Consider the following 66,563-nt stretch of genomic DNA (forward strand, 5'->3'; position numbering starts at 1 on the left):
GGGCTGAACAGAAAAAGGAAGGCGCTGACCAAAAAGGAAGAAAAAAAAAGAAAGGGCGTTGAAGCTGAAAGAAAGAGAGGGTTGGAACAGAGAATTTTTCAGCATTTATTTTCTTTCCAATCTTCTCAAAAAAAATTATGGTGAACTCGTTTGTGTTGGATTTAATTTTTAACATGAACTAAACTTTCTTTATTCTAGGAAAACGATGTAATCTAGTTTCGAACTATGCTTGCTTTTCTATGTTAATTTGAACAAATTCTCTTCATGTTTGTCTGATTTATTCTAAGTTTATTACTTCTAATTAACTAGCCATTAATTAGATGATTTTAATCTTGTGATTTGCTGTCGAAAGAGGGAATTATAGGATAGATCTTGAATATTTCAGTATAGGTAAATATAGAGATCGAAAGACTTGTATGAACCTATGTAGTATTAAAATCGTTGGTCTTAATGCTTTCTTACTTTATTAAATTGCATGCTCTTGTGTAAATTGATGAACAAAAATGTTTCCAATTGACTGTCGAAAGAGGCTTTTGGAAGAGTTCGGAGATTGCTAACAAATAAAGAGAATTAAATTCAATTAGCTAGATGAGTAAAGCATAGTGAGGGATTAGGTGAAATCGATTTCCTAGAAGTTTCTCTCTCATTAAGTTGATTTTCAAGCAACATCTTTTTTTTCCTCTGCGGATCTTTTATTTAAATTGATTTTATTTTGAATTCCAATTACAAAAACCTTAGTGACTTCTCTAGATAAAATCAAGATTAGCATAATTTTGGTATTTGTCAAAAGTAAGTTACCAATCCCTGAAGACGATACTCTTCTCATCACTTTACTATAAAACTACGATACTGTGCACTTGCAGTTTTGCACCGATCACTCTCCCCCTTCATCTTGCTCTTTCCCTCTGACTTCTTCTCACAACAAAACCACAAATCACCCCTACCCCCGCCTCAACCACTGAGTTTGAGAAATCTGTAGAAGAAAAAGAAGAAAGAATAAAGAGAAGAATGAATAAGGAAAAGGAGAACAAGAAAGAGGGAGATGGTTCAGAGAAAAAGAAAGAGAGATGGATGAGAAAAAGAAAGAAAAAGGTGGGTGGAACCATTTGGGGAGTTGTTTGTTTGATACAATAAAAAAAAGGGAAATGCTAACAGATACCCTTATGGCAATGGTTAATAATCATTTTTTATGAGAAAAAAAAAAAAAAACAATTAATGTATTTACAGTTTTTTTCCATTTTCCATAAAAGTAGTATCAAAACTTTCCTAAAATAACTTGTTAACCATTACCCTAAAGGCATCCGTTAGTATGACCCAATAAAAAATTAAAGAATTATTATTATTTAAATAAAATAGATGGTAGAATAGACAAATTGGTGTGAACGTGTAAAATAGAAGAAAAAGTATGTTTTTTTGCGCAAAATATACAAAAATTTTGCACCTATTAATGCGGATGCTCTAAGTCCACAACCACAACCCATCATCTGGCGGAGGGGTTTTTCATTTGTGTGGATTCCAAAGTAGAAGAGAAGTATGAGGCACAAGCCGCACAACACAACACATGATGGTGTTCTTTCAAATTTGTGTATTTTCTTTAGTTTTTGGTATTACAGTGCTAAAAGCAAGTTGGTACTATAGCGTCGTGTGGAGGCTCTTACCTAGATACCCATTTCTCATCCAAGATCAAGGAAGAAGACCCTTAAAATCTATTGACTATTGTGGCATCACCATTCACCAACATCAACGATATCCAAGATATTTCTTGGGAAATCTCTTAACTTTCTTGGACATGACAACTGGCGGTCTTTCATAGCATCCTTAGACATACCCATGAAGGCGAAGCTAAACCTAGAAGTGGTTCGGTTTGTTCTACACCAAAATTAGGTGGGTGACCCCAAACGCCTCTTAGAGCATTAGCATCAGGAAATGCTACTCTATCCCATTTTACCATTTCAAAAAACTACTTTATCAATTATACTATACTATTTTACAACACACCCAACATCCCAAAATTCTATTTTGCCATACTACACATTAAAATAATATATCTACATCATAAAATATTTTTTTTCTATTTTTCCAATTTTCTCCTCCACTGCCCAGTCACCACCACCGCACCACCACTACCCACCAAAATCCCACCGGAACAAAAACCCATATTTAAAAAAAAAAAAAAAAAAAAACACCCATCGAAAAGGTAGAACCTAGAAGAACCAGCCAACCATGCGGTGACCCACGCGGATCTCCACCAAACCCATCACCATGACCCACGCCAATCTCGCCATGACCTCGCCGGACCCAAACACTGGCGATCTCCGACGACCAACAACCCACTTCAACCACAACCCAACCACGATCCAAACACCAGACCCAACCACAACCCACTTCAGCCATACCCACCTCTTCCTTTAAGCACCGGTCATAGGGAAAAAAACAAAAAAAAAAAAAACCACCACAGTGACCCACGTTGTCACCCACGCCCAAAAAAAAAAAAAAGCAACCACAGAACCCGCCGGATCGCAACCCACCAGAAAAAATGAGCCACTGTGATGTGTGATGTTGATGTTGGGAGGAGGATGGTGTTTGGGTTTGTAGAGAGGAGAGAGCAGATGAGAAAGAGAGAAGAGAACAGAGAAAATGAGAGAGAGGAGAGAGAAATTTCACATCAGGTGAGAATAAATATAAATATATATATATATATATATATATTTTACAATACTGCTACAATGCAACTTTAAATGAAGAATTGCACTGTAGTAATATTGCAAAAAAATTTACAATACTTGGGTTTAGCATTCCCTAATGCAGAGGATTTTGGGGCTTGAAATGCCAAATTCACCTTATATTTGGCATTAGCATTCTCCAATACTGATACTCTTAGATTTCTTCAACTGGTCCAAATCCCAAATGGGTATTCCTCCGAATTTAGATTTTTCTTTTTCTTTATTCTTGCTGTTTTCCCCAAATTTGATCCCACATGTGCAGATTTTAATTAATTTTTTTTTTTTAATTTGACGTAGTGGTACAGTCGGAAGTTGACGTAGTATGAAAAATAATTTTTTACTTTTTTCCATCCAAGGGATAACAACAGGGACTAACTTAACACGACATTAAAAAAGTTAAAAGACCAATTTGATACAATTAAAAAGTTATAGACTAAATTAAAGTTTGATGTAAATGATAGAGATTAACTTTATAATTTACCCAATTATTAATTAATTGATATCACAAATAATATACAGAACATTTCTTGCCCCATTTCTCCAACCAACCAACATAGCGTTAGATTTTCATCTAACATGGCGTTAGACTTCCATCTTCTCAAAACTTTACATTTATGTTAAGGTATTTATTACTTGACATGCGTTAGTCTACTAGCCAAAGAAATAAATATGATTATTTTATAAAATTAAAATAAGAAAGTTGAGTTTGAGTTTAAAGCCTACCTGTTCCTCAAAAAAAAAAATTTAAAGCCTACCTAATTTTTTATAGAAAGTTGCGCTTAATTAATTTTCAAAGAGATATCCTATAAAAAAATAAAAAATTCAAAGAGATACAGCTTGAGTCACGATAGTTGCAATTTTGTCAATATTTAAGTCGTAATGCAAGTCTCATGTTTAGTATCTTGTGGTCAATTTCACTAGAAACAAATCATTTTATATATGTTCTTTGGAAAAGTGAAATTCAATCGCCTACATTCTGGTTCTTTACAAAGTAGAAAGTTAATTACAGTACAAACTAAGGTAAGTCCTATTGTTTGTATAGTAAAACTCATATGAAGATAATTTTTTGTGCTTTCTCATATTTGATAGTATTAGAGAAAATAGGTCAATAGTCAAAAGTCTTATAACTGAATTGGCATCTTTCCATGCACAAAGTATTTGGAGATCTAAAGGAAAGAGTTTGAGCCACAGAATTAACAGTATGTTGTAATTATCTCTAAAAAAAAACGTCAATAAAAAACTATATATGGTCAACATGAAATATTATTAAAAGTATGAGTTATTTTTAAGAGGTTGTTTTCCGCTAAAATTTATTATAAAACAACTCCATCTCATAACAGATTAAATAAGGAAAATTAAGAAATAGTATTCCAACTCATTTTTAATGTCACTACTAAATATAAAAAAATAAGATAATTTTTTACTTTTTCAAAGGAGTAATACTTTTTCAAAAAATGACTCATTTTTTAGACAACAATAACATCAAAACAAATGAAACATAAATCTTAAATTCACTTTATTGATAAACACATTTAAAGAGAGAGGTAATTTTTATAATGAGATTTATAAAATTTAAAAAGAGGTCAACTATCAATTTATCACATAAATATTTGATTTTGAATTTCATATTAATATTATTAATTACACCAATCATTTACTCTAAATATTTAATTTCTTGATTTTTGTCTTCAATTTTGGAAAACAAAACATAGGAGTGATTTCCAAAGGAGTCACGCGACAGCAAACAAACCCGTGAATGAATTGCTAACGTGAATAACAATCACAAGGGACTGTAACTTCATGACAGTAAAAAGAACCAAAAAAAAGTTCCAAATAAAAGGTTCCCCATTATCATTATAAAGAATCTTAACCTGTTGCTTGGTCCCCCAGCTTTGTACTTATTGTCCTCCCTTCGAGTCTCAACCTCTTCATTATTACCAACTTATATTATATATTAGAGGGAAAAACAAAAGGTATAGAAGAAAAATAGCCACCAGAATTATGTTTAAGCTATGGTGCACTTTGTGCACAAGCACACTTTTTCTACTATTCAATTTTGCAATTTCTAGTCTTGCAATTGTGCCAACAACACCACCATTGCCAATTCTTCCCCTTCCAGCATTTTCTCAATTGAAATGGCAACAAAGGGAAATCATAATGTTCTGCCACTTTGGAGTTAACACATTCTCTGACTCTGAATGGGGCACAGGCAAAGAAAACCCAGCCATATTCAACCCAGTTGGGCTTGACGCAAATCAATGGGTGAACACAGCTGTGGAGGCAGGAATTTCTCTCATGATCCTAACTGCAAAACACCATGATGGGTTTTGCTTGTGGCCTTCAAAGTACACTGACCATTCTGTGAAAAGGAGTCCTTGGAAAAATGGGAAAGGTGATGTTGTTCAAGAGTTTGTCAATGCGGCTAAGGCCCGTGGCGTTGATGTGGGGATATACCTATCACCATGGGATCGACATGATAAAAGATATGGGGATGATTTACAATACAATGAATACTACCTAGCCCAACTACAAGAGCTACTCAATAAGTAAGTTACATTTTATATTTGGTGACAAATTTTTTCCACATTAAGGTGCATCTGAGTTTTTTTAACAAAGTTAATTTTTTTTTTTGGTTTAGCTATGGTAGTGTTAGAGAAATTTGGTTTGATGGAGCAAAGGGCTCCAATGCACCAAACATGTCATATTACTTCTCAGATTGGTTCTATATGGTGAAGGAGTTGCAAAGTTCTATCAACATATTTTCCGACGCCGGCCCGGACGTTAGGTGGGTCGGAAATGAGAAAGGGTTCGCCGGGAGCACATGCTGGTCTACCGTCAATAGGACTTCACTATCAATTGGAAATGCAAGCATTGAAAAGTAAGTATACAATTCAAGCCAAGCAAACAATCACGTTTTGTTCCTTTTCTTTTTTGCACTATATAATTGAGTCGTTGCGTGCAAGCCAAAGTAAGCTTGCATCGTGTGTTTTCTAGTTTACTACAAGTACAAACATTATATGAAAATAAACTTAGGATTATGCTTTATAGGTTTTTCCACTTCTCTTCCTCTTTAAATTACTTATCAAAAAATTCATGTCCAATATGTTGGTAACTTAAGAAAAAAAAAATAGAGTAAGTTTGTGTATGATTAGGCATTTAAGAATTTTACGTATGAATTATAAACAATTTGATCATTCTGCATAGATTGAAAAAACTCTTTATTTTTTAAAATAAGCTCTTCTTCATGATATTTTTGTTATTTTTCATTTTAGTTAATATTATCTATCTTCCCATCAAAATAAGTAAATAAACTGTTACATTATTATTATTATTATTATTATTATTATTATTATATATAATTAGGGCAAAATTTAGGTACAACACTTAGGTGAGTGTATAATTATCATGAAACTATTGGTCACAAGTACAGTATAAACAATCTAAACGGATTTAACTAATTCATGTCAATTTTAGAGGTGAAAACGATTTGTTAGGCCAAAAGATTTGATTAGGCACTGAATTTAATTTCACCAGACCAAAACTCGTGTTTTTCAACCGTTGTTGAAAAGCAAGGAATATGTTCAATGTCATAAGTCATAACTCATATAGTCAAAAGTGTGTGGCTACCAAATTCCTGTTGAATTATATGTAGGCTAAAGCTGTAGCCCACGATAGCATTTTTAACGAAACGTAGAAAATGACTTGTACTCTAGTGGTAACAGTAGCTAAGTGTGACTTCTGAACAAAGACACTGAACTCTCTTTTAACAATGCAGCTTACTTAACACTGGCGATCCACGAGGGACCGATTGGGTTCCACCAGAATGTGACGTTTCTATCAGACCCGGATGGTTTTGGCATAAATCAGAATCACCAAAAAAATTAAGCCAGCTACTAGAGATTTACTATAATTCAGTGGGACGAAACTGTTTGCTACTTCTAAATGTGCCTCCTAATACAACTGGGCTTATATCTGATACTGATGTTCATAGATTGAAGGAGTTTAGGAGTGCAATTGACACAATTTTTTCAACCAATTTGGCTGAGAAGGGCATTGTAAAAGCTAGCAGCCAAAGAGGAGGCAAAGTGGGAGGTTTTGGACCTGAAAATGTGCTAGATAGTGACCATATATGGACCTATTGGGCACCAAGGGATGTGGATGTAAAGGACCCTTGGATTGAAATTAGAGGGACAAGTGAAATGCTTAGATTTAATGTGGTAAGGATTCAAGAAGCTATAGGGCTTGGTCAGAGGATCAAACGGCATGAAATTTATGTGGATGGTAAGATGGTAGCAAATGGAACCACTGTGGGGTACAAGAGGCTTCACAGGCTAGATGAGGGAATAGTCCATGGCCAAGTTGTGAGGATAAGAATTAGAGAATCAAAGGGTTTGCCTTTGATTTCTTCAATTGGTCTACACCTTGACCCCTTTTGGCACCCAAATGAGCAGTGATCTAAGTGAAGATTAAGTGCGTGAAGTTTCAAAGTATCCATAAAGAAATAAATAAAAGGTACTTTTGCTGAATTTCTTACTTAAAGTTCACCTCTTTTTTTATGCTCACTTTGTGTTGTTTGAGGCATTGAGCAATATTGTCATATGCTGAAAAGACACAAGGCATAAAGGTAACTGAAATTCCCAATAGTATAACACCATGTGTGGCTCATTATTATTATTTATATTTGTTCATGTTCATTCCAAAGTTGGATTTCATTTTATTTTGTTTGTTCTTAGGCACCAAGCACCTTATTCCAGGCTTTCCAGCCCATTAATGACCATATTTTATTTTGAAAGCCAATGTGGCGTTTACAGTGCAGATACTATTGTATAATTGATCTATGATTACTGATTATTTTAAATAAAAAAGATTGTGGGATCGAAAATTCCCTAAATAATTAATAATTAATGTGAGATTTAGTGGGGGCATTGCTTGTTCTTGACCATATGTAGCTGGTCATTATTTTTTTAATTATTCTTTCGATACGTGCAGTCTGAAATTATTTGCTTATTACTATATTAAAATTCTTTTTGGTATGATTTGCTTGATATGTAGCCTTGACGTGCATTTGCAACTCCCACCTTAATTGCTGCATTTTTCAACTTCAAAATTGAACTGGTGATTGAATTTGTTTTTGAGATATCAACTTATCAAGTCGGAAACTCCATGATGGTTAAAGATAGTGTTCTTCTCTACCTTATATGTAAGATATATGATTTGAAATTAATGAAGTTGCTTATGAATTTCAAAATATTATACTCTGTGATGATTTATATATGCACAAATAGCACCATTACATTACATAGTTATCATTTATCACCAAAACAAACAAAAAAAATTAAAAGATAATTACTGACCATCTCTTTTTTTTTTTCTTTTTTTTTTGGTGGGGGGGGGGGGGGTTCTTTTTCTTCTCATTTCCTTTTGGGACAAGTTGTCAGTATGGAGACTATCACATGCTTCATGCTTGATATCCTAACATGATTGCAAATCTCATCACGAGACTCCCCTATACTGGCATGCTGCCCCAATTCCAACAACCAACATAAGGCACCGTAAATATTCTCTTAAAAGTTTTAAAGAACTAGCCTGATGGTTTTTAAGATGTCATGATATGAGGTTTTGGGTTCAAAATCTCTAAATAATATCTTGAGGTCATTTTTGAAAAATTTCTTACTATAATACTTGGTGTATATAAAATGGGAGGAACTATACACACGAAAAATAGATAGGTGTTCACAGAGCTATGGACTCCATTATTATAAGCCAAAAGAGAAGAGGAGAGAGAGTCATGGCCAACCTTGGTCCCCAGTTTTCTCTGACTTGACACGTTGAGCTGAACTTTAATAGAAATGACTAGGGTGCCATAAGTAACACAAGGACTTGTATTTTAATAACACCTTGAGGATTTTGTGTGAGGATGCTTAATAATATTTTGATCACCGAGTGACATGTGTCATGTTATTTTATTTAGAGAAATAATCCATTTTTCTCCTGCTACTTTTTTTTTTTTTGGGGGGGGGGGTAATAATAGTAAAGATATTTTGTTGTGAAAACATCAAAATATCACAAGAATCCATTGTCAATAATATGAATTAAAAGTACTCTCACAAGTTATTACACTTTAGACACTAGATAAAGCTACAATCGCAAGAATCCATTGTCAATAATATGAATTAAAAGCTACACTCTACCAATATAAAGGACTTTGACACCATTCTCATTATAGGGACTCATATGTCAATAGCTATAATACAATTCAAATGATAGGGGCTATGACACCTTCCTAATAACTCTTATCAAAAGCTACACTCTACCAATTTATAGGACTAAAATAAGAATTGTGCATCTTCAAGCAGTTCTTCTAGTCAATGGACAATTCTAAATCCAAGAAATCTCTAAAATTTATCCTTTGGGGCTGGACTCAACACATTTAAATTCCCCATCGTACTATCTTGTTTACTTGAGTGGTATTGCTTTTTCTATCTGGATCTATTCGGCTGGCATTTTCTATTCAGCTTTAAGATCGGTGGGCCTATTTTTCTTTATTGACTTTGTGGGTTGCTCGTTTGATCTCTTTGTATGTGGCATGTTCTGATTTTTGTAGCAGTACAACCCCTAGGCAACAGGCTAAAAGAGGCTCCCATGTGTAATTATCATTTCACATTCTATGGTACATTGCCATTTCTATTTTTTGGTAAGCTCATAGATACTATTAACACACAACAGAGCATGCTACTACTTGATCTCATTACCACGATTTTTGCATTTTAGAAAATACGTCATTACTTATATGTCCAACTTATGTGTCTACTTTATGATAATTACTATTTATTATCAAATTAATGGTTTTAATAATTATATTAAACTCATTGCCTACCTTTTAAGTGCTAAAAAAAGAACATATTTTAACGAAAAGGAAAATAAGGAAAAATAAAATTTAAAAAAAAAAAAAAAAAACCTAGGAGAGAGGTTCAAGACGAACCAGAGAATCACGGGATATATAATAACTTATTTTGGAATTGAAAAACTGAAATTTTATTTTATTTTATTTTATTGAATCTAACTACCGAAGGGTGAGATTACTCATTACTATCGTAGTACCTCTCGTAGCTTGCAATGTTGGTTTTAAGGATGTGTTCGAGAGACACTTTTGAATTGGCTAAGCATGAAACCTAGGGTTTTGTTTGATAACTTTGATTGCTAGGTCAGTCATGTAGTGGTGGTGGTGGTGCAGCCTATGCAAGCTGACCAGTTGGTGCAAAATGTTATCTTTTTTGAATTTTCAGGTGAAATAAAATTTGATCATAGACATGGTTAAAGTCATTGAGCAACTTATAGCAGCAAGAGAGATAGAAGTAGAGAGAATTTTATTGAGTCCAAGTGAAATTTCGGTAAGGGAAATGCCAAGAGATACTTACATATAGGGAAAAAGATTAAAAAAAATATTGTTTATAAAGAAGAAGAAATTAGCGCATTTTTTGACAGTACTGTTCATGCATTAAGCTTAAAAGTGTGGAATATTTGAAGTGAGAAAAAGTATTGTTTCATATTTTCATATGTACATTTCGCACACATAATGTCCACACTTTCACATCAAATTTTTATATATTTTTTTAAAATGATCTGGGGATATATTATCATATGTCTTGTATTCCCCCATACTCGGCACTACCACATTTAATAGTATAAGATGACACATGATGTGTACTGAGAGTGTATAAAGGTAGTGGGAAAGAATCAAATCCTTATTAGGATTTGATTCTTTCGCACTACCTAATTAGACAGGAATAAGGATTTGATTCTTTCCCACTACCTAATTAGGAAGAAAATTCCTGCCGAACATTTAGAACAATGAATGGTGATGAAAGGTGCGAATGAAGCAAGAAAAGCATGGATAGGTGAGGTTGAGGCCCACATCAGACACGCTAGTATATGATGATAAAGATGGCCATCAGACAAATTTGATGAGCAGCAAACTTGGCTGCAGATTTAAGTTAGCCCGGCCGATATGTGTTCACAGAAACTCAGCATTCACACTGATTTAGTTGTGTGCTAGCTGCTTGCTTTTTTTATCTGGCTCTCCATATATTCAATTGCAATTTTTATTCCCTTTTTTGCTTGGTGGTCCTATATATACTCCTATTTGTCTTGCAAATCATGATAAAGTTGCACTGTCAAATTTCATAGATTTTTCTCATTTGATTCTTTTGGATGGGCATGACCTAGTTTCCACATTAGCTGCTCTTTGCCCGGATTCATTGTGTACGTCCTTTTCAGTTTAATATTCTTCTCAATGAATATGGTAATTTTTTACTAGAATAAATATCTAATAGGAGATGGAGGAGTTTCACATAAAAGTAAAACTTCTAAAAAATTGTTTTTAAAAATATCCATAAAACTATTCATTATTAAATCATTATGGCATTTGGATTGTGTTGGGCGGAGGCTTAGTGGGCCAAGTTCAATATCCTACTAGAAGTGGAAGTTAGGTAGGACTAAGTCTTAGTCAGCCCGTTAGCTTTGGGCTGCCATCTTTTAAGGGAACAAAGTTACGCCATTTTCATCAGCTATAGCTTTTGATGTAATGGATAAGTGTTTGGTTCTAACAAATTGTATTAGATCCAAATCACGGGTTTGACTCCTTGTTGTGCATGTGCATGTGTTAAGGATGGGATTGTTGAGCAGAAGTCTAGTGGGTCAAATCTAATATCCTACTTAGTCAAGGTTAGGTCAACCCATTAGTGGGCTACCACCATTTAAGGAGAAAAAGTTGCGCCCTTATCATCAACTATAACCATGTGCAATAACAAACTAGTTTGGAGTAATTGCACATCCAACTTCAATCACATCAGTTTGTATAATTGTGGAGAGAGAGAGTCCCATAAGATAAATACTTTATCCTAGTTAGAGCAACCACATCAGCTCGTGCAAATTTTTTGTCTATTTTACAAGAAAAAACCTACTTTTTCTATTTTACACATCCACTTTTACAAAACATCCACGTCAGTTTATCTATTCTACACATTTATTTAATAAAATATTCATTCTTTTTACATTTTTTATTATTTCCTTCCCTCTCCTCTCTGGCACAAACTCACCACCTCGTCTTCTCCGTCCACACCCACCCCAGCTAGCCACCCTTCAACAAAATCCGGCCACTGATTCACCGATCTTCCACAACAACAAAATCCAGCCACTGATTCACCGATCTTCCACAACAACAAAATCCAGCCACTGATTCACCGATCTTCCACAACAACAAAATCCAGCCACTGATTCACCGATCTTCCACAACAACAATGATTCACCGATCTTCCACAACAACAATCACAACAACGACACAATCACAATCACAACAACTCTGACCCATTCGCCCTCCATGTTCGATCAATTCTCCGTCACCGTCTCCGTTTCCAAACGAATTGTTGGATCGGAGAGGCTGATCGGCGTTCTCAACTCACTCGCCGCCCAAACCCACTCAATCCCAAACCCATTAATCACCCACCCAACCCGAAACCCAGTCAAGCCAAATCATCACCCAATCGGCGGCAAGATCATCAAAACCCACCAATGAACCAGAAAAGCCAAGCCGATCAAGATCAAAACCCACCGACCCACACCCACAATCAACCAAAAAACCAGAAAAAAAAAAAAAAAAAAAAAAAAAAAAAAAAAAAAAAAACCAGCAACCAACAGATCGAGGCCTCCAGCCGGAGCAAGATCGACACCTCGCAGCACCGCCACCTCCTCACGATGGCCGCCGGCCTCAAGCTCAACCAAAAATGGATCAAAACCCACAAGATTCTAGGCGACAGACCCATCGGAGAACTCCGTTCGTGTTGTAGGCGACGAACTCGTCCGGCGACTCGGCTTGCTCGACCTCGTTCTCATCGGCGGTGATGGCGATCGGCGGAAGCTAGAGGAAGAAAAATTGATGAGATGAGAGAAAGAGAGAGCTGTGCTGTGCTGTGCACCTGAGAGAGTGAGAGTGAGAGCAGAGACAAGAGAGAGAAAAAAACAAGCGAAAATGAGGTTTTTATTTTACTATAGAGATAATAATATTTTAAGGGATAACCGGGCTACAATGCCCGTGTAAATTTACACGGGTACTGTAGCTCGTTGAAAATTTTGCATGATTTTAGACGATTTTAAATAATCTGATGCAGGCCTTTTTTTGGTTCAAAATGTGTAAAAATGATCAAAATGTGTATTTTACACATTTATAGAAGAGCTGGTGTGGTTGCTCTTAGTCTGATACCTTGTCCACAAACGGATTGGTGCCAACGATTGAATCTCAAACCAGGTAGTTGGTTTTAAAGTCAAAAGGAGATACCGTGTCCACTAATGTTAAAAGCCAAGCAAGACATATAGGGTCTTGCATGACCCTAACCACAAGCATGATCAAATGACCTCTCATGAGGAAATTAAATCTGACTTTGACATTGGAGCTACACCATACTAATGATTAAGGGTCACTCTCTCCATTTTTGTAGGTACAATCGTCCAGCTGGGCCAAAAATAAATTAAGTAACTAATTGGCAAGAAAATCATTGGGATTGAAGTTCAATATGTAATCCAAATTCGAAGTATCACTGATTTCTTTTATAAAAAGAAAATCTCATTATAAATATGAATTTTATTGTAATATATTATTAAAAAAAATGTATATAAAAAAAAATGTAATCCTTTAACTTTTTATCCCATAAATGTAATTCACAAGACTAAACCACATAGACTTCCACATTTTATTTCTAGCCAAAATGGCACAATAGCACTGTTAACCAAAATATATGAACTCGAGTTCCATGGAAAACTCGAGTTCCCTAAACTCGAGTACCCAAAAAGTGGTAGATCCCTACATATTTCCAAAACAGTGGTAGATTGATATATATTTCGGTAAACAATGGTATTTGGCCATTTTGGCCTTTTATTTCTTCTCTGACTTTTTTATCCTGTACAAACTTTTACATCATAAGATATATGTTATGATTTTTAACAAAAACCGAGGTGGATTTTTTAGAGTCATTAGAACTCTATGCACTAAGAAAAAAAAAATTATCTCTTTTAAATCTTTAGTAAATTCCTATATATACCCTCCAACAGTTTATAATTTGATCATCTCCTATAATAAGGCTCAACAATACTAAAATTAGTATTCGAACAATGTGGGGCTATCACACATATGTAGGGAATTAACCCGAAATTCCCAAACTTGTGAGAAACAAAATAGAAAAAAACACACGCCAAAGGAAAATAATCACACGCACAAGATAATATTTATGTGATTTGGCAATTTTGCCTACGTCTACGGAGTTACAAGGATTTCACTATTATCATGGAAAAATACAAAGTGCGGCAGTACGGTTTTTCTCACTCTCAAAAACAACAACAACAAACCCTAATCACCAAAGCCTCCGCTCTATGGACTAAGCCTTAGAAAATCTCTCATTAAAAATCACGCAACATTATTTCGAGTCGGGTCATCATCTAGATTAAACACAACTAGGCTCCATAAAGCCCAACAAATCTCCCACTTGGAGACTAGTTCAATCACCAACATCAACCGCAATCCTCCAAAAACAATCCCTCATCCCTGCAACTCATCCTTCTGTCCTCAAGTTAGAAGACCAACTGAAGCTGCACACAGCTTCAACTTCTCAATAGTGACACCCTTAGTCAACATGTCAGCCGAGTTCTTAGATCCACAAATCTTCTCAAGTATTACCAATTTATCTTCAACAAGGTAATAGATAAAATGGTATTTTATTTGTATATACTTCGAATTTGAATGAAAAGCTCAATTTTTGGCCAAAAAAATTGCACTCTGACTGTCACTGTGTAGAATGTCCATCTCTTACTTCTTACCCAATTCATCTAAGAAGACATGTAGCCAAATCATCTCCTTTCCAACTTCAATTGCTGCAACATACTCAGCTTCTGTAGTAGACAAAGTGACAATCTTTTGTAGATTTGAGACCCTTGATATAGTTGTACCACCCAAAGTAAATACAAACCCAGTAGTACTCTTTCTACTATCAATATCACCAGCAAAATCAGCATCTACATAACCCTGCAGTTTCAAACTTGCACATGTAAAACAAAGTCATATATCTGATGAACTTTTCAGATATCTTAGAATTCACTTGACTGCCTCCCAATGCTGCTTTCTTGACCTACTCATGAATCTGCTCACAACTTCCACTGGATGTGTAATGTCTAGTCTTGTACACACCATAGCATACATCAAGCTACCAATAGCTAAGGCATAGGGCACCTTACTCATATGGTGCATTTCTTCTTTTGTCTTTGGTGACTATTCTTTGCTTAGTTTAAAATGACTACCCAAGGGTGTGCTCACTAGTTTAGCTTCATTCACGTTGAACCTGCTGAGAACTTTCTACACATACTTTGACTGTGAAAGTTTCAATGTACCATTAGCCTTGTCTCTAATGATTCTCATACCAAGGATTTGCTTTGCAGCTCCTAAATCCTTTATTGCAAATTGTTTTGACAATTGCTTCTTTAGATCATTAATCTCCTCAATGCTAGACCTTACAATGAGCATATCATCCATATACAATAATAAAATGATATAAAAATTGTCAAAGAACTTAACATAGCAACAGTGATCAGCTTCACATCTCTTGAACCCAATTCTATGCATAAAACTGTCAAATTTCTTGTACTACTGTCTTGGATCTTGTTTTAGGCCATATAAGCTCTTTCTCAGTTTGCAGACTAGATTCTCTTATCCTTGAACAATGAACACTTCTGGCTGAATCATGTAAATGTCTTTCTCCAAGTCACCATGAAGGAATATCGTCTTTACATCTAACTACTCAAGATGTAAATTTTCTGCAGCCACCATTCCTAGTACCAATCTGATTGTTGACATCTTCACAACTAGAGAAAATATTTAAGTAGTCAATACCCTTCTTCTGTTGGAACCCGTTGACAACTATTCTGGCCTTGTAACTCTTGTTGCCATCATGCTCATTCTTTACTCTATATACCTATTTGTTGTGCAAAGCCTTCTTTCCTACTGGCAATTCAGTCAATTCCTATGTCTAATTCCCTAACAAGGAATTCATCTCATCCTTCATGGCTAACTCCCACTTGCTTGAATTTTCATCTTGCAAGGCTTCTTCATAACACTCTAACTCACCACCATCAGTTAATAGGAGATAATTTAGAGTGGGTGAATAACGCTGTGGAGGTCTAATGGTCCTGGAAGATCTACAGACTTCAGCTATAGGTGTACTCTGATCTACCTATGAATCTATATTCTCCTTATCCTCTTCACCCCTTTTCTGGACAGTACTTTCTTCATCTAAATTGACAAACTCAGATTTCTTTTGATCTATCTCTGTAAAACCTGACACTACAGTTGACCTATCCTTATACATAACCTGTTCATTAAATAACACATATCTACTTCAGATGATTTTCCTATTTTGTTCATCCCAAAACCTATAGCCAAATTTCTCATCACCATAGCCAATGAGAAAACATATTTGCATCAAGTTTACTACGAGCATCAAAATCAATATGAATATAAGAAACACAACTAAAAACTTTTAAATATGAAAACTTTACCTCTTTACCGCTCCAAACCTCCTCAGAAAGTCTGAACTTCATGGGAACTGATGGTCCTCGGTTTATCAGGTAAGCTGCAATGCTAACAGCATCAACCCAGAAAGTTTTTAGTAGTCCAGCATGCAACCTCATACTCCTAGCACGCTCATTGAAAGTTCTGTTCATGCGCTCAACCACACCATTCTGCTATAGTGTCCTAGGAATGGTATTCTCCATCCTAATTCCTTGTGCAGCACAATACTCACTAAACCCTCCAACTATGTATTCTCCTCCATTCTCTGACCTCAAACATTTTACTTTCAAACCTATTTCTATCTTAACCATGGCCTTCCACTTCTTAAAAGTTTCAAATACATCAGATTTATTTTTGAGAAAATAAACTCATACCTTTCTACTTGAGTTATCAATGAAAGTGATGTAGTACCTTGAACCTCCAAGGTATGCAACCGGAGAAAGCCCCCACAAATCAGTGTGTACTAACTCCAATTTTTCAGCCTTCGGTGTCCTGCCAATTTTCAAGAAGCTCACATTTTTCTGCTTTCCTAAGATGCAACTTTCACACATGTCAAAATCAATTTACTTCAATTCTGGTAGTTTTCCTCTTGACAACAGTCTTTTCATCCTTTTCTCACTCATGTGGCCAAGTCTGTGGTGCCATAGGCTTGTATCAGTACTTGCTTCAGCAGCAGCAATTATGTCTCTCGAACTTGAGGTTATATATAGAGTACCAGTCTTATTTCCACGAGCCAATACTCTGGCTCCCTTTATAACCTTCCAAGTACCACCAACAAATAATATTACATGCCCTTCATCATTAAGTTATCCAACAGAAATCAAATTCCTCCTCATGTCAGGAATATGTTGAACCTTTTCCAGTAACCAAACAGACCCATTGGGCAACAATATACGGACGTCTCCCATACCCACAACATCCAAAGCTGTACCATCAGCCAAATACACCTTACCAAAATCACCTACAACATAGTTCTGTATGATTTCTCGGTGTGGAGTGGTATGAAACAAAGCTCCTGAGTCCAAAACCCAATCATCAAGTGGACTGTCTACTACAAGAAGTAATACATCTTGTACCTCTTCTGTTACAACATTAGCAGAATCATCTTCATTCTTCTTCTTAGAACTTTTGCATTGCCTCCTAAAGTGACTCGTTTTCCCACAGTTCCAGCATTGTACTTGTTGGCTCGATCTAGATTTACTTCTATTCCAATTAGAATTTCTTGATTTTAATCTGCCCCGATTTGAATTTATGTTATTACCTCTGCCTCTTGTCTCAAGGTTTAGGGCAGAACCAGATCCTGAGATTTCACCTACATCTCTTCTGCGAATCTCCTCAACCAGAATTAAATCTCGTATGTCATTGTACTTCAGCTTTTCCTTTCCTGTAGAATTGCTTACTGCCATCCTTATTGCCTCCCAACTGTTTGGCAAAGAAGCCAAAACGATCAGTGCACGGATCTCATCATCAAAATGAATTTCTACATACGAAAATTGATTTGTGATAGTGTTAAATTCGTTTAGATGTTGTGCTACTGATGCATTATCTGCCATCTTCAAATTGAACAGTTTCTTCATCAGATGCACCTTGTTGTTTGCTGACAGCTTTTCATATATACCAGACAAAGCCTTCATCAGATCTGCTGTGGTTTTCTCCTTTATAACATTGTGTGCAACAAACCTAGACAGAGTTAACCTGATAACTCCCAGTACTTGTCTGTCAAGAAGAGCCTATTCCTTATCCTTCATAATTGCAAGTTTTTCCCCTAGAAGCGGCAGAGGCAACTTCTTCCCATAAAGATAATCCTCGATTTACATCCTCCAAAATCCAAAGTTTGTGCCATCGAACTTTTCTATTCCAGATGACTTTCCTGCTTCCTCTTCCATTACTCCCACTCAAACCTAACCCTAGGCTCTAATACTAGTTGTAGGGAATTAACCCGAAATTCCTAAACCTGTGAGAAACAAAATAGAGAAAAACACATGTTAAAGAAAAATAATCACATGCACAAGACAGTATTTACGTGGTTTGACAATTTTGTCTACGTTCACGGAGTTGCACGGATTTCCCTATTATCAGGAAAAAATACAAAGTGCGGCAGTACAGTTTTTCTCACTTTCAAAAACAACAACAACAAACCCTAATCACCAAGCCTCTGCTCCATGGACTAAGTCTTAGAAAATCTCCCATTAAAAACCACGCAACATTATTTCAGATCGGGTCATCATCCGGATCAAACACAACTAAACTTCACAAAACCCAACAACATATACTTATCTTAAAGGAACCCATCAAAACACTTGTTCGAGAGTATGCCACTAACTCGGAGTTAGAACGAAAATGAGACTTGAGAGTCACTACCTAGTTATAACTTATAAGTCCAATAACAGCTCTTCTAACTTCTACATAGTCCAATACCACTGTAAGTTTCTTTTAAAAACCTTCTCTCCTCTCCTCGTATGTGTGTGTGTTAAAAAATACTTAGTTTTCTCAAAAAAAAAAAAAAAAAAAATCTACATAGTCAAAATGGAGCCTTTGATCCATGTGAAGGTTGAACATAGTTTCTATCCAAGAGAGTCAATTTCGTACCGGAAGTTGTTTCGGTTTAGTCAAGGAAATGAAATATTTTGATACCGGTGTACCATTTCAAGTTTACTGCTATTTATATATTTAAATATATATTTATATTATTTATGTAAGTATGAGTTTAGTAATTTTTATGTTTATCAACATAAAATTTAAAATCCACATATTTTATAAGCCTACATATTAGCTTAAGTACATTAACCAATATTAGATTAAATAAAATTTTTTTTAATAATTTTGTTCAATTTTTTATTTTTTTTATTGTACTAGCTGATACAAGCTGATACAGTCGAAATAGGTTGGTACAACTTGATTTTTTTTTGGTACATTTTGGAGGAGTACTGGCACTAGTTTAATGGCCAGTATGGTATATTTCCCTAGTACAGCCGATACCTATACGATATTGACTTTCTTGTTTCTACCACAACTTGAAGATCTAATTAGCGCAACTAGCATACACAAAATCAATCTCGTTGCCAATTTACATTTATCTAATAATAATAACAACAACAACAACTTCAAAATGAGAAAAATGATACTTTAAAACATTAGACTGCTTATCTATTTGTTTAGAAGATATTGGAGGTATATAATAATCTTACAAATTTCTTTCTAAATTCACCATACTAATTTCTTCATTATTCACTATATCACCTTCGTTATTCATTATTCAACATATGAGACCCTAGGGTAGAACTCCTAAGGATCGGAGAATCCATATTTATACATTACTATCTTGTTTTTCTAGACTCGAATGTCTTTGACAACCTTACCTGGACCACCCTAATCACACTCAACTGTAAGTAATTAGTTTACAAGATGGCAAGTTAACTATGCCCAGGATGCTCCCGGCTTCCCACAGAGTCATGGTATTACCTTTTAGTAAAAATAAAAAATAAAAAAGACAATGCACTACCTTGCAATTTACAAAGTTATGCTGATTTATTTAAACATTTTAATATATATTGTGATGCTATTTTTCCAACGATTTTGGGCTTATTGGGCCTAAACCCCCAATTAATTTATATTTTGTTCTGGGTTTAGCTCACAATGGGAGATCTCAAAAGAAGTTTGGCTAATGAATGATAGTTAAGAGTGGTCGTGTGGTGGTTATTTGCTAGGAATTGGACTGTCCGAGGAGAATATCAGACAACCGAGGTGCCCCTTTGGGTGTCCCGGGCTGGATTACCTTTCCCAAGTATTGTTTTCTAGTTTTTCACCTTCCACTCGTGTTTCTCTCCCCAGAAAAAGGTTCCAACACCTTACATTGACCCCCCTCTCCCCTTTTTATCCCTTCTATTAGTGGACTCGCTATGATAGGGGAAGATTCTACACATGTGTAGGTCCCTCCACCAATGGTATCTAGGTGGCTTTTTGAGTCTAGGTTACTATTCTAGCATGTCTAATCGCATATCAGGAATGACGCCCACGACTCTGCTATTGAATTGATTTTCTAGTAACTTGTACTTGACGCCGAATATTATGCTTGGCAGGCAGGTTCCCCTAAAACATTACCTTCCATCCTCAGAGATATTGGGATTTGTTCAAATATAATTGCCGGATATACGTAGGTCTCTGTATTTTAGCTCGTGTTCTTTATGTCTAGGCCGAACCTAAAGCTAACAATGCTAACAAAGCTCGGCTTGGGCCCAGTATGGGCTAGCTGAACTTTCGCCCTCCAATATCATTTCTCTATTTATAAAGGTTCTCAAGTAAATATAATAATTCTAAAAATAAAAGGTATGAACTCCATATAAAGTTATGCTGATTATTTAAACGTCGTCTTGTTTGTATTCCCATCTTCTATCTGAACAATTGAAGGAGCTAGCTGGCTTTATGGAATTAACCAAAACTATGAAATTACATGACCCAATCTTGAGGAAGCAAGTATATGGAGGCCTCCATCAATTTGTAAAGTGAGCATCGTCCTGTAAGTGATTGACTTGTTTTCATCACTAAGCTTGAATATGTAGCTGCCCAAAAGGACAGCACTGAATATCTTCATCTGCCTGTAAGCAAATTCCTTTCCCAGACAAATTCTTGGACCCGCCTGTGAGTGACAATATTTTTAAATTGAGTTTACAAGCTCCTTATAATCCCATAATACAGCTATAAATGTCTGAAAGATAAGTTTGTCTAATGAAGTGATAGAGGGAAGGTAGTTGGAATATACTAAATTCAGCTAAATTTGGTGTGCTTTTGATTCTTTCTTACCTGGAAAGCCGTAAATTTAAAAGGGCTTTCTTACTGGAAATGGCGATTTTCGTCGAGCCATCTTTCTGGCCGGAATTCTTCTGCATCATCACCCCATAAGAATTTCATCCTGCCCATGGCATATGGATAGTATGCCACTGCATCACCTTTCCTGACACTGTAACCATCTGGCCAAGTATCATCTGAAAAGCAGATCTTCCCATCCTGTGACAGCACAGGAAAAACTGACTTAAGAAAAGGAACTCATCAACAAAACAATGCAATATGCATTCATTCATGTATGTTAGAATAATAATTAAATGATTAAATTCGTTATTTCCTAATAGTTTGAACTTCTTTGGACCTATTTCTTAACGGTTTAAATTTTTGAGACAAGTAATAATTCATTAGTATATTACCACTGGAACTACAGGATAGAGCCTGAGTGTCTCAGTCAAAGCTGCATGGAGATACTGCATCCTGTCAAGAGCTTCTTCTGTTATGCTGTTTGCAAGTTCATCAATGCTTGAATTATCTTTCAAGTTTGTTGATTCTCTCACTTCTAGTGCAATCTTTTCCTGTATATGAGGATGCTTGCAGAGCAAGTAAATGAACCATGAGAGAGTACTAGCTGTTGTGTCCTTACCAGCTATCATGAAACTAAGGATTATGTCCTTTAAGTACTTGGGATCCGTCTTCCTCAATTCCAGAAACCTTGACAAAATGTCTCCTTTCTTCATCTGCCACATTTATGTGTTGGACAATTAAATTATTCTAGGTACTTAATTTTGTCTCAACTCAGAACAAAAAAATGGTCAAGATTCTAGAAGTTAAAACTCACAGGCAAATCAACTAGTGGATTATTGACTTGTTCAATCTTGCTTGTGATTACTTTGTATACAAATTCATCAATCACCTTCATATTATTTCTAAGCACTGCTTCTGATCCAATGTTCAGGAACCGCTTGATCTTCCAGAAAATGTCAACATACCGATACGAGGTAATTGCACTGGCTTCATCAAAAGCATTAGAGAATCGAATCCCTTCTTCATATGTTCCACACATGCTGTCCAGTTCTACACCAAGGACGATCTTAAATACTGAGTCTAAGGTTGATTTCATAAACAAATCCTGCCAATATTCACCTACAAGGTTAAACCATTTTCTAATGAAATGAAATAGCTGTACTTGTAATATTTACAAGTTCAAAATTTTACTTGGATCTCTATGGTTTTATTTGAGGATACAGCTTCAGACAATATCCGAGAAAGTTTAACTGCATTGGTTTTAAAGACTACACTGCTAAAGTTTTTCAGTATCTTGGTGGAAAATTCATAGCTTGATTCTTTCCTCTGGTGTCGCCACTTTTCTCCATCCACCGTGAAGATTCCATCACCCAGAAGATCAGCTAGAATATTATAGTGGAACCAACCCTGCAAACACACCAGAAGAATGAAATTCTTGAGCTTAATTAACCATTATTTTAATCTCTTTGCGTACCTTCTTAGCATAGGGGCTGAAAAATAGAACCCATTATGAGGTATGACAAAGAAAGAGAAAAGAACATCTTATATGGATGAAGTGCACAAAGCTTGGAAATGCAGTTGACTGACATCCATTTTAACATCTTCAACAGCAAACACACAGTTTTTTTTTTTTTTTTTGGCTTTGAATTTCAACTTAAACATACAAAATTTTGGCTGAATTTTAAATTTCTTCTGAGTAGCTCAATCAACTGAAGTTGCATGTGTTGGAGTTGGTTCATATTTGTTACTGGGTCACTGGCCAGATGGCCTATGGGCCATGGATGTATGCACGCAACTAAACCACATAAACTCTATGTTGATTTTTCTCCTCTTTTCTATAATATTGTGTACAACAACTTGCTATGGAAGATGAATAAAAAAAATATAATTAGATAACCTTTTATTCCATTTAATTTTCAATAAGTCATTGGAAATGAAAAAGAAATTGGAATCTCAGTTGTGTGGCTGTCATTTTCCTTTTCTTTACCTATTTGGCAACCATGCAAAGAATGATTGAGCATTATTAACTCATTATGAATCAAATAAACAATGAAATTCATCATTGAACTTAAAATCCCATAAATGACATTTATTTCAAGCTAAAAATCAAAAGTAAGTTGGATGTTATAATACCTTGCCATAGTTTTCAAAGTTTGTTTTGAGGAAGTGTTCAACATTAGCAGGGTCTGCAGTGTAAACCAAAGCTCTGTTTAGGTCAAGCAACCTGTAGGTTGTGTGTTTGCTTGAAAGCTCAGTCATGAAATCGTGCAGCCTATGGAAGTTAATCAGTTGGTGAATACTGATGCCGGCAACAGGATGGTATTTTTTTCGATTTTTAGGTGACCTTCTGGCATGAAATTTAATCACAGATAAGATCACAAAGGAAATTATTGCAGTGAAAGAGATTGGATTGAATAGGAAATCCATTAAATTCATTCTGAATAAAGAAATTTTTGTTTGGAGAATTGAGGAGAGGAACTTATATAGTGGGAGGGCGGGATTGAAAAATTGGTAAAGAGATTAGAATGACAAGCCATGAAGAGTAAAGGTCCACATGAAACGCACCATATAGAGCGTTATCTGTCAAATATTAGCAGCAAAATTTGGCTGCACATATTTTCTCTCCAAACTCTTTATATATCTCTATATTAAGTGTAAATTTTGAAAATCTAATCGTTAGATTGCATATTCTTATTATATTCTTCATATATGTAAAATTTCAAGAATATCAAAAATCAATTGCTACCTATGGATAGCTAAGGCATGCTTGGCAACGCCCGTGACCAACCTCGGCATGCTTTGCAACGTCCTCGGCATGCTTAGTAACGTCCTAGGCATGCTTGACCAAACTAGTGGCACTCTTTCTCATTGGTTCATGCCTTATAAGGTAGAAAGAGGGAAGTCATCTTTCTAATGTGGGACAAAAGAATTCAAGGCAAGGCAATCAAGCCAAAAAGCCAAAGCCAAAGCCAAAAATTCTTGAGTACCTACACTATCTCATCAAACAAATGTTAAATTTTCAAATTTTTATGATCTAAAATTGTGTATAAAAAATAAGTTTATTGATCGAATAGTAAATAACATCTAATTTGATCGAATAGTAAATAACATCTAATTTGAACGAAATTTGATGTACATGTTAAAAATATAAGGAACATAAAATTCAACGATTAGATTTTCAAATTTTACATAAAAAAATTTAAAAAAAATAAAAAATAAAAAATAAAAAAGATATATGAGAAGTTTGAAGAGAAACTTTTTTCTTATTATTGGGTGTACACGTGTAAGTAAATTCTCGTATTGAATAATAATGAGAAGAATAAGTGGTTAATGTGTGTCTCTATATGTTATATTAATTATTCAAAAAAACTCCCCAAAGAAGATATTTATCTCCTCAACAAGTGGTATCAGGCTTACCATTTCAACAAAAAGATGTAATTTAACAATAGCATTTTATGCAATTGTTAAATTTCATATCAATTAGAAGTTATTACTTTACATTTAATGCTTTGAAAATGCAAGTTATCTATAAGTTATTATAGATTAGAAGTTATTACTTTACATTTTACGCTTTGAAAATCCAAGTTATCTATAAGTTATAACTCTATAACTTATGTGGAAATTCTTACTTTTACACTTTATTCTTCATAGATGGAATTTATTCTACTTTATTTTTCATTAACTTGAAATTTTTTATCTTTTTATTTTTATTTTTTTTTAAAGTAGATTGTGATAGGAAAAGAAAGTGAATTTGTACTTAAATAAAGTTGTCTCACATAGGAAGAGTACAATAATTTCTGTTGGTATATTAAATATCACAGACAGGCACACAGCACCAACGAAGAAATTGACCTAAAATGTCATTGACCTAAAATGCTGTTTATTTAAAGGAATTTCTGCTTTGAAACACCATTATCAAGCCATCTTTCAGGTCAAATTTCCTCCAGATCTTCCGCACAAATGTATGTCATCCTTCCCATAACAGAAGCCTTATAGTTTAACACCATCTCCTTTATTTATTTTAAAGCTACCTAAGAGAATATCATCTTCTACTTAGAACTCTTCCAATCCTAAATTCAGAATGAAACTGATAAGAATTTTTAATTTAAAAAGCATATCTGGAGTGAACTTCTTTTTTTCCCTGAAGAAAATAAGTAAACAATTTATTGGAAGTCGCAAAAAGTATACAGACAGCTATAAGTATATATGATATGAATCAATAAAAGAAACGTTATAGGATTTTAGCTGTTCATTATGTTACTATGTGCTTCCATGAACAAAGAAAGTCGAAGTTCTTATTTTGAAAGGATAAGGAAGTGATGAAGGATGTCTACTTAGCCCTGACGACATGAATAATCAGTATCTGGTTACAATCGAGAGACAATACCATATTTGCTGCAAGTTCAATCTTAATGAAGCAAGGGAAATGTCTCATACATAGAATACAGGCCTGGACCCATTCTTTAGCGTTACAATCCTAGCAGTGGATGGTCAGCTCAGCTGTATGTTTTAGTTTCTACTTTCTAAGTTGATCAACATGAGTACCACGGGGATATAGGTTTACGGCTGGAAATAAGAAGGCTACCTGATATATTTGATATTTCTGATACCACATCTTTTCAAGGGAAGCATCAGTGATCATCCGTGCAACTTCATCATGCAGATGTGATACTATCAGCTTCAGCTGCTTCTCTCACTTCACATGTAACCTTCTCTCGAACCAAACGGTGTTTACAGAGCATGCAAAAGAACCAATTCAGTGTGTTTGCAGATGTGTCCTTGACAACAATGTTAAAAGTGAGCAAAATCTCTTAGATATTTCTGTCATATTCTTCGGATCCTTCTCACTCACCAGTCACCACCAAACACTTGACAATATATATCATTTGCCTCTGTTCACGAAATTACATAAATTAATCCAACAGGCAGAGGTTGCAATGAAGGGCCAAACAAGAAGGAAATTTTCTGCAACCATCTCTCAGATATTGCTAAGTCATCAAAGGCTTCAGAGAAACAATTTCTAAACTCATCTGAGCCAGAAGAAACCCAAATGCACATTAAAATTTGAGTCTAAAGTTGATTTTGTCCAGATATCCTGCATAAAAAGTGGAAAAGGCACCTTCTAAGGCCCACTATAATGATATTGTAAAATAAAAATCTTCACACACACACGCATATATATATATATATATATGTGTGTGTTTCATACATGCTTGCATATCTGATTTAGTATTCAGGAAGTCATTCTCTGAGGAATTACTTCAAATAAGATTACATCAATTCTTCACTTTCAAGACTATTACCAAACCTGCAAATTCATCAATTGCTTTGTTGCTCTCTCTCTGGAAAATAAACTAATTTTGTTGCATTTGTTCAAAAAACAGCTTTGCTGAAATCTCTTAAAACTTTTGTTTAGAATTAATACATCACAAGCTTATGTTGGTGGCGCCATTTATTCTGCAATGATGGGAAAGGAAAAAAAAAAAACACCATTACCAAACAGATCTCTCATTATTCCACAATGATACTCTCATGCCAAACATTCCACTGTTGGAAAACTTTAAGTAAAAAGCTAATCAAAGCTGATAGGTTCGTGAAATTTGTTACCTTGTCATAGTTGGCAAAGTTGGTTTTAGTATATATTCAAGGACAAAGTTTAGTCACAAAATTAGTTGTAACCTAAGGCTACAACCTTAAAAAAATAAATATTACTACATATTTTGAAAATCTAACCATTGAATTGCATGTTTTTTACGCTCTTAATACACATGTCAAATTTTGTGTCAATCGGATATATTATTTACTATATAATCTATAAGTTTATATTTTATACACAATTTCAAACTATAAAAACTTGCAATTTAAATAATTTATTGATAACATAGCCATTGATCTTAAATTTTTTAGAAAATTTTCAAGTATGCATGATATAAGAAGAAGATATAATCCAATGATGAATTTGTCAAAATTCATCTCCAATAAAAAAATATTGAGTAAGATTGTAGCCTAAGCTTACAACAAATTTTGTAACTAAACTTTGTCCTATATTTAATATTAGTTGGATCATCAGCATAAATTTCACCACGTGATGGAGTAATTCACAGATGGGTTATGTATCTCTAAGCAAGAGATGCTTGGTAATTAAAGATTGAATTGAAGTTTGGGTTGCAAACTTCTCACCCCCCTCTCTCCCCCCCCCCCCCCCCCCCCCCCCCCCAGTGATAAGTAATACTATCTGAAGTATGACCTTATTTTCTTATTCAACTATGACAATGATTTAATTTATTCATGCACTACCACATTTATAATGCATGGAAGGTTATATTTATATGGTTGTGAGGTCCTATCACATAACAGTACCCACAGCTAACAATGTACTAGGTGCACATGTTGCAGGATGGGAAGCTTTGTTCTTGATGATACCTGACCATTGGATTCAGAGAAAACAGGTCGGCTTTCATTGAGAAGACTTTCATGGCTGCTGATCTTTCAATTAATATTTTCTTCTTTCCGTCAGACTGAAATTAAGTCAAGATAAACGTTGTAGAGAAAATCTGGAAACCTGCAAATCAAGATAATATAATGAAGATTAGTATTTTGACAACCAAAATTATGTAACAAGTTTAAGAATTCTTGTGATACACACAAAATTAAGTACACAGATCAACTAATCACAAGAAACAGAGCTACATGTTTTCACCAACTAATTAACAAAACACTAAAAGATTAGGCTTTCTTCAGATCTCAGGCTTCTGCAAAGAATTTGGTCTGAGAGACTTAAGTAGATATAAGAAAAAAACATTTGAGATGATATATTCTATGACAATATATTGGTACATAGATAACTGGCACATCAACCCAAGATCAATATAAAAGCAATCATACTTCGTACTTACTACTACTTAAATTCAGAAATATTCCATTACATAATATGTATAGAATCACAGTCCACTTATTGAAGACAGTATGAATTCATATTCAATGCCAAGAAGAACAAAGTGAAATGATTTAATTTCTACAGGACATTGACAACCCTAGATATTTACAAGAATAACTCCTACATGCTTACATGATAATTTTGGATCAGTAATGGCAAGCAACTGTAAATTTTGTCAGAACACATGGGTTGCCTATAAAATAAGGTTTAATCAAGAGCGACCTTATTCTCCTAGGGATGTATATCTCATTCCCTTAAGTATACCTTTGATAAATTTTCCTCATACAATAAATTCCTTTTCATAATAGTGCTTGGAGGTTCTTGAATAACTTTCAATAACTCCACAAACAGCAGAATGTCAGTTTCCCAAGTGTGAGCATATAAACAAATTGCTTTGAAATAAAATATAACTATGTTATCACATAATGTTTGCCTTCAATGAATTCTTATTATGATCAAGCATAAATCCTTCTATCTTCATCAAGTTACTAAACCCATTCAAAATACAGACTACTTCCTCCATTAAAACATCAGGTGATCCTCTCACTGAAAATTCATGGACAACCCCATCAACTTCAATCATGCTGCAGCCTGGGACTTCCTTCTTTATCCCTTTTTCTTTCATCAAGGCTCTAATTCTCTTTACGTCATCAAATCTATTAGCTTTGGCATATACATCACAAAAGTTCACATAAAAAGCATAGTTCAGAGGTTCCAAATCAATTAAATACTGTGCCACCCTTTCTCCTAATTCTATGTTCCCATGCATTTGACAACCTCCAAGTAACGCACCCCAAACAAACACATCTGGCTCCATTGGCATGCCTCTAATAAGCTCTTCTGCCTCTCCAAAAAGCCCAGCACGGGCAAGTGCATCAACCAGACAAGCATAGTGATAAACCTGTGGTTCAATTGAGTAAGCACGTCTCATCATGTCAAAACACCAGCGTCCTTTCTCTACTAGACCAGAGTGAGCACAAGCCGACAATAGCCCAACAAATGTCACATGGTTAGGCTTCACCCCAAGCGTTTCCATCTCTTCAAAAAGATCAAAAGCCTCTTTACAAAACCCATGAAGAGCAAACACCGATATCATTGCTGTCCATGCCAAGGTATCCCTTTTAGGCATATCCTTAAAGACCTCATATGCTTTTTCCACACATCCGCATTTGCCATACATATCAACCAATGCCGTGCCAATTACCACATCACACTCTAGGCCACTTCTCCTCAAGTAACCATGCATCCATTTACCATGATCAATTGCACCAAGATAGGCACAAGCTGAAAGGACACTAGCAATTGTGATCTTGTCCGGTCTAACCATCTCATCCCTTACCATCTGCATTTCATGGAAAAATTCCAAGGCCTCCTTCGGCCGACCACCTTGAATGAACCCCACTATAATTGAATTCCAAGTTATAACATTCCTCTTCTTCATCCTCCTGAACAATTCCAACGCCTTATCAAGTTCCCCTCTTCTCAAATACCCAATAATCATCGAGTTCCAAGAAACCACATCCCTGTTCGACATTTCATCAAACACCTTCCGGGCACAACTCAAATACCCACATACCGAATACAGACTTATCAAAGAATTCCCAACAAAAACATCATTATCAAATCCAAACTTGATGGCATGGGCATGAATGCTTCGGCCCTTGTCACCCTCGAGCCTCGTCGTGCATTCCTTTACTAGAAATGGAAAAGTGAGGAAATCAGGTGCAATGCCATCACAAAGCATTTGCTTATATAGAATCAAAGACCGAGATGAAGCATTTGTGTTATCAACTCCATTGATTTTAGTAGCATAAGCTCTGATCATTATGTTACAGATAGAGGTATTTGGGTTGTTTATGAGTCGGAAAACATTGGCAGCATAGGTGAGAGAGCCCCAATCAGAAATGGCGCAAAAGTAAAGGAGACGAGTAATGAGAAAATGTTGGTCATTGTTTGAAAGATTTGGACAAGTCAGGATATGGGTATGGATTTGTTTAAGCTCTCTCATGTTCCTGCATTCTTGGACTAAACTTGAGATTGTGTTCTTCAATGTATTTTTTAGGTGTTGGGCTTCTTTCATTTTCTCACCTCATGGCTGGCTATGGCTAGAAAGCCTAGCATGATGCTTATTTATATGTTACCATAACATTTTAGCCATTTTTCCAAATTATTTATCTTTTTTTGTTTTTTGAGATAACATATTTCCCAAATTATTTTATGTAATATAAAGTAATTAAATGGCCAATTTTTGAAAATCACCAAAGGTACCTCGTAATGCAAGGAGGGAAAACTCTGTAAAGTATCAAATGGGCAAAATTTATGCAGCAAAAACTAAATTCAATCACTGATTATAATGCACCAAAAATTGTGTCTGTGATTCATTAGTCAATGCAAACCAGAGCTCCACTTTTCACCAGGTGCCATTTCCTTGAAATGATAAAGGTCCAATCTCTCACAAAGGTGCAAATTAAACCAATAAACATAAAAGATACAACAAATCGGGAATGCATAAACATGGATACAGATAAAATAGAAACCATTTAGTTTTCAACATAAACAAAAATGGTTCAAAAAGAGAGAATTCTCTAAGAACCCGGAAATGGAATAAGATAATAGGCTCAACTTGAAAAGAATCCCAATCCGCATAAATACAGTTACAGATAAAAAAATGTTACTAAATAAAATTAAAATTACAATTACGGAAAAATTAAGCAAAAAGAGGAAGGCTTAGAACTTGACAGCCAGCTTCCCTCCAACTACACAGCAAAGCAAGTTAAACATTGGTGTTTGTGTTGCCCTACAGAAAACCTTCGATTCCACGACCTGATCTTACTTCCCTGTATATGCCAAGAGCTTCTTCCATGACCTGGGCTTGAGCCAGCAACTTAGCTCTCTTCTTTCCAGATGGATGGGTTGAAAGATAATCCCTGAGAGCTGATTCGCCTGTCACCTGTCCCAACTTCTCGTACACTTTGGGGGCCACACGAGGATCATATCCAGCTGAGGCCATCAACAGCAGCCCTATGTAGTCTGCCTCCATTTCCATCCTGAAAAGAAGACAATTTATACAAAAGGGTGAGCACACATCAGAAAATAGGATCATGTTCACCTTTGTCTGTCCTACTATATGGCTTGCTGTTATCTGTCCAACTATCTCTGAAAGAGAACATAGTAGACCAAGTACCTTCTGGAATCATTAAAGGCTTCAGTGTCTCTATTTTTTAGTTATCAATTCTACCCATTAGGACTCACACCACATTTCTGCTTGCCAGGAGCTTGTCCTGTAATGTGATCTAAAGCATCCATTATGCTAATCAAGCAACACTCTTCTTCAGAGTCCTGCAACCATTCCAACTACCAATCTTAAGCAATTCCCTTCATCTCCAATACTGAAACTGAAATTCTGCAATTTCACCTAGCCTTTCTTCAATAATTTACTTACTAAAAAAGGGGAAAGGAAAGGGGGGCAAAAAAATTCCTTTCAAGACAAAGCAACTTTATTAAGGAACTGTCTGTAATGCTCACTAAACACATTTGAGAGGAACTGTACTCAAGCATATGTTGTTAATTTATTCAAAAGGTCACTTAGTAATTTAGCACAGGGTTGAATCAGCTCCAGAACATTCTATTTCACCTTATAATCCAAAGATTGGTGTCTATTTTTTATCAAACAGATGGTCAGACCAACAAACTCAAGGAAGATAAACTAAGAACTTTCGTCATCATATGATTACAAAAAGACATTGCAAGCACAGAGAGAGTGGTTGCCTTCCCTTCAGCACTAATCCAAATGATAGTTGGTAAAAACTAAAAAATTCGAATTACACTGGGCTCTAACTAAATAATGTGAGTTTAAAGATGAGATCTGTAGGAATCAAAGACTCCAACATGATCAGAAATATGAAAAACAAAGAATGGAACAAATTGAAGTATAGAACCTTTACAAAGGAACTAAAAACGATGTTGCGATACAGAGTCTGAAAGAGTAATCTACATAATGCATTTTTGTCATGAAGAACAAACAAAATCCTAAACATTCTGCCAATACAACGGGCCAAACAATTATTTTTTAATTCATTATGTTAGGTGTCGGCACGAACCGCTGTCTCTTCAATGACAAGTCGCCTTTTAATTTTCAAGCTTCAGATATTTCATGGTCTTGCATACGTAAGTAAAAGGAATCTCTGATACAAGATATGATTCATCCAACTCTAAAATCACAATATTCAAAGCAAACTTGATACATTGCTCATCCTTTATAAGTTATAACAAAATAATGGATAGCTTTAAAGATAAAATTAATATTTTCATGAAACTTGGTACATTTTTCAACCACCAAACAGTTTGCTATCTATAGGAAAAAGAGAGAAGGGTATTGATTGATTCTAACCAAGAAATTTCAATAATTTATAGATCAGCATGTAATTAACACTCTGTTTTCTTATCTAGTACTGAATGTGAAACATATAATCTACACTCATGCAAAAAAGTAAAGAGTTTTTCCTTACTAAGATTTGGAATCCAGGTACCATACTAACAGCACCTTTGCTTAGAATATTCTTCATATCCTACTAAGCAATAAAGTTATGTTTCATAAACCATAAGAGAGGTCAATGATTTTTTTTTTTTTGGATTGGTAAATAATAACTTTATAAAAAAAAAAAAAAAAAAAAAAAAAAAAGAGCAAGTTCCTTGGTACACAGGAAGTGTACAAGGATTGCAAAGGACTACCCACAATCACATAAATCTCCAAAATCCAAAACAGAGGGTGTATCAAGACCGCTCAAAGCAGTCCTCCATTCCAATACAGACAGAAGGAAAATGTGCTCCAACTCTATGATAGAACGTTCCTCCCCTTCAAAGATTCTGTTGTTCAGTTCTCTACATATGTTCCACTTAAAACATTGAGGAATAACACCCCAAACAGATGCCATCCTATGTTGCCCACCACCTCTATGCCAATAAGCAAGCAACTCAACTGCTTGACCCATGAGATACCAAACAAACTAAACACAAAGGACCATAAATCCAAGGCAAAAGGACAATGAATGAGCAGGTGATCCACCAATTCCTCCCAATCTTTTTTACACATACAACACCTCTTAACAAAACAAATATTTCTCTTCCTCAAATTATAAAAAGTTAAAATCCTCCCCTTCGCCGCTTTCCAAGTGAAAAAAGCTAGCTTAGTATGAGCTTTCACCTTCCAAATACTTTTCCAAGGGAATGAGCAATTATCCATCAGATAAGATTGAATAAAACGATTTTACCTCAAAAGAACCACTCCAGGCTACTACCCAAACCACATTATCTTCCTCATTCCCATCCACCTTAGAAGAATAAGGAAGATCAAGGAAGGATTCCAAACTTGTCAGTTCCTATTCTTGTATTGGTCTAACAAAAAGCACATCCCAGTGTGCAATCCCATTATGCCAACACAAATACTCTGCCACAAACGTATCCTTTTTCCTAGCTATGTGATACAACATCGGAAATGCTTCATTGAGAGATGACTACCCACACCACAAATCGTCCCAAAAAACAGATTCAAAGACCCCTTCCCACCTCAAATCTTATATTTTAGATAATCTTTCCCAAAAACCTCTAATGTACTTCCATACAATGATATTTTGGAAAACCTCAGTCACCTTAAATTATCATCCAACCGTGAAAATACACAGGATAACCTGCTGTCCAGGGGTGTAGTGCTGGAAAACTAGGTGACTAAATTTGAGATCTTACTACACTGAACCCAGATCCATGTACATCTGAATAATTATTGATTACTAAGAACTAATTATTCTGATAATTCAATAATTGGGGAATGAGAGATTTGAACCCTAGATGTCTCCCTTGGAAACACCAAGAGGTGCCAACCAGCTGAGTTACAAGGCTCTTGGCGCTTGCCAAGAACAAATTATTGCAACAGCTATTGTAGCTATTCACAGTTTTCCTTAAATATGAATCATCTCCCCTCATAACTCATCCGCCATATGCTTGCAATTACTAGCAATTATAGAGTTTGCAAACTAATAATCCCAACAGCTATAGTGTGTTTTTATTATTTTTCCTAACCCAATAAAGCATCTCCACATAAACCTTTTTAAGATGGTCAGAGGAACAAAAAGTTTATACCAATTCAAAAAAAAAAAAAAAAAAAAATCAATGAAATGGAATTTGATGGCAAAACTTAATGGAATAACAACAAAATATAGGAATAAATTGGAGCCACCAAAAAAAGTCAAAAAGCTTTCAGGTTATGATATTGTGGTCCATCAGGTCAGATACACCAAACCCCCTACCACCAACACACATACACATGTTACTGATAACTCAAACCACAGCAAAGCAAATGATTTATCCAGGAACCTTACGGAGGTTTCTAATATTCAGCCTTATTGTATCATTCTAAATAATTACATCAAAATATAAGAAACTTTTCTTAAGCAGAAATATTGTGATTACCCAATATATCTCAGAAGTTTATCTCCATGCTGAAATGTAATGTTCTTTACATTCTTTGGGTTAACTTTCATTAGAATAAATTAGAAGGCTCACCCCCATTCTTTGGGTTAACCACACATTGGGACAGACACTAGCCCAACAGTACTCACTGTTTGGAATTATCATGTTGATGCCAAATGATTCAAATCCTTGTACACATACATAAAACTGATACTAAGACTTGTAACGCATGCCAAAAACATTGACACTTATCCAAAGAGCAATTCAGCAATAGCCAAGACTACTGCTCACAGTGATTGTGCAATGTACATCACATTTCTAGTTTTAGTCATCTCGAAATCTTAGTAAAGCTAAAAGCAAATATTTGCGGGATGAATTGAACTGCAGGTATGACAGAAAAGTCAACAATAAAACAGCATCAAGCATCAAAATTCTCAAACTTTCCCATATATGCATCTCGCCAAAGATCAAAACAGCAACAACAATATCAAAAACTACAAACCATAAAAAGAGAAATTTAACATGCGATCCATCAGACAATATAGGGTACCTCCGGGAGAAAGGAAGCCTCAGGAAAAGAGTTGACATTGTGTTGACAATATCAGGCATAACAAACTGATAAAGTATCAGTTGTAGAATTGCAAACCACAGGTTCTTCGTAATCCCCTCAGCCGCATGTCGAGCCACAGCATGCCCAACCTAATCAATCAAATAGACCAATGAAAACATGCTTGACCAGTGATCACTGATCACACAAACACAATGAGCAAGCTGTTTTTAACTCCCACATATTACAATTACAGCAACAAAGAGCTAAAGAATATAGCAGTATAACTCTATACCTCATGCCCAATTATAGTTGCTATCTCAGCATCAGTCTTAAATTGTTCAAGCAAGCCCGTAAACACGACAATCTTCCCGCCCGGTAAACAGAATGCATTAACAACAGGCTCATTGACCACCAAAACCTCCCAATTCAATCCTTCCAAATGCGAAGTGGCTGATAGAGACCCTCTGTCTTTACCTTTCTTCCTACTTTGCTGAACCCAACTATCATCAAGAATTTCATCCTCTTTAAACCACTTCCCTTCCTCACTCTCCCTCTCCTTCAATGCCATCAACGTCTCATGGCCTCCGCCGCCTATGCTCTCCTCCGATGCATAACTCATATCACTCCACACCTGATCAGTCCTCAACCCTCTCTGCAATGCCTCAATTATATCCTTTGCTATCAGTCTCACCCTCACGCTGTCAGGGTGTATTGCAGGCAATATTTTGCCCTTAAATGCTGCCTTCATTTGCTCAAATTGCGTCTCTCCAAGCCTCCTCTCCATGCTTTTTGACAAAAGCACGAAATGGGTTCGCTTCGTATATGGGACTGTCTCTAAATTCCCAAAATACACAGTGATGAATACCCCAGAACCCACAAGAACCACTACCAGCACAGTTCTTGGGTTCTGAAACCACCGCTGAGGCCCTCGTGGCCTGAAATGCCGAACCTGGTACCGATCAACGTAGTAATATCTCTTAGCACCTCCGAGAAAAGGGTTGGAATGAATCTGATTGAACCGAATTCTATTGGGTGAAACTTGTAAACCAAGTCTTTGAGAAATACAAGAATATGAAGAAAACCCAGAAAGATTATGAGATTTATTGTAAGTGAAAATCGAAGACCCAGTTTGGGAAATTCTAGAAGTGGGTTCTTGAATTGGAGCTTTGGGGGTTACAATCTTGGAAGTGTAACTTCGAAAAGTATCGAGTGCGAGCTTTGCTCTTCGTTGGTATCCCATGACTTGGGAAGAAGAAGAAGAAGAACTCAGCTCCTTCTTTTTTTTTTTTTTGGTATCAAAGTCTGTTTGTGGCTTGTAGTTTTCAGATATAGAAGGAAAGTGAAAGAAAAAGCGAAAAGAATCAGAAAAGATTTGAGTTTAAGAAAAAAAAGGTTACATACGACCAGGTGAGAGTGTTAAGAGAGATGACCAGGCAGAAGCTTGGCAGGGGCGTAGCCAGGAATGAACATTTGGGGGGGCGGGTTGTAACAGAAATATATTAAATATAATTCTTAAGTCTATTGGATACAAAATTATCAACTTTCATATATCATCATATACTTGAACATGTTGGGAATTCAACAGAAATTTCAAACATGTGATAAACAAAAAAATAGAGAAAAGAAAACGTCAAAAGAAAAACAATCACACGCACAAGACAGTATTTACGTGGTTCGGTAATTTGCCTACGTCCACAGAGTTGCAGGGATTTCACTATTATAAAAAAAAATTACAATGTGGGTTACAGTGTTTCTTAAAGAATGCATCAATTGTTTTTCGTTTGCTCATAATTCTTTTAGCTTTAAGAATATGATTCAAAAATTAACCTGAAAAAAATTTTAAAAAATAAAATTTTAATTAGAAATTTTTACTTAATTATATGAATGTTATTCATACTAAAAACAAAACAAAAAACAAAATTTCCACTATAATTTAAACAGTCAACTCATTTTTAATACAACTTTAATTAATAATAACCCCTCAAACAAAAAAAAAAAAAAATTAATTAATTTGTCTTTTATAATGTATTGATTAATTTAATTATATAGCTTTAATTAATGTTGTTTAGCGTAACAATAAACTATATTGCTTTAATTTATTTGTCATTAATTATATAATTAACTAATTATAGTATAATAGTGATACCGTAACTAATTAACTATCTATTGTATCTATTAGCTAATGGACCGCAACTAAAATAATATTAATCAATAAAAGTTGGATGGTGAAGTCCTTTAAAAAAAAACAAAAAAAAAACTGATATTATTTATATTATATGATTTTCAAAAAAATTTTAAATTGTATTTTTCCAAGTTTCAATTCCAAAATTGAAACTTGGGTAATATGTGAACACACAACACACAAACACACCCACCAACAAGCCCAACCCAACACACAAACACACCCACTGACCCACCAAAAACAAAAACACTTATAACACACAAAAACACAACACACAACACAAACATGGTTGTGGTTGTACAACAGGACCCAAAAAAAAAAATATATATATATATATATATATTGTTATGAGTGCAGGTGTGTGAGCGTGTAAGATGCAAGGAGCACAGGACAGCCAAATTTAAAAAGACAAAAACAGGAAAAAAAAAAAAAAGTTAAAGTCAGCCAATCAGATTCTCACACACTCACAGTTCCACATAAAAAAAAAAAAAGATGCTGAGTTTCATACTTTCATTTATAAGTTCATTCCATTCTTTATAACTTATAAGTTTATTCAGTCATATACTCATTCAGTGAGATAAAGAGAGAGAGAGTTAGAGAGAAAAACCTTGAGGGAGGCCGGACTGCCGGAGGCGAAGGAAGCAACGAGGCTGACGAGCACCGCTCACGGCTCACCGGCGTAGAGGCAGATGCGCAGACGGCAGAGCGATGAGCCGAATGCCGATGACCGATCTACCGTCTACGATGTCGATGTCGATCTGCGATGAGGGGCGACCGTTGCGACGACGATGACGACGAGTTCGCTGCGGCGACGACGACGGCGACGTGACCGTCCGTGGGTTACTGGGTTTGGTTTTGGTTTGTGTATTGGGGATTTTTTTTTTTTTTGATAAACACCTCTGTGCTCTGTCCTCTGTGTTAGTGTGTTTGGTTTGCTGAGTTCTGATTTTGGTTTGCTTTTGTATTGGGTAATGGGGTTTGATCTCTGCTAGCGACGACGCGACGTGATGGGATTTTTGCAGGCGCCAGCGACATGATGGGTTCGATTTCTCATTCTCTGTATATATATATATATATATATATTTTTTTTTTTTTTTTTTGATTGAGAATCCGTGGGCTTGCCGTGAGCGAGCTACCTGTAATGGGCTCGCCGTGGGCTACTAGGCTTGGTTTTGTTATATATATATATATATATATTTTTTTTTTTTTCAAGATTTTAGTTCAAATTTTTTTTGGGTTTTTTTTTTTTTTTTTGGCTTGAAAGTAGAACAGATTACAGTTTTTTTTTTTTTAATTTGATGGTGTTACTAATTTTTGATTGAGGGTTGGGAGAATTTGTGAGAAATGGGTGGGGGGGCCGGCTGTGTAATGTTGGGGGGGCCTAATTATTTTTTCTTCATAGTCTAATGGGAAAAAAAAAAATTTTGCAGGGGCCATGGCCCCCCCAAGCCACTATGTGGCTCCGCCCCTGCCCACAGCTTGGAGTAGAGGCTGTAGACGTGTCTCGAAGTTGTAGCTGCTTGGTGCGGTTATTTTAAATTCATATTTTCAGTTTTTTAAAATAATATTAAACGTATCCCTATATATTTTCTCATCAATATATTTTAAAAAAATTAAAATCTGTTATTTAAACACATGTATCAAACAGACTCTAAAACTTGTGGAAAGTAAAAAATCAGTGGAATTATATTTTTTTGGCTACTTTCTAAGGTTGCGTAATTGTATTAGAGCATTCACAGCTGAGGCTTGCAAATGCTATATGTAAGTATATTTTAGCATTAAGACATTAAAATTGAGCAACATCTGGATTTACAAAATCTTACAATTGCAAAAAAAGCTAGAGTGAGCTCCTAAATGTATGACTACACTATAGCACAATTGTAAACGAAAATATTATATTTTATTGATTTTACTTTTTTGTTTTCTCTCATTCAATCAGTCTAACTTCCTCTCTCTCTCTCTCTCTCTCTCTCTCTCTCTCTCAGCTCCTCACTGCCTCTCTCACATCTCTCTCTCTCATTCAAAGCTTGCATTGGAGCTAGGTTTTGGATTTTCGATTTGGGATCAGCGTGGATTAGCAAAGATCGGAGATTGTGGTGGCGTGGGTTTGGATCAATTGATCGGTGTGTTTGAATCGATGGATCTATTAATCAGTGGGTGGATCGGTAAACACAAACACCATTCGACCATACCCAACATAAATCCCTCCCTAAAAACCCAAACCCAAATTTCCAAAGACACTAACCAAAAAGAGAGAGCTTTGAACAGAAAAATAAAGAAAACAAAGAGTAAAGAGAGAGAGAGAGAGAGAGAGAGAGAGAGAACCCAGAAGAGCTGCTGTGATGTGTGCTATGTGTGTGGCTTCGTCGGTAACTCTGATGGTGATTTTTTTAAAATGGGTTTGCTGGGATATGTGGGGTTTTGGCTTGGTTTGAATTGATGCTTTGATGGTTTTTTTTTTTTTTTTTTTTTTTTTTTTGGTGGTTGGATAGTGGTGACGGTGTGTTTGATGTGGCATGGTGGTGGCGTGGTGGCTAAGTTTTTTTTTTTTTTTTTTTTTTTATCTATTGTGGCCGGTGCTAGAAAGAGAGTAAAAGGAAGAGAAAAAGAGAAATAGTAAAAAAAAAAAAGGAATAAAAAAGAATATTTAAATAAAATGGGAAAAAAAAAAGAGTTTTGGGATGTTGGGTGTATTGTAAAATGGTATGGTATAATTGATAAAATAACTTTTTGGGATAGTAAAATAGGTTAGGATGGCATTTGCTATTGTGAATGCTCTCAGGAGGAACTATTAGAGCAGTTGAGTTTGGTTCTTGAACAGACAAATATGGATGAATGGACAAAGTATAGCTACTACTCTTACTAAAAAAAAATATTATCATAATTACATATTTTGAAAATCTAACTATTAAATTATATGTTCTTGTCAAATAACATATCAATCGAATATTATATACGATTTAATCTATAAACTTATTTTTTATGCATAATTTTAGGTTACAAAAACTTTGAATGTTATTTACTATTTAATTTATAAACTTATTTTTTATGCATAATTTTAGGTTACAAAAATTTTTAATTTAAACATTTGATTGATAATAATATAATATAACTATTGATTTTTGATTTTCTAAAAATTTTGCATTGATGGTAAATCTAAAAAAGAAAAAGTATTTAGGATCCGTTTGGTAATGTTATTCTTGTAATATTGTTTGTATTTTTTGAAAAAAACATGTGAGTAAAAAAGTGTGAAAATACATATAATATTATTTAAGAACTAAAAACTGTTGTTTACATAACGATAACAAATAGACTCTTAATGTGTAAATGTATTAGGATACATTTCTGTAATGGTTCCAAGGTTGGTAATTAGTTCAGGGATTATAATTACTTAAAGAAGATAATGGTGATTTCAAAAGGATATTTCCAAAAATATTGGAACAGCCATTCCTACAGGATTAAGTAAAAATCCCAGAGGGAGAGCACGCTTCAATCCCAATATTTGTTCATTCATACAAGATGTTCCCGACAAGTGACAAACCTCATATACAAGGTCCAGCTTGCACAGGCAGACTTTCTGTATCAGCTTAGTTTGTGTCGAATTTCAAGTATTCAGGCATCAAACACCGTAGTTAATTGAGTCCGACACCAAGTGACATGCAATGGCATGACCTAAAAGCTGCAGAAAGATAAGGTATACATCTCTTACTAATGTCACCCAAACATCACTTCTAAAGGATATCCAGAATGGTTCTAAAATCATCCATTTGCTAAGCCACGCGGAGGCAAAAATATGAGAAAAGAATACATGTACTCTTTTTTGAGTCATTAAATATATATAGAAAACGATGTTTAAGAATACATATTCTATTACTTTTTCTTGTGAATCATTAAAATAAACATTCAAATTCGTTCTTGGTCTCGCATTTTTAGCAAAGACGAGACCCAAAATGGGGAGACATGGAAAAATCCCCAAAACCTAAACAAATAACTCAGAACAAACTAAAAAGTAAAAAAAGAACAGAAAATTTCTATACTGAGCCAATCTAGATTCGAAGTTTTCCTCATACATGGCCCTATATTGAATATCTTCTTCATTATCACTCGTACCCTGCCCCTACAACAAATTAATTTAGACCATTGGCTACTCGATAATTAACAGTTTATAAGCCCTTCACCATCTTTTGCCAGTGTTGCCACGTCCTCTCCCGCCACTAGAGCCAAACCTATCATTTCTTCTACCAGAAAAACCACCACCACCACCACCTCTGCCGCCTCTTCCACCAGAAAACCTACTCCCACCAGAAAAACCACCACCACTACCAAATCTTCCCCTGGGCTGTTCTCTTTCCCTCAAGGGCGGCAATGCTTTCAATACCTCTAAGCTCACATTAGCAGCATTTTCCTGACCTGCAAGCCACCAAGAAAAAGAGCCAGTCAAATATACAATCAAAGACGTAAGACTTTAGTAGCAGAGTGTAGGGTAAATCAAATGTTAAACTGCTGGAGTATGACTCAGAAAACTATTGAGAAAGTATGGTAGTATCCAGTACGTGTAATATCCAAGGACTAATCAGTAATCACATAAATAACGATGCAGGAAAATACAGCCTTTAGCAGCAAAAAGAGTGATAAACAGATTAAGGACGCAATTGCAATGAACCCATTGTACTGACACTATGATCCTTACCAGCAAGAAATGTATCCAAATCTCCAGCAGGAACATCAAACACGGCACCCTTTCCATCTGCAGTGAGAGCTAGACCCTGCACTGCCTCTACCTTCTCCTCAGGCAAGAATCTCTTCAGGACATTAAAAGCAAAACTGAGACACAATTCACAGATTCGTCAATTCAGGCAGAAGTCAACAATTATCCATCATTATCAATCAATTCATTAATACCAGCAATTAGTAGTTAAAACAAATAAAAAAAACAACCAATACCAATTTATTTTAACACAAACAAAACTCCAGAGAAAGTAGATCTTCCATACTTAGGACAACAGTCCATGTCAATGTAACTCATTCAAATATACAATTACTTAAATGTCTATGGTAAAAATCTTTAGAATACATATAACGATTTTACAGCCAAATTAATTGAAAGTTAAGAACAATAAACACAACTATCTTTTGAACCCTACACATGAGGCAATATCTCAATGCACCTTCTATGTAATGGTGCAAACACTGGACAAATCCAATGCACAATGCTGCCATCAACAAAAATGATTAGTATACCCATAATTTAGCCTTTTAACTTGGCACTTCAAGTATTCAGAAAGTTTTCCCCTCCCATCCAACAAATCACAACAAAGGCTTTTCTATGTTAACGTGAGTGTTATCAGGCGGTTTTACTTTTTCTTACTTTATTTTTGCGTGGGGGGGAAGGGTGCCGTATTTTAATTCATTGGACTATACCCTCGTCTCTGACCTCAAATTAAAACCCACAAAGCGAAGTAGATTGCAGAAACTTTCAAAACTTTAAATCTAAAATTTCTCTTACAAGAACAAACAAAGCGGTCAACAAAATTAGCCACCCAACTGAAAAATCAATGCAGGCATATCCAAACTAGTCCAAGACATCAGATCCTGTTTCAAAATTCCTTATACTTTTGGAGAATTGAACTACTGATACATGTGAACATCCTTGACATATTGACTCATATTCTACTTTTGCCAGAGGACACAAATCATCAAGTTTAAGATTCCAAAATGTAGCTTTGCACAGAAGAAAAAATATTAAAAATCAATCAGAAAATTTAGAGTTAGTTACTCACGATGGTGTATAGATTGAAGTTCCAGCTTCAAGAAGTACAGTGACGTAATTTTCCATTGAAGTGAGAAGAGATCTTTTCTTTATTTCAGAATATCCCTGCACAGCATAAAATAATTTAAACATATTTCCAACCCAAAGCAGAAAAAAGAAGTTAAAAGACAAGCAGAGAGAAAAATTAAAGACAAATATACATAGTCAAGAGAGAGGATGAGAGACTCACAGCAGCCTTGGCAAGAGCCTTTGAAAGTAATGCAACTGCTGATAGACCAGAATTATTCAGCAACTCCTCAGCAGCAGACTCAAAAGCAGGAATTACACTGAATTTTCAAAGTACGTTATGCCAAGAGGCGATGAACCAAAATTATAAATCAGATAACTTGAAAACGAAGCATGCATACCTATCAGAGACTTGGATAATCATCTCTGCAGCTTGCTCTCCAGCAGCTTTAGCAATATCAGCTGGCTGAGGAGCAGATATGTGCTCAAACTTTACACCAGATTCTCTTTCTATCCTAGAAAAATTGGACTTTCTTGGATCATAAAGCATTACTGCCACTCCAGTATTACCTTGAAAAACAAAAATAAAATGTCATCTCAGTATACCGTAACTCCAGTCATCCAAAACCAGAGGAAGTTCAAGTTTCAACAACTACCTGCTCTTCCTGTGCGTCCAGATCGATGGATGTAGTCTTCCACATCACGTGGAGGTTCACACTAAAGCACAAACACCAATTTCAGTAATGCTTGAAATTAACATGCATTGCAAAGGTGGATGATTAATTAATTGCACAGACACAAACCTGGATGATTAATTGCACATCATGAATGTCCAAACCCCGTGCTGCCACGTTTGTGGCAACTAATGTCATGAATTTTCCAGACCTGAACCCCGCGAGTGTGACCTGCAAGAATTACATCACAACTTAGAGAAGAATAACAAAGAAAGATAGAGATATTTCCCTCAAATAAAAGTTTATTTATATATATATAGGTCATACGCAGCGCACAAGACTCCCACATCTGCGGGTTTAGGAGGAGATACATATACTTATTCCTACAATGATTTTTTTTAATGGTTTAATTAAATTATAATTTTCTTCCTTTCTCCCCTTGGTGAGATCATAGCAAAACTGTTTGTCACATATAGAAAACAGTGGTCAACAATCTTATGATCAAATCTGATACCGACATCATAACAACTCTATCCAAGATACTTTATAAATTTTTTTAATACAATTGTGGACAGTAAAAATGCAGCTGGCTTGTAGCTAGACCCTTTGAAAATCCCTAAAGCAACTGAGCAATGAAGCAGACCCTTCAGTATACTGGATTGATTTCCATCAAATTTAAAAGAACAAAAATAATAATAAAATACTTTTTTTGAGATTTTGGTTCTTTATTCCATATAGTATGGAGAAGCACTATAAACATCACAAAATTATCTATTGATTATACCAAACACAGATTGAGAGGATCCACATTATTAGAAAAGAGCACAAAGCCAGTTCTTTTACTCCATATAGAGTACTAAGGGAGCCCCTAGAAACATTACAAGAGTAGCTATGGATTATATGAAACACAGGCTGGGAGAATCCGCATTTATTAGGAAAAAATTTACAGTAGCTACTTGCTGCTTGGACAACCATCTAAACCGAAAAAGAATTAAAAAAATGTAGAGCACCATGTAACTGCATAAACATCTTACCTCACGTTGAGACTGCTGTATATCCCCATGCAAAGGTCGTGCTCCAGGCAACAACCCAGAAAGTTGGGAAGCAGAATCTTTTGTTTCGGTAAAAATAATTGTCCGGCCTCCACTGAATCAGAAAAAATCCCACCGGGGAAAAAATGAGCAACGTAAATCAACTTGTAAAGGACATTGAAAAATCTTATATAAAGTAAAGTGGACAATAGAAACAACAAACCTGCTGTAACAACGAATAATGTCTGGAATAAGCTGGGATCTTGCAGAGCTAGAACAGGGAAGAACAATGTGCCTAACATTGGTACTAGCCTTCATTTTCTCATTACCAACAAGGTCAGCAGTTTTCTTGTTTGGTTTAAGAAACCTAGCAGCAATCTAAAATGGGAAACACAGGTTTCAATCAGATGAGATAAGAATAAAATAAATATATATATTTGATTTCAAAGAAAATTTATATCATAAAAAGATTTAACCTCAGATTGAAAGCTGAATTCAGAAAGAGGTCATAACCAGAGATCTTAGTAAAATACTTAACCTGCTTAACCCAGTCAGGCAAAGTGGCACTGAAGAGCAGAGTCTGAACTTTATTAGCATCCTCTACTTTACCTGCAAAGTCCAAAGGAAACTGTTAAACTAAGAAGCATAGACACGAACACAACATGAGACAGGACACAGACATGCACAAAACAAAGTGAGGATACAACAATTAATTAATTGATTAGAGCATATCTTGTATACTGTATTTATTTTTAGGCCTTTTTTCAATTTTCAAAATAAATAACTATCAAAGTCTTAAAAACTATATTTTGCTTCCGGACATGCATGTAGGATTAGGTCAGCCAGGGATTTTTTGGGGTGTCCAATAAATTACATACCTAAAATTAGTTCAACATCATCAACAAAGCCCATCTTTAGCATTTCATCAGCCTCATCAAGGACCCGGAACTTCAAAGAGCTGAAGTCAATATTCCCCCTCTCTATGTGATCCTGCAACAAAGTTGAAGGGAAAACCATAAGCACTAGAAATACCTAAACCAGAACTCTAACATTAGTAGTCTAAGGTATCTCACAGTTTCACCTAAAATGAAAATGGTAATAAAAGGTTACCTTAATTCGACCAGGTGTTCCAATAGCTATATCAACCCCTCTCTTGAGTTTCATCTCTTGATCTCTCATATGAGCTCCCCCATACAAACAGCATGAAGTCAATCCCAACGCTACACCATATGTATCAAAGTCAGCAGCCACCTGGATTTAACCCAAAGGAGCGCGTGTTAGAAACATAAAGCTTCAAGGAATCATAAATCCCTTGAATATTGCTTGTATAAAAAAAATTACCTGTTTAGCCAATTCTCTTGTAGGTAAAAGAACCAAAACACTTGGTGATCTCCCATATCCAGTTTTCCTTGATGCCTTAGATGCCCCATTCGTAAGTGACTCCAAGATGGGCAACACAAATGCCAGTGTTTTACCCTACATTGCAAACATAGCCAAGCTCAAAATCCAAAAATACAAACAGGAAAAAGTTTTAGTACCAAGCAGACCAGATTCTTTTTTTCACACCAACCTAGCCAAAGAACTACAAACAAAAGAAGTCTAGACAAACTCGCCTAGCATCATTGCTGGCCTTCCATCCAATACAAAGCAAACTAAACACAACCATCCATCAATTTCCAAAATTCTCTCCCCCTCCCCCAATGTTGTAACTATCAAAGTATAAATTTCCCAAATGCTTTAAAAGCCCAAAATTTGAAAGAACATCTTCTATAGAAAGAAGATCCCATGTTAGAGTTGCATCAAATTGAGCTCCCACCATAACTAGGTTTACAATTTCACTCAAAACAATTAGATTAACTCATGGATAGCAATTCAATATTCACCTTACTAGCTTCAAAGATTGCTTCCCAATTAATCAAATTAACACACCAAACTCAGCAAAACACAGATTTCTAGGTAAATTTAGATCACAATACTATTCACACCTTTAAAAATTATTTTAAAAATTATTTTGCTACAATATTTTCAGTAATAAGTTTTCAGTTTTCAGCAAATATGCGGTATCCAAACACCCCCATAATCCAAAATGAAATTTAACCTAAACCAATACACATGGAGGTATATTTGCAGAGAAAGATATACCTGACCGGTGCGAGCGCGACCGACTAAATCAGAGCCGTCAAGGATGGTATCGAAGGTCATAGCCTGAATGGGAAACAAGGCCTCAATCCCCTTCTCCTTCAACTTGGCTTTCAACGGCGCCGAAATCCGAAACCTCGACACGGCATTCGGATCCTCCTCCACACTCTTGACCTCCTCTTCCTCACCGTCCTCAACCTTGGCCTTCTTGTTCTTCTTGCTCTTCTTCTCCGACTCCTCGGCCACGCTCTTTTTCGAGCTCAAAGGCTCGACGAGCTCAGAGCTGGTCCCGCTCCTCTCCTCCTCCTCCTCCTCGTCGTCCATCTCCAACGCCTTGCGCTTCTTGGTCTCCTTCGTCTTCTTCGTCTTGCTCTTCTTGTCGCTGATTGGAGAATCGGCGGTTTCTAGGGTTTCGCCGTTGTTCTTCATCTTCTTGCTCTTCTTCTCCTTCTTGTCTTTAGGGGTGGTTTCCGTGAGCATAGGATCAGAGAGAGGCAATGAAGGCATGGTTTTTATAGAGAGAGAAAGTGAATGTATATGAGAGAGAGAGAGAGAGAGAGAGAGAGAGGCGTTTGTTTCTACTTTCTCCTGCTAACGAGAAGGTGTGGCAATGAGTTACAGAAGCAGGAGAAAGAGAAGGAGGCAGAGAGTTTAGGGTTTGCGCCCTTTTGTTCAGTGGTTGAGCTATTTTGGGCCGTTGGATGGTTAAACCTTGTTTAGTTTTGATTGGGCCCGTTAGATTGGAATATTATGTGAACCAACGCCTACAAAGAATGTGCTATTTTACGATTCCTTCGTGTGGTTGTTGACTCCTTCTCTAGATATTTTAGAAGAAAACTTTTACTCGTTTTTCTTTTTTCTTTTTTCTTTTTCTGTTTTTTTACTACGACTCATAAAATTTGGGCCGAAATTTTTTTTTTTTAAATAATACAATGTTTTTTTTTTTTTGATAGGAATATTTTGTTTTTTAGTTCGATAGTTTAAGATTTTTTTTTTAAAATTTTTTATTGAAGATAGTTTAAAAATAATAAAACCACTCATCCCAAAAAATAATAAAACCGCTCAAAAAAAAAAAATTCTTTTACTTTTTTTTATTTTTTTTTATTAGAGAGTTTTGACCTATGGAACACATAGCAGCAAATCAAACCCAAAGTTATAACAAATTCATTATTGAAATGGAATAAGATTCAACATCAGCCAAACACCAACACAACACAAGCTTGCATTGAGACCAAGTAATTTCAAATAGTAAAATTTATTTGAAAATAAGCTTGTGTGGATTAAAATATCTCCTTGCAAAAATAATGATATGATCGTCACAATTTATTTAAATTAATATGGGCTAAGAATGTAAACAATTAAAGGATTTAAGAAAGGAGCGAGATAATGGGCAAGATAACCATAAGAAATACACAAGTTCTCATTAACAACGATGTCCTCGGGCATGTCGAGAATGAGTTGTTTCTAAACAATTTTTCTCTCTAATGCTTTTTTTTTTTTTTTACATTTCACACACTACTTTGCTAAGAATTTCTGGATCCTTCTCTCTTGGGACTTAGCTCCTATTTATAGGGGGTGAAGTTCCTCCCTCTCCATCCACCTCGTAGCGGGGGAGATGCTTGTCTCATCTCATTTTTTCACTTATTTTGAAGTGACAGTGGGTAAAAGTATCGGTGTAAGACATTGTTCTAACATGTCATTTAATATTAAATATGATTTGGCTGGTAGGTTAGGGTCATTTAATGTGGAGGTGACGGTTACTGAGTTCAAATGCTACCTTTCTAGGATGTCTATATGTGTGCAATCCCTTAATTCAAATAAATTCCTGTTTATCTCCACTTGTGATGAGGGGATCCTCGGCAAGTGACCGAGGGCGAGATGCTCCTTAGCATATGTTCAAGGATGATTTGATCCTTAATTGATTCCCTTGACGTCCCTTCATTCCTATGGTTTCTCCAAGCTTCTTGGTTTGTCTCCTCGAGACTTATGGACTACGCTTGCTTTGTTCTCCATTATTATGTTCATCCTCCTAGCTTTTCCTTCAAGCCCATAGGTCTATTACCATTCTCCTCCCCACCCCCACCCACCCCCCAACAAAGCTCATTTGGATTATTAACAATTTTTTAAAGTCTTGTTTTTCCTAATTACAATTTGTTGAAATTAAGCTCATAAAAAAATACACCAATATGGTTGGTGACTAAAAAAATCGAAATAAGAAATAAAAAGTATAAATATTATATTCATGCCATTGGTAACATAAATTAAGGGTAAAAGACTAAGGTAATCACCCCCCCACACTCCATATCCTTGAGTCAGTACCAGTACTAGTACTTGAACCCAAAAAATCCACAACGAAGTGTGCCACTACTTGACTCCCGATTTATGCATAATATGAAGTATGAGTCAGTACTAGTATGAACCCACAACCTCTTAACACTTGGTTCGAAGTGATGGGCTACCGCTAAACCACACTTACTGGTGGTAGATAGAGTTTTTTAAGTGTTGATTTTAATTATTTTGGAAAATAAAACATTGCTTTTCTTGTATTGATTAATAAAATCACGTGGTTGAATTCACTTTGAAAAACTAAAGTTCAATACTTAAGAAACTATACCTAAGTATTGTCCATTGAAAAATTATACTAAGACACCCAAAATACGATGAAAATAGACTTATTATACCTAGTTTTCAAAAAATGACACTAAGCCTCCAAGTTATCAAAATAATAAATGCTTTGCTCCCTTAACCCCCTCGTGACAAACATCATCAACACTAGACCATTCATCAAATTTTAGTAAAATCCAATTATATGTTAAGATCATGACATCTATTTAACTAAAGATCTTACCATTGATGGATTGACGAGAGCAATAAACTTTGTTTTACAGATTATAGGATATACTCCCTTACAAGGACACTATGTTGGAATGATTTTCTTGAGAGCGTTATCTTTATAATTTTTTTACATTATGTATTTTTGGTTACATGTCAAATTTTTTCCCTAAGGTCACTATTTTTTTTTTTCAATAATCATTCTACATTATGCTCTCTAACAAGATCACTTTACAAAGCCACTTCTTTTTCATACCATCCAACTATATATTTGGATATTTAGGCTAGCTAGACTATCTTATTTATCAATATTTCACATGTGCTCAAAGCAAAGCTATACCCATAACACAAGATTTCATAAGTACTACAAGCAAAGCCAGGCCTATAACAACAAAATAACTTGGATTTAAGCAAAACAACATCTGGGAATTAAAGATAACCTCATTTTCTTTTAAAACTAGACATCTATTTTAGGGGTCATTTTATAAACTATAGGCCAATTGGAGATTTGCTTATGGACCAAGCAGCATATTACTTTCTCTTTGGAATCTCAAATTAAAAGACCAGTAACAAGAAAATGCTCAATTGAAGTATGTGTGATAGAATCATGTGAGATTGTCATTCTATACGATCCAACTCGCGGACCCATTTCAATTATTTTTACAAGCAATTGTAGTATGATTTAGAGTGTGTTTGGCAACCCAGCGAAAACTAATTTTGGCGCTTTTAAAGTATATTTTATTATTTTGACAGCCCTGCGCTAAATATAAAAAGATAAATACATAATTTCCCCCATCTTTTTTATGATACTTTCAATAAATAAGCAATTAGCAAAAGCGCATCCAAATTATTGAAAATATTTCAGATAGTTCTTGTATTTTTTTTAAAAAATACTTTACAAAGAGAGTACACGAAAACATCAAAAGACTGTAAGAGCACTTTGGTATAATATAACAAAGAAATGTAAAAGGCTAGATTGAATACAACAATCACATGAGAACACTAAGAACAAGCCCTAGTATCACATATATGAGCCAGCTCCGAGTAGAAATTTGATGTGAAGAAGAAGCATTCTGACACAAATTAAACCCATACCAAATGTCACTAGGGATAAAGGTGTTGTAGTAAAATGTAACAGCTCTAGTATTGTAACCATAGATTTTCACACTCTCTGGTTTCCAACCATCTGGTCCTGTCCGGTAGAGGTACAAATAACAAATCTGGTAGGCACATGGTCCATATATCTGAAAGGTATCAGACGAACACCGTTCGAAAGCCCTCGTCGATGGATCGTCTATCCTTGGTGCATAAATCTGATGATTCATTTTTAAAAGATAAGTAAAAAACACTAATTACTTGATCTCAAGCTTCATTGATGGGTTACATTCAAATTATGCTCTTGGACCTAGTTTTTTATTTTTTTATATTTTTTTTGTTGGTAAACATAAGTTTAGGTGAGGGGAGGCTACCCATACCAGGGCTAGGGCAAGCCGCAGGCCTCAGAGAGGACTTACATCGGACTTATAGATTGCCCACCATGGAGTATTGTTGGCAACGGGACTCGAACCTAGGCCTTTTTGGGCGAAGCATTCGAGCCTTACCAACTGAACCAACCCCTGTTGGCGACCTAGTTATGCAGATAATTTTGAGAAAAAAAAGTTCTATAAAAAAATTAACACCCATTATTTAAAATTTTGTATATATGTTTTGGCAATGTGCGTGCATTTTTCAAACATTTTTCAAAATGAAAAGAAGCTACACAACTATTAGTTTCACTTAAGGTTCAGTTTATTTTAATCTAATTTGGTGTTTTTGGGCAATGAAAGTACAAACTGGGAATCATTTACATATGCGACCTATTTTCTGAGAGATGAGAGGTCGAGCTATAAACACGTCACCACTACATTTATGAACTTCAGCCAATTTGAACTATGGTCTAAAATATGAAGAAGATCTACAATACAATTATCTTTTCTATTCAGCAAAAGAAAATAAAAATCTAAACTTTTGGGTATTTAATTAAAAAAAAAAAAAACGAATCGATAGCAAAATTAGGAATCACTTTTCGATTAAGTTTTAAAGAAAGTGCAAATTTAAGTGAATATTACAATCCAAATCTGATTATCCAGAAATTTTTTAAAAAAAATCATTAAAATTAACGAAATAAAATTGAGAAATGATTGGAAGTGAAAAAAGGAACCTGATTGCCATAAGCGTCCCCAAAAGAAATACTGATCTGATCACGCGTGTATTTGGAGGAAGAACAGCTTGTTGTTATAACAGCCGTGTAAGAACAGCTTGTCACACTCTAGATTTCAGAACCAAAAAAAAAAAAAAAAAACAACAACAAAGCTTTGATTAATTCAAAGACAAATAACAGAAAAACCAAACCAAGAAAAAAAAAAAAAAGTGGACAAAAGAAGAAGAAGGGACTTTGTTGTTTGAGATGAAGAAATTCGATGAAAAACTGTACCTGGATATAGCTGATATTGAAGGATTTGTCAGCTTGGGCTGGTAGCGTCGAAGATTTGGCTTCTGAGAGGGTAAAGATTAAGGCCAACTGAAGCAGGAGAAGAAGAAGAAGAGATTTCATCGTCTTTTTTCTATTTTTTTGGTCCAAGATGGCGCTTTAGATTTCATCCACTACTAGGACTATTCTAGGGGTCTTTCCCAACCAAATTAATATATTTGATTAGTACCTTTCCATTCCGGTTTCCTAAATGTTATACTTTATATACACACGACAAAAATAAAGACTTAACTTACAAGAAAGCTCAAATCAATCATTTTGAGCATTTGGTTGACAATTTATTATTATTATTATTATTATTTTTTATAATTTAAATATGAAACATTCAAAGAGTGGAAAATTTAACAAATGCACTAAGTTTAGAAAATGTTTTTAGAAATCTTATTATGAAAAAAGAAAAAAAATATTTTGTAGATAATTTTTTTTTATATATTTTTAATGAAATTGGGATTAAAATTTTTCTAAAATAGTTTATTAATAAATGTCTTAAATACAATTAATTGATTTTTTTTTTTGAAACAATCAAACACATACTAAGATTGCATTTAGTATTGGCTTCAAAAGCTAGTTTTTTTTACTATTTTGTTTATTTTACTATTATTTATAGGTATTTTTGCACTTTTTTGTACTATTTACAAGTCTTACTTTATTATTTCAGCTACCTTTTAGTTTTATTTACGGTACTTTTAACAAAAAAAATTTTAATTTCAACTAAATAAGTTATTCTCAAATGGACTCTAAGGTTACAATAAAAAAATAATAGAAATTTACCCAACCCAATAAAGGTCAATCCATTGGGCTAAATGATGACCGTTAGACAAAAACTTAGTTACACTAAATTGCCTTTAAATTTAATTTGAAAACCTGAACCTAATATATTGGACGTAGTTAGTAAATTTTATGCTAATAAAATTCCTTTTGGCCATTGAAATTCTCCAACAGAATTGACGTCACGGCAAGCATCTCTGCAAATGCCTTCTTTCTTTTTCTTTTTCTTTTTTTGTTTCAGTTTTTTTTTTTTTTTTGTCTGTACCATGCTGAATTTCATGATCCAGTGAGCTAAATGGCAACGGGCCATTGGCTACCGTAGTACAATACAAAACGCATAACAGTTGTCTTTTAAGGGAGAAGCAGAGAGAGGCAATTAATTATTAGAGATTAACCCAATTCAAAAGCCCAAAAGAATATACTGGCAAGGCCTAGTACTGAATTTTGTATTCTGGGTCTAAGGAAGAACCAAACCTGATCCCTAAGAGTGAGACCCAGCATGGAGGCCTGTCACCCAATTATAAAGCCCATTTCTTTCTGGACCATGTTAGAATTAAAAACCTCAGGTCCATTTGCTTTTCTTTTCTTTTTTTGAAACCGGGTCCATTTGCTTAAGTTTGAGTGACACCTATTTGCTGGATGCCTAAGGTATAAAAAGAACAAAATATATGATAGAACTTATGTTAAATTGGTTATATTGACAGTCTGATTAATAAGCTACCGAACACACCATCTCAATCAAACTAAGAGAATCCAATCTTTAACAGTGCAGCAATATATATGAGCCGAAATTGAAGCTCAAGCTTGGTTCAATGGGACATTGTTAATTGGAAAGTCGAGCTTCAAGAGTTTAATTTGCAGGATTGCCTAGACTACCACTGTGTAATGTGTATAATCTCTAGCTTCAAAGGAATGCTCTTGTTTTTAATGAGGGCATTTTATGAGGAAGCTATTCTTGGGTTGATTATGAGAGACAACAAGATCAGAGTTGAGTATGGAACAAAAGTGAGAAATTGGGTCATACAATTTTCTATTTTTATAGTTGTGAGTAACGAGGGGATTTAGCTTGTCTGCTGTGCCTATACCTGTGTGAGTGAAGCATTTTAGTTGCTGCTGTGTGAGCTCTGCTGTTGTTTGCAGCTTTGCTGTTGTAAATTGGTTTGTTCTCATTGAATCTACCTAAATAAATGTATTCATTTATTTAAAAAGAATATTAACAAACTAAATTTGCATCACCTACTGCAAGTTTCATGTTCACGAGTTTGCTTGGTCCACCTTCCTCTGGATACTGTTTGCTCCTAGGACCCATCCGCGGTACGCTGCGTTTTTTAGAGAGCAGGGATTTGAGGACTTCTTGCAGATTCCCCCGTTCACCATGAGGCACGGGATCGGGGAGGCTTTGGTGCGGTGGTTTCATGTTGAGATAGGCATCTTTCACTTGAGTTGCGAGGAGTATGCGGTCCTTCCTCTTGACTGGATGGCCATTCTGGGCATTAGGTTCGGTGGCCACCAAATTCCGACCGAGGAGATAAGTTTTGACATGGCTTGTGATCTCCTAGGCATCCCTCTTTCATTGACTGCAGAGATGAGGGGATATTTTGGGCCCACTACATCGTCACAGATCCATACTGAGTGACTACAGAGTAATATTCCCTGGGACATGGCCTCTACCGACACTCATCTTTGTCAGTTCTTCCTGTGGTTCCTTGGTAGTTGCTTCTTGGGCAACAACCAGTCAGTGTTGACTTCTCAGCTACTGTAGGCTATGGGAGTAGTCTCCGGCATCAGGACATACGACTAGGGGTTGGTGACCTATGGCTTCTTCATCTCTTTCTTGAGGCGGGCCTCCCAGCGAGACTTTAGGAGTTTGGAGGGATGTTGGCAAATATTGACATGGTGGGCGTATGAGTACATCCCAGCCTTGTGGCCACATTATACACGCCTGTCTGAGACAGCATACCCTCGAGCATATGCATGGGCTTATTGTAGGATCACGAGGGTTGTCATAGTGTAGCCAGTCACTATTTTTGCAGGTTTAGATTGTGTCACCCGGGATGAGATCATAGTCCACCCTTATGATGGGAGGCTAAAAGGGAGTCTAGAGCTCACCATTGCTATGGGCAAGTCGAGGATTTGATGTTGGTTTTGGGCCTTGACGAGTTGGGAGTTCTTTCTGGCAGAGAAGACCTTCCATCAAGTTATGCCAATCTATGGAATGCCTAGGGATCCGCCTCCTCGTGGCTTGTCATTCGAGGCTATGGTCATGGGCGGCCCAGATTATGCGACGGGCGCCTTCGATGCTTATATGGATACGAGCAAAGACTACGCCACCTAGTTTGCAGAGTTCTTTGCTGGGCCTATCATTGGAGATGTCCCTGTGAGCGGAGGTAGTGTGCTGGGAGGCGTTATTCGTGCTCAGGTGGCCACCGGGGCAGAGTGGAAAGCGTGTGCAGAGACTGTCGAGGCCAGAGTGACAGAGCTTGAGGCCCTATCTACTACTAGAGAGGCACACATGCAGGAGGAGATTGCTCGGGCATTAGCTTGGGAGAGGGAGATCTAGCAGAGAGATAGGGAGATGTGAGCTACCGCGATGGATAGAGAGCGAAGTCAATTTCAAACTGAGCTAGCCTTGCATTAAGGCTATTCCGTGCTTTTGGCAGGAGAGTTACGAGCGGCTCGTCTTCCCGTTTCGGCTGCCCCTTGAAAAAAAGTTTAGAAAAACAAGCTTTGTCATATCTCATCACTCTAACCTCATCACCCCATTACTCATAATTGTAAGAGCATTCATATTAGTTCGTGCAAAAATTTCTATCTATTTTTGCATAAGAATTTACTTTTTATATTTTACATACTCACTTTTCAAAATACCCCACATCAAATTATCTAGTCTACACTATATTTCATTAAAATCTTAATTTTTCTTGATTTTGTTTTTTAAAATTTTCATTTCTTTACACACAACAACTACCATTCACTCTTTTCTTTCATTCTCGAGATACGTATAACTAAATATAAAATTTACACAATCACTTAATGAAAAAAAAAAAAACAAAAAAAACAAAGAGTATTTTGTACAATTTATTTCTAAAAATTTGACATATATTTGTTTGTTTGTTTGTTTGTTTGTTTGTTTTTTTTTTTTTTTTTTTTTTTTTTTTTTTTTTTTTTTTTTTTTTTTTCATATGAAAATAATGTAGTTCAAACTGCCCATAACCCAATTAGCCAGACCCGTTGTTAACCTGTTTAAAATGCCATTTAACCTACAATACAATTAAACCCGAACTAATCTGACTCGATAATTTGCCAGTTCTTTTTTTTTTTTTTTTTTTTTTTTTTTTAAGATTAACCAAAAAAAAAAAAAAAAAAATTGCACATGACCAAAGACAACTCTGTTTGGCTCAAAATGTAGTTGTCATTAGTAGTTAAAAATGCAAAAAAAAATTTATTGCTTCATTCAAACCAACGTTAGCCATATTAAAAAAAAAAAAAAAAAACCATTTCTCTCTCATAAACAAAAACCAATATAGCTAGAGCTAAAACCTGACAAACGCAGATCAAAACCACGAATATACCAACAATTTCCTTCCCCCAAAACTCATCTCTCAAACGCGAGTCTCCAAAAAACTGACCCTATCTGAATCCACGTAATTTTTTCTTCATTCTCGCAAACGCAATAGGAGGAAAGAATTTTGAATGAATCAACCTAATTCAATGTTTAGAATGTCTACTTAGGTTTTGATTTTTTCATTGCTTTGCATTCTTGTTAATTGTTTAGATAACTTAGTTGCTTGGAATCCAATGGCATTGCTCTTACTTAGAAGTTATCAAAGAAAGAATGTCACCAAGTCACTAAGGGGGTTCTAAACTAGGTTCTCCTCTTTAAGAGAATTAAGCAATACCATTGATCCACAATACTCTTAACACCTTTGATACAAATTTTTGTAGATGCTTCGATTGTGTCTTCATATTTAGAAACAGTATACACACACCCACATGCATGCATATAATAGTGTATATATAATAGTGCATGCATATAACATTGTCTTCATTGACAGTTACTGTTGTTTTGTTTTGATTGTGTGCTTATTTGGGTTGTAGAATTATTGTGTTGTTGCAGTTGAGCTTTTCTATATACTAACTATGTCTTTGTTTTAGTACCAATGCACGACATTGAGATGATAAATGCTGAAATTAGTTGGCCTAAGGCAACTAAACAGTGGAATACCTCCCTTGCAAGGTTCATCCAAGAGTCTACTCTAGTTATTGATAGAAAATGGGGTACTGTTGCTCCCAGAGAAAGAGAGATTGAAGTTGCATTTTTTGGTAGTAAGCATGATGCCGCTCAATTCATTTTACAAAATCCGACTGTAAGTTGTTTCTTCCCTTTCATTTTATGTGTATAGTACTTTATTTTCTTGTTTCTTTATAGTTCATCCAATTTTTCTCAAACAACTGAAACTTGATATAGTTATTTTTGTTATTTTCAACCCTAGCTTTTGAATCCAGAAGTTCACTATAATAAAAAATGTTTATTACAATGAAAAAAATTGTTGTAATAACATCAAAGTCATTGTAATAGTTTTGGCTAAGTGTTGCAATAAAATTGGGTAATAGGTTTGTGTTAAAAAAATCTCGTTGCAATAAATTTTAAATACTTTAATGACAATTTTGATGTAATACTATATTTGCTGTTGCGATAAACAATTTACCACTTCAAATATCTTGTAGCAATAGATTATAATTTCATGAATTTTATTGCAATAGATTGCAAATAATTGACAAATATAATTTTGGTATTAGATTATTGTAATAATATATTTGTTGCAACTTCATGTTTATTATTGCAATTTATTGTAAAATAATTGATATTTAGTTATTGCAATAATATATTTGTTGCAATAAGCTGACACTTTGAAATTTCTATTGTAATAGATTGCAAAATAATTGGTACCAAGTTATTATAATGATTTCTTCAATTTAAGTTATTACAAAAAATATTTCTTAATGCAATTTAGTATTAAAGCCTCTATTGCAATTAAAAATTATAAGTTATTTTAACTAATTATTATTAATGTAATAATTTACCACTTTTAAATTATTATTGCAACGAATTTTAATTTGTAGTGGTTGATGGGGGCAGATGGGTTTTGGCTCCATGTTATGATTGGAACACATTTTTTACAGTCAAAGATCAAGGTTCAAAAACAGTATGTTTTGCTATTTTCGTCATCTCTATAGTTGAGAGTCTTTATAAAATCATTTACGGAAATTATATTACCATAGAATTGGAGGAAATTTTATACTGTCATCCACATAATTTCTCAAATGGTGGACTTAGGGTCCGTTTGGATTGAACTTATTGTTGCTGAAACTGAAAACTAAAAACTGAAAACACTGTAGCAAAATAATTTTTAAATGTGTGAATAGTACCGTGAGACCCATTTTTAATATTTTTTAGTACGTGAACAGTGCTGTGAACAGTAATGAACAGTAATTTTTGTCCCTTGCACAGTGAACCCATGTGAGGTTACTGTTCACGTGCAGGGGAAAAAAAATGCAAAACGTGAAACGCAGACTCAGTTCCCAAACACATACTTAGTGACTTCTACTTAGGATACCTAATGACACATGGCTTATGCTCAAAAAGACCTAAAAATAAAATCATAACTATTGATGGTTTTGTGAGGATCCCTAGCTTTAATGAAGGATATTTGTTGGTAGCAATGGCTTATCAGCCAGCAATAGCACATATAAAGGTTGGTCAAATATTTCAAAACTAAAAAGGATGTGGAATCTATGAAGGAGAGGATGATGCACTTGAAAAAACAGATGACTCTTATGTTTGGCATGTAATAGTGATAAGGGGATATTGTGAAGAAAATGGTCAAAAATATTTTGACATTCAGAACTCTTGGGGGAGGAGGTGGGGTAATGAAGGATGAATGAAAGTAGCACGTGGTCTGTGTGATGAGAGAGAGGTCAACGGATTATACACGTGTTTAATGCACCCCATTTTATATGAAGGGTGGACAATTTTTGATCATTGCATGGTAAGCTATAGATTTTATTTCTATTTCAATTTGTTCAAAATAACTGTAACTAATATCTATTAAGGGTAGTTTTGGAAACTTATACATTTTTTTAAAGACAAACAAGACAATAAATTATGTTTCTTTAAAAAAATTGATTTTTGAAACAGGATAAAAAAATTAGGATTTATTGCACTTGAATCTTTTAGATCAAATAATGCAAATTTAGCAATATAATAAACTCTTACGGCAACCTATACTTATAGCAACCTATACTTTTAATTCACTATAGTATAATGTAGAGATATACATGATTAGCAACGTGAACATACATGAATATAAATAGTATAATGAATTAAAAAGTATAGGTTTCCATATGAGTTTGGTGTGTTGCAATATATATTTTTTATTGCACTTGAATATTTTCAATTCAGATAATGAAAATTTAGCAATATAACAAATTCTTATGGCAACCTATACTTACGGCAACCTATAATTATAGCAACCTATACTTTCAATTAAGATTGAAAGTTAAAAATTCATTATAATTAATCCAATAATTTTATCTTCAATAATATACATAAACTCCAAAATATTATTAGTAGGTCCATGATCTGATGGTTAAATTGTGTCCACTTATATGATTTATGCTTTCCACTTAATGAAACAAATACTTATTCTTTCTTTGTTTCTTTTATTGATTTCCCCCCAATATTCTCACTTTATCATTCATTTTTATAGATTAAACATATTTGGTTTCCTAATAAATGTTTTGCTTGTTGGGGTCTTCTATCATCTTAAAGGACATTAAAGATCTTCCTTTAATAGTTTTTTCCCACAATGGAAGGTACTTACATATTCAAAATTTTGAATTCCTCATAATCACATATAATGTAATCAACTACAACTGATGACTAAATTATTTGTACATCTCTACAAAATAATTGGAAGAACAACTGAAAGGAAAATTTGCATCACTTACTGCAAGTTTCATATTCACGAGTTCTTCTTATGTATAGTGAGCCAATAACTTGGGAACTAATAAAATTTAACTTTTAAATGGATTCATTTTAAATGAAGAGAATCATTTTTTATAAAATACTAGTTGAGTTCCGTGGTGCATTTTGTTAATTTTCTCCAATATTTCAATAATTTTACTTCTAAAAAATTGTAATATTTAGTGTTTAATATTATAAACAAATCATAAAGACAATAAAAGTAGTGTAATATTTTAATTATACTACATATATATTTACAAATTTGAAAATTGCATGATATTGTGATTAATATAAATAACCACGTTTCATGTCTACTTAAAAAAAATGAAAATATCATTTTGATAAATAAAAATACAAATATCCTTCAATAATTGTTTTTAAAAGGTAATGTAGAAATCACCGCATCAACTTTTTGTAAAATTATTTGTGTCTCTAGAGTTACTCTTCTTTTAAATATGGCAAGAGGAAGCCACTAATTGAGAAAACATGAGAGAGATTTTTTATTTTTTATTTATAGTGGTTGAGCAAGAGGGAAAAAAAAATTAAAATAGAATAGAATTTCATAATTTATTGTAAAAAATAAGAAAGAACACTAAAACATGCTATATTAATTAAGTAAGATAGTGTATTTTGAACGGTTAGATTGCTTGGAGATTTATGGTGAACAGGGCCGGCCCAACCTAATTTGGGGCCTAAGGTGAATATATATATGGGGCCTTTTATATATAAATATTAATTAAATAAAATTATTTAATGTTAATTAAATTGAGGTTAATTTGATGTATTAAATACATAATTTAATGAATAATACTAACTAAAATTAATGTTAATTTCATATAGAGAATTGAATATCATAGTTGAAAAAAGAATTTAACAAAAAGAATTTTTTTTAAAAGAAAATTAATTTATCTTGTATATATAACGAAACATAGTTAATTACATTTATAATCTATGATATTAATTGATGTGTGGCTTTGTACTAGATTAGTTTACTAATATTAAAGTTTCAAACTATTAGGAGAAATTAATCATCATTGATGATCTAACACATTTGCAAAAAAAAAAAATTTAAAGCCTTGTTAGAAATAAAAAAGGAAAATACTAAAGGTACTATAAAATGTTCACAATATAATGTGACAATAATAATGAAGGATGAGTTTCAATAATGTAATTAATGAATATTTAAAATACCTTTTTGTGATTGGTAACATGTCAGTTTGTAAATCTATAATAAAATTTGTGATATTCCTAACATCACTAATAATAAAAAGTGCAAAATAATTTGAAGAAATTCATATTTTTTATAAAATTTTTGGCCTTTTACAATGATACGAGGCCTTTTTTGTAAAGGGTAAAATTTTTTGGTGGTGGGGGCCTTAGGCCTAGGCCTAAGTTGCCTATGGTGAATAAAATGTTTAACTTTTTTTGAACTCATCTCTCTCTATATTTAATTAATTAACTGGGGTCAATTTATAATCCAACAAAAAGAATGCTCTTGTCTTCAATAAAGGAAATTTATTGAGGAGGCTATTCTTTCGTTGATTAGGATAGACATCAAGATCAGAGTGGAGTATTGAATAAAAGTGAGAAACTCATTAGTTAATAGGGTGATATAATGTTGTAACTGGGTCATAAATTTTTTTTTTTTTAAGGTTGTGAGTAATGAGGGGATTTAGCTTCTCTACTGTGTCTGTGCCTGTGTGTTGCAGCATTTTAGTTGCTGTTGTGTGAGCTCTATTGTTGTTTGTAGCTTCAATGCTGTTTTTGTTAACTACTTTGTTCTCTTTTGAATCTAAATAAATTTATTCATTCATTTTAAAAAAATATATTAACAAACTAAATTTGCATCTCCTAGTGTGAGTTTCATATTTACGAGTTGTTTTTATATATAGTGAGCCAATAACTTGGGAAATAATAAGACTTAATTTTAAATGCAGAGAATCATTATTTTATGAAAGATAGTAGAGAGCCTTCGAGGAAGACCTCACAACTACCACACCGAATTCCACGCCTCAATGATTGTATGTAATATTTTTATTATAAACTTTCATTCAATTTGCTCAATATTCTATCATAGTCATATGCTTCCAGTTTTTTTTAAAAAAGTACTTAACAAGTTAACATTTCTGTGACCTTCAGCAACATGTTACTACTTAAGACACTGCTGTCAATATTGTATAATAGGTAAAGAATGACCAGACTTGTTGATTGTTGTTTAAGAATATAAAAAATTTTATAAAAAAATTGGTTCATTTTGGTCCCCACCCTCACTATGTGAAGCTCTTAGCCAATCCATGGTTTTTTTTTATTTTCGGTGCTTGGAACTCTCTACCCAACATGTCTCAATAAAATCATATTACCAGTGTCTTTGGGAAAGCAATCAAAGAGAGAAGAGGGTGCTTTGATCCAATATGAATTTTGCTCTGACCTCAAGTCAAGTCCATCTATTTTTGTGTGAGAAATACACATGGCCAACCATCAAAAAAAAAAAGAAAAAAGAATTACATATGGCCCAATTAACAAGTAAAACCACATGTCCAATGTCTTAGAGTACAGATTTATATAGGAGGACTTGAGTAGCATTTGTAACCTCAAGTCAATTTATATTATGTTGGCAATTAATGTGCACCACCCAATTCGTAAATGACATCAAATATGCCATGAATCACTGGTTTTGCACTTGATTACTCGCATTTTAAAAGAAATTTCATGTTCTGTAAGAAGAAAACCCCAATTTAGAATGAAATGGCATCTAAAAGTTAAACTCAATTCCAAAAAGTCTATTACGATCGATGTCAAGTCTCAGCTAACCCTACGCTCCAAGCTGAGGATAAATTTTGCGACCCCATGTACAAGAAGCCAAATAGGCATTAGTTTAGGCTTCTAAAAGACTGTCACCTTCGTCATATTTTACCTAATGGCATATCGTGAGCAAGACAGCACCATTATTTAATTTATATATTTTTGATAACCTACATGCAGCAGTGGTACGAGTCTCATGTTTCTCAACCAAAAAAAAAAAAACTCACTGGGCAAAGAGGATCAGGGAATAAACCCTATGAATAATGCCATTATTGATTATTCTAGTAAGAAGACGAGATGTAATTGTTGGAGAAATTTCAAATTAGTGAAGTTGTTCAATTTCAATATGTTATCAATTAATCAATTTGGCGTAAAAAATTAAACTAAGGCTTTGCCGACTCATATATATATATATATATATATATATATAAAAGAGACGGTATCTTATATATGAATTATATGATTGAGTTTCAAATTCACACAGCCGAAACAAATCGAGATATTTCAATGGCCAAATTGGTCTTAATCAACTTGCTTACAGGTAGTAAAGATTGTGATGAAATTGAATATTGGTACAATCTTAACGAACTAGGACTCAATCTCAATGACCAAACTATTCAAAAACCAAATAATTCCTTCAAGCACAATCACCTGAATCTAGCTAAACTCAATTTTCTCTAATGATAATCCTAATAGGTGGAAGTTCCAATAAATTTTATAAAATGGAAAATATATATGTTGCTTGTTATCATTTTGGGGATGTGGATCAGTCAAAAGGAAGATTGTATAGCATTAAGTAAGATTAACGATGAGTGAGAGATGACTTTCCTTACCTTGAGGAAAATGATAAAATTAATGTGGAGAGAATATCACGTGTTTATATTTTATATATATATTTTTTATAATTTTAAGAATGTTTTATCTTCGTAATTAGGAATAGGGTGGTAAATAGAAAAGGCCAAATGGGTGTGATAAAAGCTAATTCTCTTTTGACTCCAATGGATGGTTTCCGGTATTCCAAGATCTTCTAATTTAACTGCTCGTAATTTGGCAATATGGTACCGTTGAAGGAAAAATTTCCATCTCTTCTCTTCCTCCATGATTTTATGTGAGATGTGAAGAAATTGAGAGGGTTCCTTTTTTTCACTTTTATCATACGTTCTTAACTTCTTATTCAGAGAGAGAGAAGTTTGATAAATTGTTAGCTTAGACTAAAACTAAAATTCCTTCTCTGTGTCTTTTAATCAACAGGCATTTTGAAAGTTGTCTGCTACCAAATTTATGACAAATGCATCCCTACTAGACAAGCAAAACTACAGAAAATGCAAGAATGTACGTACGAATTATGAAAAATTTTCCCCTTCATTGTTTGGTCTGAAGAGGATGTGATCCAGTGTTTTCTGTTTTAATTATAAAAGTTAGAAAATGTGATCAGGCCAGTGTTGAAGAACAATAATTTGGGCCCAAGCATTCAATATAAGGAAACTGAAATGGAAAATCATGTATGACTTTATTCATGCATGCAAACTTGCAAATCTTCCAATTCCATACAGCGGAAATGACATTGGCTTGCATAATTCATTCAATATGATTTTTTTTCCCAGAAAGAGAGAAATTAATTTAACCTTTTGTTATAAAAAAAAAAAATTCCATTCACTCATTTCACTTTCTTTTACATTAAGTATTCCCAAATATAAATTGAGCTAGGCAGTTCCAAAATTAATTGCATTTAGAATTAGATAAAACTAGAAATACTTTAGGGTGCTTTCCTGTTGAAGATTCTACATAAAGTTTCATGAGTAATACTATAATCACAAACTATTTTACAACATTTTTATAAATTATTGATGTGACAAGTTCTTATTAGTTCTAATATGGGTCCACTACTAACATCATATTTATGTTTACCAATAATTATTTGAAAATTACTAAAACCATATTAGCAGTTTGTAAAAATGTTGTAAAATAGTTTGTGTTTGTAGCATTGCTCTTACTTCATTAGCTACTGATTTGTCGCTACCTCTTTTACAGAAATTCGAGTCCCCACATTTATCTAGTCCCGACTTTACTAAAACCGTTCACGTTTCTTTCATGTAGCTTGACAATAACAGGTGTTGAATGGCGATCAACAAGAACAATGGAATAGCATGAAGACAATTTCTTCAAAAATCAAAGCAAGATTTTATAAATAAAGAGAGTGGCTGTCAATATTGTAAACCACAAGCCTTATCCATACAAGAAACGGAGACCATACAAAAGTTTTGAATTATCATCGTACAACAATAGAATGAAACCTGTTCTTATCTCAAAATTATAATAATATGGCTTGATTTGTTATTATGTGCGGCTATCTCCATCATAGAAAGAATAACAAAAAAAATATGTTAAAAATCTTATAAGTCAACTTATATCTAAGCCAGACATTTAGGATATAAATTTTTGTACCCCAATTATCAAATTATAAAAAGCAAAAAAAAAAAAAAAAAAAAAAAAAAATCACTTCCGTAATAGTTGAGAACTTGTAGAACATTCAATATTCCATCCCAAGGCTGCATGGATAGAGCACGTACGGCTCAACCATTCTAAATTTCAAGTCTCTTATTTGACAGCTAAAATTTTTAAAATTTTTTTTATTTTTTATTTATTTTTATACAAGATTGAATTTCTACTCTAGCCTAATTTAAGTGTATATGTGCGTGAAGCTCCCTCCTAGAGAGTTGAACCTCGACTCTTGCCCCCCACACCCCACACCCCACACCCCACAAGCACTTATACTTGTAGAGTGACCATCACACCAAGAGTATGCAGTTGCAATAGAATTAAGTACTAATTATTGCAATAGAAGTTGGTTTATAAACAAATATGGGGTATGGAAATTATCAATTTATATGCTAATTTATATATATATATATATATTGACTCATAATTTTGTGGGTCTTCCTTAGAGTAGTGGAGAGACTAGAGAGTACAATTCACCTATATTTTTCATGTTTATGCAAAAAAAATTTATTCCCAAAATTTGGGGCCTTTTTCAATTGAGGGGCCTCCAGAAATAAAATATATATATTTTTGGCTCTTTTAGAAACTAATTGGAAGTTATCCATTTCTGTTATAAATTAAATGAGATTCAATCTTCATGTCTTTTGTATACTAAATAAGATTCAATCAAACCCAAAAGGATTTATCTAGTGTTTCTAAGGTCTTGTGAGATTTATTGGTATATTGGGACCATTTCAAAGTGATTATTCCTTGTAATTACTTGTGTGTGTAGGAAGAAGAACTACACACACCAAAAAAAAAAAAAAAAAAAAAAAAAAATCAAGTGCTTGAAGAGTTTTGTACACAAAAAAACAAAAATCAATTGAGTTTTGTACACAAAAAAACAAAAATCAATCACACATATTTTATATAATAATAATTAATTTTATAGGCTAACATGGCAGGTACTCAGTATCATTAATCACCTAGTAGCTTTCCTGTATTATATATAACTAGCTTGTAACCCTATATATAGACATTGATACACTTAAAAATACACAATAAGATGCATAATATAATTTAAATAATATTGATAGTCATTTTTATATTTTGTTAACTCTTTAAAAAATTATGTAAAGATATTGTTAGGTATAAAATATAAATTGTCCATGTTTTTATTTTTAATTATTGTGAAACATTTTTTTTCTACGATTCATTTATTCTAAACTCTTTG

The 66,563-nt window shown here is 34.5% G+C and overlaps 6 protein-coding genes across 10 annotated transcripts; 1 reads left to right on the forward strand and 5 right to left on the reverse strand.

The window, feature by feature from the left end:
- Nucleotides 1-4,623: 4,623 nt before the first annotated feature.
- On the forward strand, nucleotides 4,624-10,854 carry LOC115972159 (alpha-L-fucosidase 1-like). 3 transcript variants are annotated; one of them, XR_004087411.1, is made up of 4 exons: nucleotides 4,683-5,269; nucleotides 5,362-5,601; nucleotides 6,499-7,235; nucleotides 10,545-10,854. XR_004087411.1 is itself a non-coding variant. In XM_031092339.1 (3 exons), the coding sequence occupies exons 1-3, from the start codon at nucleotides 4,725-4,727 to the stop codon at nucleotides 7,175-7,177; spliced, it is 1,464 nt and encodes a 487-aa protein (XP_030948199.1). In that variant the 5' UTR covers nucleotides 4,624-4,724; the 3' UTR covers nucleotides 7,178-7,663. The 3 variants fall into 3 exon arrangements, 1 of the variants encoding a protein (XP_030948199.1); XR_004087410.1 differs by lacking the exon at nucleotides 10,545-10,854 and adding an exon at nucleotides 7,776-7,970; XM_031092339.1 differs by lacking the exon at nucleotides 10,545-10,854 and having other exon boundaries at nucleotides 4,624-5,269; nucleotides 6,499-7,663.
- A 9,786-nt stretch (nucleotides 10,855-20,640) lies between these two features.
- On the reverse strand, nucleotides 20,641-23,723 carry LOC115970049 (cytochrome P450 704C1-like). Its single transcript, XM_031089710.1, has 6 exons — nucleotides 23,272-23,723; nucleotides 22,330-22,545; nucleotides 21,953-22,243; nucleotides 21,531-21,851; nucleotides 21,133-21,336; nucleotides 20,641-20,968 (listed from the first exon to the last, which is right to left on the reverse strand). Exons 1-5 carry the CDS (start codon nucleotides 23,572-23,574, stop codon nucleotides 21,163-21,165), a joined length of 1,305 nt encoding a protein of 434 aa, XP_030945570.1. The 5' UTR covers nucleotides 23,575-23,723; the 3' UTR covers nucleotides 20,641-20,968; nucleotides 21,133-21,162.
- A 1,653-nt stretch (nucleotides 23,724-25,376) lies between these two features.
- Nucleotides 25,377-30,168, reverse strand: LOC115972602 (pentatricopeptide repeat-containing protein At5g66520-like). Of its 3 annotated transcripts, none has more exons than XM_031092933.1 (4): nucleotides 28,208-30,168; nucleotides 27,562-27,700; nucleotides 26,447-26,595; nucleotides 25,377-26,233 (listed from the first exon to the last, which is right to left on the reverse strand). In XM_031092933.1, the coding sequence occupies exon 1, from the start codon at nucleotides 30,153-30,155 to the stop codon at nucleotides 28,494-28,496; it is 1,662 nt and encodes a 553-aa protein (XP_030948793.1). In that variant the 5' UTR covers nucleotides 30,156-30,168; the 3' UTR covers nucleotides 25,377-26,233; nucleotides 26,447-26,595; nucleotides 27,562-27,700; nucleotides 28,208-28,493. The 3 variants fall into 3 exon arrangements, with proteins under 3 accessions (XP_030948793.1, XP_030948792.1, XP_030948794.1); XM_031092932.1 differs by having other exon boundaries at nucleotides 26,348-26,595; XM_031092934.1 differs by lacking the exon at nucleotides 26,447-26,595.
- Nucleotides 30,169-30,602: 434 nt separating this feature from the next.
- On the reverse strand, nucleotides 30,603-36,575 carry LOC115971386 (mitochondrial metalloendopeptidase OMA1). The gene is made up of 3 exons (XM_031091279.1): nucleotides 35,383-36,575; nucleotides 35,091-35,239; nucleotides 30,603-31,122 (listed from the first exon to the last, which is right to left on the reverse strand). Exons 1-3 carry the CDS (start codon nucleotides 36,328-36,330, stop codon nucleotides 30,873-30,875), a joined length of 1,347 nt encoding a protein of 448 aa, XP_030947139.1. The 5' UTR covers nucleotides 36,331-36,575; the 3' UTR covers nucleotides 30,603-30,872.
- A 4,491-nt stretch (nucleotides 36,576-41,066) lies between these two features.
- On the reverse strand, nucleotides 41,067-47,536 carry LOC115971327 (DEAD-box ATP-dependent RNA helicase 7). Its single transcript, XM_031091190.1, has 14 exons — nucleotides 46,896-47,536; nucleotides 46,095-46,229; nucleotides 45,864-46,004; nucleotides 45,632-45,743; nucleotides 45,292-45,362; nucleotides 44,977-45,131; nucleotides 44,757-44,868; nucleotides 43,852-43,953; nucleotides 43,705-43,765; nucleotides 43,450-43,618; nucleotides 43,272-43,368; nucleotides 43,053-43,147; nucleotides 41,963-42,096; nucleotides 41,067-41,682 (listed from the first exon to the last, which is right to left on the reverse strand). The coding sequence occupies exons 1-14, from the start codon at nucleotides 47,397-47,399 to the stop codon at nucleotides 41,447-41,449; spliced, it is 2,124 nt and encodes a 707-aa protein (XP_030947050.1). The 5' UTR covers nucleotides 47,400-47,536; the 3' UTR covers nucleotides 41,067-41,446.
- Nucleotides 47,537-50,571: 3,035 nt separating this feature from the next.
- LOC115971332 (embryo-specific protein ATS3B) lies at nucleotides 50,572-52,431 on the reverse strand. The gene is made up of 3 exons (XM_031091194.1): nucleotides 52,198-52,431; nucleotides 51,925-52,032; nucleotides 50,572-51,037 (listed from the first exon to the last, which is right to left on the reverse strand). Exons 1-3 carry the CDS (start codon nucleotides 52,315-52,317, stop codon nucleotides 50,714-50,716), a joined length of 552 nt encoding a protein of 183 aa, XP_030947054.1. The 5' UTR covers nucleotides 52,318-52,431; the 3' UTR covers nucleotides 50,572-50,713.
- Between the last annotated feature and the right edge of the window lie 14,132 nt (nucleotides 52,432-66,563).

This window comes from Quercus lobata, chromosome 12, assembly GCF_001633185.2.
Source record: "Quercus lobata isolate SW786 chromosome 12, ValleyOak3.0 Primary Assembly, whole genome shotgun sequence".
NCBI lineage: Eukaryota > Viridiplantae > Streptophyta > Magnoliopsida > Fagales > Fagaceae > Quercus > Quercus lobata.

What these genes read in the sequence shown, in the direction of transcription:
- LOC115972159 (XM_031092339.1), top strand. Translation starts at nt 4,725, where the DNA reads ATGTTTAAGCTATGGTGCACTTTGTGCACAAGCACACTTTTTCTACTA. An exon ending in CTACAAGAGCTACTCAATAA is followed by an intron (nt 5,270 to 5,361) that starts GTAAGTTACATT and finishes TTTTTGGTTTAG; the next exon opens with CTATGGTAGTGTTAGAGAAA. An exon ending in GGAAATGCAAGCATTGAAAA is followed by an intron (nt 5,602 to 6,498) that starts GTAAGTATACAA and finishes TTAACAATGCAG; the next exon opens with CTTACTTAACACTGGCGATC.
- LOC115970049 (XM_031089710.1), bottom strand. Translation starts at nt 23,574, where the DNA reads ATGAATTTAATGGATTTCCTATTCAATCCAATCTCTTTCACTGCAATA. An exon ending in ATAAAACCATAGAGATCCAA is followed by an intron (nt 22,244 to 22,329) that starts GTAAAATTTTGA and finishes GAATATTGGCAG; the next exon opens with GATTTGTTTATGAAATCAAC. An exon ending in TCTATCCTGTAGTTCCAGTG is followed by an intron (nt 21,337 to 21,530) that starts GTAATATACTAA and finishes GTGCTGTCACAG; the next exon opens with GATGGGAAGATCTGCTTTTC.
- LOC115972602 (XM_031092934.1), bottom strand. Translation starts at nt 30,155, where the DNA reads ATGAAAGAAGCCCAACACCTAAAAAATACATTGAAGAACACAATCTCA.
- LOC115971386 (XM_031091279.1), bottom strand. Translation starts at nt 36,330, where the DNA reads ATGGGATACCAACGAAGAGCAAAGCTCGCACTCGATACTTTTCGAAGT. An exon ending in CAACTATAATTGGGCATGAG is followed by an intron (nt 35,240 to 35,382) that starts GTATAGAGTTAT and finishes TTGATTGATTAG; the next exon opens with GTTGGGCATGCTGTGGCTCG. An exon ending in AGGCTTCCTTTCTCCCGGAG is followed by an intron (nt 31,123 to 35,090) that starts GTACCCTATATT and finishes TCTTCTTTTCAG; the next exon opens with GATGGAAATGGAGGCAGACT.
- LOC115971327 (XM_031091190.1), bottom strand. Translation starts at nt 47,399, where the DNA reads ATGCCTTCATTGCCTCTCTCTGATCCTATGCTCACGGAAACCACCCCT. An exon ending in CAAGAGAATTGGCTAAACAG is followed by an intron (nt 46,005 to 46,094) that starts GTAATTTTTTTT and finishes GGTTAAATCCAG; the next exon opens with GTGGCTGCTGACTTTGATAC. An exon ending in AGGCTCTTGCCAAGGCTGCT is followed by an intron (nt 43,148 to 43,271) that starts GTGAGTCTCTCA and finishes TATGCTGTGCAG; the next exon opens with GGATATTCTGAAATAAAGAA.
- LOC115971332 (XM_031091194.1), bottom strand. Translation starts at nt 52,317, where the DNA reads ATGAAATCTCTTCTTCTTCTTCTCCTGCTTCAGTTGGCCTTAATCTTT. An exon ending in TCAATATCAGCTATATCCAG is followed by an intron (nt 52,033 to 52,197) that starts GTACAGTTTTTC and finishes TCTGAAATCTAG; the next exon opens with AGTGTGACAAGCTGTTCTTA. An exon ending in GGGACGCTTATGGCAATCAG is followed by an intron (nt 51,038 to 51,924) that starts GTTCCTTTTTTC and finishes ATGAATCATCAG; the next exon opens with ATTTATGCACCAAGGATAGA.